The sequence below is a fragment of the Ptychodera flava genome, chromosome 10 (assembly GCF_041260155.1).
Source record: "Ptychodera flava strain L36383 chromosome 10, AS_Pfla_20210202, whole genome shotgun sequence".
Lineage (NCBI taxonomy): Eukaryota > Metazoa > Hemichordata > Enteropneusta > Ptychoderidae > Ptychodera > Ptychodera flava.
This window is the reverse complement of record NC_091937.1, coordinates 12,826,562-12,898,650: the sequence shown is the minus strand read 5'-3', so window position 1 is coordinate 12,898,650 and position 72,089 is coordinate 12,826,562. Positions and strand designations below refer to the sequence as shown.

Genomic DNA, 72,089 nt, shown 5'->3' with positions numbered 1-72,089 from the left:
AATATCTGCAGAAAAGATATTAAATATCTGCGCTGTACATATATATCAACTTGGTCCTGTTTGTTTCCCGATAATAGAACTAACTGCCCCATATCTATTTTCTAAGCATGTCTATGCATCATTACCAGTGTAATGCACTGAAGTAAGGCCTTTTGAAATGGATCTGTCAAAAATAACATAAAGGATACACAGGCCATGTTTAGAAGCAGAATACAAGGTTATTTTGGTATACAATTATGAAAATAAAATGATGAAACAGTACAAAATGTGCAAAAGGTACTGGTTACTGTTTCAAGTAAATACCGATTCATGAGAAATTCAAAAAATTAAAAGGAATGACAGCAGAGCAGTGATATTTTATTCGATTTCACGCAAGGTACCATGGGAAAATTTAAGGCAAGAGGGTGGATTCCCATGATCACTAATTTCACGCAGAATCCATTGAAATCCTGCACAGGATTATTCAGGAGACTGTCTTATGGAATCCATTAAAATGCTGTAAGGATTCTGATGTGGATTCTAAAAGTGTTCCGTATATAGAAGAATCCATAATTGGATACCTTAGGATTCCCTGAGTACCCACAATGGATATCTCTGGATTCCCTTGGATTCTGATTGAATCCACGGAGGAATCCACAACAATGCTTGATGGATTCTGGCTTTTTCACATAGTGTCAAGTAACTAAGAAATTTACCAGGTCCAAGGGATATATCAAAAAATGACAAAAGCAATGGGGTAATCTTGAACCACGAAATACTTTTGGTACCACTTGTCCGGAATGGGTACGCGTACCCTGCCAGCTGCAGCTAGCTGCCCCTGTCAAAATTGACCCAAAGCGACAAATCTAATACAACGTTACCGGAAATTTGATAAATATCTGATAAACATTACGTCGATGGGCAGTTAGTTTGTTCAAGCGGTTGGTTGACAGTTGATGTCTTGATATCGATGATATAATACGTTGATATGCAGTCAGCAACAGGCTGCCCTAGTTACATTGTCCGCTGGTTCAGTAAAATTGGATATTAAATGTCTAAACCTTCGCCAATTTCAAAATTAAGACTTTCTACAGCTGAGTAGCATACACACGCAGATCTAGATCGCTTAAATTTGATAATTTTCTCTAGATTCATTTTCAGAAGCATTCCTTGTCTTACTTGTTCGGCGTCGATTTTCAGACGAGCGTCCATTTTTAGTCACATTTTTAGAATACCGCTTAGCCGTCTGATGACCTTAAAGAGGTCATCAGACGTCTAAACGGTATTCTGGTGCTGTGAGGTAACAGCAGCAGAATACCGTATAGGCGTCGGCGTACCCTACATCTGATTTTAATCAGATTCATCAGACAACCCGTTGCTGCCCCAGTTGCGCCAGTGGTTTTCGGATTGACGTATTTCCTATAATTACATGTATAGGGCTCCTCGGGTACTTAAGGTGGTGTGGCATGAAAAATTGTGATTTTGGGCAAATTTTCACCTTTTTTACATAAATCAGTATGTACTACCACCTTGTGAGGATTGCCTTTACATGCATGCTTTGCGTGCAAACTATCAGACTGCTGTCTGGAAAGGAAGCCTTGCTTGTCATCCATATATACTAAATTTTCATGAAGGGCATGGTTGGGTTATTGAAGACCGTTGTTTGTCAATCAAATCGATAAGGGGCATAGCAGGGCTGTTGGAGTTTGAGGCATGTAAATGTTCAAAATAGTGCAAATTTCCGCCATGTCAATGTCTGGTAAACGGAATAAGGTATACTCCGGTATATATAATCTCCTGACATATGGAAATATTGTACATGTTGAGTTTGAAGAACAGCTAGGTTACTGATGATGATGATGATGATGATGATGATGATGATGATGATGGAGAAGAAAATAATAATGAGGATCAATGTAAAGATTGTTACTTAGATATTACAACTTTCTTATGAAATGCTTTATTGTGTGTTAGTGGTGGTTGACTAATGTACGTAAGAATTACTGGTACTGTATTTTGATAAAACCCATGCCAGGGAAAACGTAGAGGATCATAGAAAGTCGACATAACATTGGTCGTTGGTCATTTGTAATTAGTAATTTAACGATGAACGTTAATATGTTTGTTTTATTTAGTGCTATTTACTTTTGATCAAGCGGTTCAAAACAGTAGTTCTATTATTAGCTCTATCAGACACATTTATTTTGTTATCTATCGTTGATATATTTACGGCTGATGTCCAGCAGCATTAAAAACTTATTTCTGACTGGTCTATTTCTTTGTTAGATCAGGTGCGGGCCACGCATATAAAGGTATAAGTACTGGGGCTCAGTATGTTGTTCAAATCGTCACGTAATGTTCAGATGTCATGTCACTAATGATTTTGCATTTACGTAAACGTTCGAAAAAACATTAAAATGACACGTTTGTTTACTGTACTATGGAAATTCTGAAGATATACATGGTTGGCCAATACGTATAGCTATAGCTAATAGCTGTAGGCTGTTAGCTATAAGCTTGTTGATATTGGTTTATCGTTGATAATTATGATGTTTAATACTAACTGGTACCATAAAATACTCTTTCCGTGTCAAAACATATACGTAACACAACACAAATCACCATTTTACTCTATGTTTAACCTTGTTCTTTCATTGACCTTGACCTTGGTTTGAAAAGAGCATCAGACAATGTGGTCAAATTTAATACCGGTAGAAGCCACATGTATCGTTTATCAAAGACAAGAGTGCATCTTTGCTGACTAGAGTGCACCTTGCTTGAAAATGTCAAAAAGTGCACAACAAAAGAGACACCATTTCTGTGCATAGCCACCTGAAATGTAAACTTTCCATGTTTTGAACTTTGACCTCATTTGGTCATGTACGCCTGACCTTGACTTAAAGGTCACATCTTGAGTGAAAGTTAGAATGCGTAACATGTCCTATTTATGTTATCAATTTTGGTATGAACATTTTCATAAAGCAGGATATTCACTTTTGTATACAATTGTACTACCTAAATAATTCAGATGTTTGTTTCTATGGTAACGGTTTCACCCATTACTAAGCTACCAAAACTTTTCAGATAATTCAGATTTTCAACTTTCGAAAATATATAAAGTGTGAGATTGCCCTCTGCTTGCCCCAAATAGTACCAATTGACCATAATTGAGGCCTGGCTCATAGAGTACATGTTTAACTGAAAACACACTGATGGTTGCCTTGGTAATTACTCACTACCAACAACATCCCTGATACATAACATACTAATTTTCAAAGAGCACATATCTGTGGCTATGTCTGAACAAGTTTTTGTGTTTCTATCATATTTTATGTTAATGTAGCAGAAAAGTATTTATGAAAAATGCTCTATTTTATCAAAATTCTGAGATGTTATGGGCATGACCTATTGACCTTGACCAAGAATGTTCAAGGTCATGGGATCAAATGAAAGGCCATGATGTGAGGTACCAGTTTCTGTCTTGAAATCACGTAAATATCTTTTACCGTTCCCTAGAAAATCAGTTTATCTAAAATTCGTAGCTTTTAAAATTGTAATTATTGTTGCCATGACAATGACTTTTGAGACAGAAAGCTTCTGCGACCTGTCCACCAAAGATTTTCAGAAAGTTCAGATTTTGGGCTTTCAGAAAATGTATGGTGGAATTTGCCCACCCAAATGGTACCAATAACCTATCTGGCTCATGGACTATAGTGGTTCTACTTCATTAGGCAACACTAATGAAAGGAGTACATTACCAAATGCCGAGAATAATACAGTTGCCTAGAAAAGGTGCCTTAAATTATTTGATGGCTCCACCATCCTTGCCTCCAAAGATGTAAACTTTTGTTGAAAATTAGAATATCTTAAAGTCTAAATTATATCTTAATGCATTAAGCAAGCATCGTATTGCCTAATCGAATCATCAAGAAATATATTTAAATGCATATATTTAACTGCATATAATTGCAAGTATAACGGCATTTTTAAAATTTAAATCATTACCTTGTATTATTTTGCCAAATGTCGTATTCTGTTTTCAAGCTACCTTGTACATTAGACGTACTTGCTGAAAGGGAAGGAAAAATAGAAACGTTTATTATGTATTTACAAATGATTGTTAGAAGGAACAGACCATGTCTGTATCTCAGGTGCATTAATTAGACTGCTGAGGGTTCAGCAAAAATACAGTTCACGTATATGGTTTTTGAGTGATTCAATTACAGTCAACATTTGGCAGCACGTATTGAAAGTTGTCTGCTTATCATCGCATTGGTTGACAATGCAACAGTTTTCGATACTTTCATCTATAAGCATCTGCAACTTTTGATATGTCATATCAGTATATTGCAGGACATTTGCTAACAGAAGGGAAGGGTTTCAACAATAAGGGAAGGATTTCAACAACAATTAGAGAGAGAATTCCTTATGAGTGTAGAAACAATCTTGATGTAGTTCCTGGTCCGGCGCTTATTTACAGCAAAACCTTCACGTTGATTACTTTTGTTTAAAGCAGAAACAAAACAACGATAGAGTATGGTTAATTTTTTTGTGATAATTTGGCTCGCTATTGCTGTGTTTACATACTAGCTTTCAATAAGTAATATAATTCTGTTCTCAAGATCAAAGTTTGAATAGGCACATCGGAAATATGCAGTATTTAGAAATCAAATACAGTTTAACTTCAAGCTAAAGCCAAAAAGGCGCAAGCCGGAGATTATTTTAGCGCTATCAGTATTACAATATCATGTCAGAAAATCTATTGCGAATATTAAGAATATATCTGTGATAACAGACATTTCACCTCATAATGGATTATAGTTTTAATGACAAACATTCTATCGATATGAATTTTTGATTCTACCGACCACACAGAGTATTTTCTACTTCCATTGTAACACGGCACATGCCCATTCCGTGTTACAATTCGCCGGAATATGTCACGTGACGAGACAATAGATACGTCCAGTCCCCACTGAATCGACAAAAGTGACATCAGAGGGTAAATTTGACAGACTTTTTCCCCAAGGAAATATTCTTTGCTCCAATTTTGAAAAGTGCCAGTTCACGTATCCATAAGCGTAGAGTCGTCTGGAGCTTCGAAACAATGGCCGATGACTAGAACGTGATGAGCGCCCGGGATGAGCGACGAACGTCTCTCTAAAACAGCAAGAGTTTTCATTCCACCATTAACAGCATAGGATATTGAACAGCTCATTATACGATGCAAGTTGCGAGGTACATAAATTTTCTGCATTAATAAGGAATCACCATATAATTTTCATGCTGAAACAATGTTCATTAATATAATTTTGCATAAATAAATACTGATCCACCTCATGTATTGCAGCAAATACAGCCTATCGACGGCAAAGATTAAAGTGCAACCAAGGATATTCCTGGGTATGCTAGGACATTTTTGCGAATAATTTGTTACTACTGTTTAACGCAGTGCAGATATCGCCAAGTAAACTTGTCACAATTGATTGTTCTGGTGCATACTATCAAAACACATGAACAGCTATTAGATGAATTAGAATGAACATGTGGCGTGTTATAAAATACTTTATTATCTGGTCTTTATCCGGGCCAACACCTGATAATCACCCATCGTGGCCGTGCCATAGCAGAAACATATCGCAATGCCCCTCGGCCTACGGCAAGCATCATGGCCACACTAGTATTAAATTATACATTTACAACGGGCCATTTTATGCATAAACGAAAAATGAATTATTATATGGCTTTGCTGTAAATTAATATCTATTGCAAAGGTGTTTTTTGAGAAAAAAAATCATTTCTTACATAAAGGCCAGGCATTTGGGTAGTCTTACCACTAACGTACTGAGTTTAAGTGTGCTACTATAACTGCTGGTCTAAAAAGGAAGCTACATTTGAAGTTCTAACGCTGCAACAAAGGTAGAGTTATTGGGAATTTAAGTGGTATCACAACTTACCTCTTGATGGCTTGAAATTCCTCTTGGTGCTATAAACCAAACTTAATCGGTGGTACTCCCCTTCGTTACAAAGATAATTATATTGTCAAAGAAATTCTACATGACTCATCTCTAGAGGATATGTAGTGAATAATGCATCGCATTGAAATGCCTGGTATTTAAGATCTGGACCAACCCACTCACGCCTGGTCGATGTCATTGGGTGCATTTTACGCCTTCAAATGAATAGGGACCCAATAGAATTTAGTCAATTGTTTTATATAAACCTTATAAGGTATCAACTATGAGATCATTGGAGGTTGTTAAAAGTGAAAAATAAATTCTGCAAACTTCTGCATATAAGTCCTGAAAACTTCTCAGCTTTTGGGGCGGTTGTTTTTTTTCGGGGGGTTGGTTTTTTCACAAACAAAGTAACCATAAGAACTCAATGTAACTGAAAATCCACCGGTTAAATTACGAAAACGCTACTTTCTGCCGAAACACCGAAAATTTTGCCAAAGGAAGGTATTTGCATATTCACGCAATGCATTTTCATACATATCACATTTCAAATTCTGCTAAAATGTAGCTGAAATTTTCACAATGATAACCCACGGTTTCACTTGATTCTGTTTTAATTTGTTCATAGCAGATATTTAGTAACTGGACACAATCGAGAGGAGAAATATAATACAAAATGCGTTTTAATATTAGAAGAACACTGAAATCTGTCCGTCAGAGTAATCATTCTTTTTATAGTAACGATAATATTTAACACCATAATAAGAATACATTGCCTGTAAGCATGTAAGACTTGCAGCAGCAATATCTTAATGATGAAAAATCCCCCAAGATTCCGTTGACACAGATACAACAGTGCTTTCAGAAGAAAAACTCTGGACTTTGGCGGTTTCTCCTAATTTGATTTCTTGATACTTAAGTTTGATAATGCAAAATTACTCTTCAAACTGCACCACAATAAGGCAATCAATGAGTCAAGTGCCATGTCTTATGCTAATTTTCTGGATTCTGCCAATCTTCATGGATCATAATTCAGTCCATATCATGTTGGCCTGACTTCAAGTTGAACTTTGAACTGGAGACAATAAGACACTTATACTTTATTTATCTTTTGTATTTTCATTTTTATAATTTGTTGCGAATTGGTTTCAAGTCATCCTAAATCAGTATTTTTTTCCTTTCATTTATCTAGTCACATTCACTTCATAAATTTTTAGTTTTTGTAGGTCGGCATACTGTTTATTATTTCTGCGTCAGTTGTTGTCATTATTCACGTCAAGCTGACACTGAATTTTTCAAAATGAGATAAGCTGAACTCACGGTTTCGGTCGATTCCGATTTTGTCCATAGCAGATAAACTGTTGCTGGACAATTAAACTTGTTTGTATGGCGATAAACCTGACTGAGTACATGGTAAAAATAAGAATATTGTTAATTAGAGATTAGACTTGAAATAAAGCTTATAACGATATTATTTGATACTCGTCATGTAAATTTGGTTAAATTTGGTCCTTTCAGCGACTCAATTAACATACTGCATCTGCGTATCCAAAAACGTATTTACTAAACCAATATTCATGGTTCGCTGGTTTTTTACAGCAGGCAGTGTAGCTGCGGGCGACACAAGTGTGGGAAAACGTTTGTCGGTTTATTATTTGATCAGCTTTCCAATTAATGAAATGTATTCACCTGAGTAATTTTCATCGCTTAAGTAATTCGGAGTGTCCATTCGGCTGCTATTTATACGTCGTAACACGTATACAATCGAGGCAAAGTTAGTCTGCATGAAGAGCGATCGGCCACAAATGACAAATTTCCATTGAACAATTGCCCCATTAATTTTGCAGTTGGTTGACAATTATGCCTTTTGTTGGCTTGTCAGGGCCATTTTAAAAAGTACTTAAATTTCTAATCGTGAAGAAAACTTGGGTGTCAAGATTTCACCCACGTCCGCTTGTCTTTCGGTTGGTTTGTAGTACAAAATTTGAACTGCAGTAGTAGTAATGCGTATTTTTATTGATTTTACGAAGGCATTGGATAATATTTAAGATTGACGTTCTATAACCACATGCATTTAACTGCTATGGGTTAGTTTTGCTGTATAACAGCTACTCTACGCCAAGTAAGGGTAGAGAAACATTTGCTGCACATTCCAGTAAACAAGTACGATATTTAAGCGGGATGTGAGCTTTCTTGTCTCTCCTGAAAATCTAGATTATAACCGGCAGTTTTATGACTCTACAAAGCAGAAAACGTAGTCTAACCTTTACATCTTGACTTTGACATTTGAGAAAAAATTGTAAAACGACATTAGACGAGTATATCTCCGATACCACATGGCAGATTACATATATATTCCACACAGGCGACCAACCACATTGATTCGTTGTTGATATTCACTTTTACATACTACAACCCCTTTAAAATTTAAATCCATTCACTCAGTGGCGACTCTACGTTTCATCACGAAATCATTATTAAGTTCTTCCATATGCACATTCAATTCGCTATTCAGAGTTAAAATTTCAGGTCGAAAAGGTCTTTTGGGTTTTTGGACAACAAATGATATTCATGAACTCCAGTGAAGACTACGTATACCTGTAAACAAACTTGTAATTTCGAGCGATCCATTCATATTCTAGCGTTTGTCCACAGATAAACCTTTCTTCACGCTAATGAGACATTGGTAATGGCAACATATGTGTTACCAGAGGTTTCTTGTGATGGAGAGGGTGTGGCTGATATGAAATCATGTGAACAATATGTCGCTAATCCGTGTGTCATAATATCTGAAACGTGTCAGTGTATCCTAAACTCTACAATTCCGCTTACAGATTGTATATGATACCAGGACGTTTTCAAGCCCAGGCGCCATGCCTATTAAAGTAAACGAACGTAATTTCAGGTCAAAATAAATTACGTCTTTTAATTTCCGTACGCGTTTCTCTTCAGTCAAGCACTAGTCTTTGCAAGGCTAAAGATTGTTTGCTATATCATTGTCAATCCACGAAGGTATCTAAATTTATTCTGCAAAACTGACCACAATGGAGGTAATTTATTTCTGTCATTTAATCAGGTCGGATGAATGTTTATATTCGTGACGTAAAGGGTGAGGTGGAAGAACTGATATGGAGTAAAGAGGGCACACCGATGTTCACATACGGAAACCACTGGTTAAAGTTTGTGTTAACTGCTTACGTGACAAACTCATGTCGGATGAGTTGCGGTCTAATAAGGAACATGATATGTATTTTCAGTCATGCGAACATTCATACGCAAATGGGAACGATAACAAATTGTGACGTTGACAGGGAAGCTAGAGAGTACAACTGTTGCATATAAACGTACATTTTGAATACGTTATTATGTCATATTCTGTAAACCACTATGACAGAAGAGGGGGTTTTTAATGTGGTAGGGTCACATGTCGATTGGATCTGAATTTAGAGTCCTGAAGTAAAAGTATCTGTAAAATGTATTCAAAGTGACGATGAGACTAAATTATTCTCTTAGGTCATTTTGGGAGGCGTAATCGGTTCAGACTTCCTCGGTGATATGGCAATTGATGACTTCATTATTGCAAGTAAGGAATACAAGTGCAGTGGAATAACGGCAGAAGTACAACCGTCAACGCATGGAATGCCTGCTTCTCCAAACCTGAGCATAGATTCGAGAGCCGTCAGTTACGTCACCAACCAATTGCAAGGCGTTTACTCATCAGCTGATATAGCCACTCGGCGCCGAGTTATCATAACGTTTACTTCACCATTAATGATAAGTACCCCAAAATATGACACAACATCCGTTGATGACGTATACAAAATTAAATCAACACATTCGGGCGATATCCAATGAGAAGAGACGACAACAACAAAGCAGTCGTCCCGTGGGTGTTTAACATCAAATTAACTGAAACAATGTTTTATTGTGTCCTTTGGTGGGAACTTGTTATGTTGCTATTGGTTTAGTACAATTCGACACAAAAAGGCAGCGCTTTTCTCGTAGGATTGTGGTTAGTTGTATAGACGATGCAATAGCTCCGTCATCTAATAAATCCTTGTCCTTGCTCGTAGTACCAACAAACCCGCATTGATACTACTACAGTTCATATTTTGTACTACAAATCAACCGAAAGACAAGCTGACGTGGGTGACATCTTGACACCAAGTTTTGTTCACGATTAGAAATTTAAGTGCTTTTCAAAATGGCGCTGACTAGCCAACAAAATGCATAATTGTCAACCAACTGCAAAATTAATGGGGCAATTGTTCAATGGAAATTTGTCATTTTTGGCCGATCGCTCTTCATGCAGACTAACTTTGCCTCGATTGTATACGTGTTACGACGTATACATAGCAGCCGAATGGACACTCCGAATTACTTAAGCGACGAAAATTACCCAGGTGAATACATTTCATTAATTGGAAAGCTGATCAAATAATATACCGACAAAAGTTGTCCCACACTTGTATCGCCCGCAGCTTCACTGCCTGCTGTAGAAAACCAGCGAACCCTGAATATTTGGTTAGTACATACGTTTTGGATACGCAGCTGTAGTATATAACTTGAATGGCTGAAAGGACCAAATTTAACCAAATTTACATGACGAGTATCAAATAATATCGTTATAAGGTTTATTTCAAGTCTAATCTCTAATTATCAATATTCTTATTTTTACCACGTACTCCATCAGGTTTATCGCCATACAAACAAGTTTAATTGTCCAGCAATAGTTTATCTGCGATGGACAAAATCGGAATCGACCGAAACCGTGAGTTCAGCTTATCTCATTTTGAAAAATTCAGTGTCAGTTTGACGTGAATAATGACAACAACTGATGCAGAGATAATAAACAGTATGCCAACCAACAAAAACTAAAAATTAGAATATTCTTAAATTTTGTTCTTCGACAAAAAATTTATCCACGACTGTGGAAAGACCAGAAATGTGAGCTTCCTCAGGGTGATCTCTTCTTCTGCCGGGCCTCCAATGGGAAACGTTTTCCGACGACAAAAGACAGCGACTCAAGTTAGCACCAAAACGCACAACAACCCGATGAGAAATCTCAGCCAACCTCATTAGCAATGATTTTAGAGCAAAAGAAGGAAATGTATTCACTGCTGTCGTGTCTGCCAGTTGTACTAAAGGCTATCGAGGAAATTAAAACTGCACAGAATGCGATGTCCTCGTCATTGGAATTCTTCAACTCCCTGGTTGAAGACATGAAATGCTCTATCAAATCTCTGGAAGGGGAAAACAGACAGCTTAAGCAAGCAAATAAGAAATTGGAGAAAAGGATGACTGAAGTGGAAAAAAACGCAAGAGGAAAAGAACCAATACACCAGAAGAGAGAATTTATTCCAGAAACTCCAACCTAAAATACGGAAGAAATTGCAGTATTATATTAGTACTAAAGAAAATCGACGGGGACCGTCGGACATTACAGCCGATGACATACAAGTATCGCACAGGATTGGAAAGCTACAGGCAAGTGAAAGGGGTGCATCTACTAGGACAAGACCACGGCCAATCATCGTTAGGTTTACTAACAGAAAGAAACGCGACCAGATATACACAGAGAGGAAGAAAATCAAGAATGCCACCACGGACAAGGTAGGCTTTACCGCCCGAAACGCTATAAATGAAAATCTTAAGACGTTGAAACGGAAATGTCTGGGATTGGTAAACGAAAAACTTAAGACATCAAACTATAACCAGGACAATTACGATATACAATGATGACGATCTAATGAAAATGGTGTAATGGTTATTTTATAGTGTTTTCAATCTAATTGTCTTTTCATTTCATGAATTTATTTCCAAATACGGAGAATTTATTTGATATCAATTTTGCTAGTAATGCTATTACCCCACAGATTTCAATAACACTTACAAATTGTATTTTTTCAAATGCATTCACCGTCTCTCACTTAAATGTTCGATCCTTGAACAAACATTTTAAAGATTTTCAGTGACTATTTAAAGACGAGTTACACACAGAGTTTAAAATTATTGGAATCACAGAAAATTAGAACATTGATAGCAGTGATTTGTTTAGCCTTGACTCTTATTATATGGCGGCGTAACGTCCAGACATTGGAAGGGGAGGTGGCGTTGCCGCTTATATCCATAAATCTGTCAAATGTAAAGTGTTGACGCATAGTGTTGACCACTCTGAGTCAATCTGGTTTGAAGTCATTGACAGAAAGCAAAGTTTATTGTAGGAATCTTGTATAAAAAACAGATACTAATTTATCAGAGTTTCAAAACAGTTTATTACGAATTCTCAATCATATTTAATCAGATAAGCAGAAATTTATTCTTCTTGGAGATTTCAATATTGATTTTCTTAAAGATGTTAAAAATGCAGGGGATTTTTTCATTTTAGATTTGATCTCTCTCAGCAATTTTGGGATAGTGTGTATGATTGTCCAGATGTAAATGACGCATATAGCAATTTTCTTGCAATTTTTAGTAATTCTTGTAATAGGCATGCACCATCATTGGCACGATCATTGAAAAATGTAATCAAGCGCAAGCCCTAGATTACAAAATCAATCAAAAAGTCAATTGATAAAAAGCATGTTTTATTTACCAAGGTGGTTAAATCAAATCATGAACCAACTATTTTGTAAAGTACGAACGATACAGAAATGTACTCACTTCTTTACTACGGGCTGCAAAAAGAAACTACTATATGTCACTCTATACGGAAAAATGTCAAAATTCAATGATGACCTGGAATGTTATTAACAAACTATTTCATAAGGGAAAGAAAGGGCAGTGTTTGCCAGATCATCACACGATGACTACAGATGGCATACCACAAATGTATTAGTACACCACAAGAGATTGTAAATGGCTTTAATAGTTATTTCACAAATGTTGGCTCAAACTTCGCCAGTAAGATTGTAACGCATCGTTCCTCTTTTGTAGAGGTTTTACCAGAACAGTCAATTCATTCTTTCTTTCTGTATCCGACAACGGAACAGGAAGCGTACAACTTATTGATGAGTCTTGACTTGAAGAAGGCAACTGGTTATGATAACATGCCTGCAAAACTCCTGGTTATTGCTGCGATGTAAATCGCAACACCCCTTTCTTACATCTTTTATCTGTCGTTTCAAAATTGCCAGTTTCCCGATGCACTGAAAATTGCTAAAGTCGTCCCAATTTATAAAAAGGGTTCAAAAGACGAACGTGGAAATTATCATCCGATTTCTGTCTTACCCCTAGTAAGTATAATTCTCTAGAAAATTGTAAATAAGCAGATTATGAAGTTCTTGGACAAGCATAGCCTGCTTTTCAAACACCAATACGGCTTTCGTGAGAGACGAAGTGCAAAATTATCCCTCCTCAATCTTATGAATAATTCAATAAAGCAAATTGATCAAGGAAATTCAACCATTGGTATTTTTATTGATTTTACGAAGGCATTGGATACTATTGATCACAATGTGCTATTATCGAAACTCCAGCATTATGGTTTGAGGGGAGACCCACAGCTCTGTGCCACCATATTACCTTTCGTGAATACTTTGGTCATAGCGTTGTGAGCTGAATACTATCTATTTTAGAGTTTCAAGTGAGTTATTGATAAAAGTTTGTTTCTGTACACGGTCAGTGGCGTCGACAACATAGCCGTTGACCATTTCAAAATGTTGTCAATCACAAAGTGACGCGCAGAAGGTGCTAATGATCAAACATTTGCTGTGTACACCGGATCACCTACGATATATACAATGCAACAAAATCCTCAAATAAACAACATTCAATCGATACAAACCTGAAGCCGGGCGAATGCACTCTGCCGCGATTTAGTTACGAAAGTTTTTCTTTTTTCACACTTTTATGAGACTGTGCTTTTGACAATGTGCATGAGGTACAAGGTATGTGTGAGTAAATATAGGCCCATAAGCCTGTGTACTGTTTACGGCAGTTCTGTTTTTGAGAACTATGGTGGCCCTGAAAAGGGCCGTTTGGTTTGTGCATGGAGCTACCAAAAGAGCTCCATGGTTTGTGTCAAAGCACTAATTACTGCCAATGGTGGCCTATGTACGAGCGATTTGGAGGATTTGGGTACACGGACCATACGAGCTGCAACACAAAATAGGGGATAATTTTTCTCTTTATTTTTGTGAAAACAGCCCTTTCACCCGCAGAGATGTGACTTGCATTCAATATACCTGTCATCCTTCCAGGCATCTCTCCTACACAGAAGCGTTCAGTATTTTCTGTGCAAATTTCTTCTAATGCAAGCGTTCAGGTAACAAGCCCGCTGCACAGTAATTCCGACCTTGATAAGTGGTGACAACTCCGCGACCTAAACCAGTTTTCTTTCCACAAGTCGTATGCACTATGAGATGAATCAGGTTTTCCAAAAGTATCCTAAATTCTCTGATGTGCATTCTTTTCGAAAAATGTCGGATTTTAAAAACGTTGATCTACCTGGTTCACGAGGACAATCAGTTCTAAAAAATAAACCAAGATTTTAACAATTTGCCTTCCTCCCCTGCCTCCAAGTGAGGCTATTTGTGGGCTTCCTCGTTAGCCAATACAGTCATTGCTGTGAAGGCACTTTGCCGCCTGCTGTCCGCACAGTGTGCAAAGCCCACCTCCGTCTTGTATTTTTCGCGAAAATCGGCAACACAGCTATCTCAAATATTTGATCACCAATATCAAAGTCGAGTCCTTGCAAGGGGAACCTTACTTGAGTCAACCGTAACTATCTTTGAATGTTGCTGCCTAGTCTCGCCGCTGTCACATCGTGCACCAGGTTCAACTTTCTGTGAACAAGTGTGTTTCGTATTTCATCGATGGCCCAAACACAATCTATCCTGGTTTCCAAGAACGCTCGTTTTATATTATAATATCATGTTTAATACGACCATATCACCACCATTTTACATTCCGCTGTAACCTTACCCACGAAGATAATAGCCTAAGCATAAGTTTCCCCTCCATGCCTACACTATGTCATGAGCTCGCTTCTACCCGGAAGTGTGCGATCACTGCAACTCAACAATATCGCCCATTTCATCAGTAAAATCCCCACGTTCGAAAGGTTCAGAACCCTAACTTTGTCGGTAGACTACTTCTGTTTGACCCGAGTATTATGATGGCTCAACCAAGGCCCGCTGAATGATCCACCTCTGATCGCCTTCAATATAACATACACTAAGCACAGCATGATCGGCGAAACGAAACTGACCGCACTGGCTCCAATGCGAACATTCAATGCAACAGTCTCAAAAAGCAGTGTTTTACAACATGACTTTCGAGTCCGTTTGCGGCTAAATTTGAAGTACTACTGGGACTGAAACCGAAACGCACTGTTGAGTTGATGTCTTCAAGAGACGCCAGCACTGTACCCTGTTGGCCTTCGACAGCTCGATACTGTACAAAACGAACTCTGCGCGTAAGGAACATGACTGTAGAAACTACAGTATCTTGTTGTAATTTCGTCTGTTATGTTAGTTTACAATATATGCAAAAGTGGGTTCTTATCTAAGCTGATACTGGCTGCAACACGATGTCAACATTGATTTGCAATCATTATTCATTGCCGCGGGCGATGGTTTAAGAATTTTACGTTTTATCTGTCAAAAACATTGTCATTTATGAAGCCTTGGAAGCATCATTTGTCGGAGTGATAATTGATAAAAATTTAACTTGGAAAGAACCCATTGCAGAAATAAATAAATGTATAAGAAGTATAAGAAGAAAAGTAGGGATTTTATTCAAATTGATAATTATGTTCCAAGAAATGTACTTGTTTTACTATACAATGCTTTCATTTTACCTAATATAATGTACGGTCTTGAAGTCTTGGGTGGTACATATTCATGATAATTGAATATTATTTATATCTCTTACAAAATGTATCTACGGGCAATAATTTTTTCTGGATTCAAAGAGCCCTCCTCACCGTTATTCCAGAACTTGGAAATTTTAAATGTTTATAAACGTCACAAATTTAGTGTTGAGATATTTATTTTTGATTTTTTAAGTATTCAAGATTATTATGCAATGGCAGATCATTGTTATGACACTAGATTCAAACTTGGTGCGAATCTATCTTTACCTAGAATGTATACCTCTGTAGGTCAATTTGCAATTTCGTAAATGTGTGCCAAGTTATCTAACAATTTACCGAATACAGATAAAATAAGTACATCACGATATCAGTTTATAAAATCATTAAAACATCGGTTGTTACAAGACTAGTTTTGAGAAAATTTAATACTAATCACTTCATTAAGCGCCAAATGGTGGAATGTGTAATGTAAATATTTAAGAGAATGGGACCAGATTCGATTAGCATACAGCTATTTTCTGGATCCATATTTGCCTTTTGCCTATTTTAGTTTTTGTAATAATGAACTTGTCAAAGATTTCATAAAAGGCAATAAAATGAATGAATGAAATATCAAAACAAATCATAAGCATACTTAGCAACTAAGAGCACACTTTCGGCAATCAAGCATGACACAAGGACTGTAGACGGAGGAATGATACAAAATTTTGTAGTTGTTTTTGGCGTGGTCATGGTTGATGCGTAGTTATATTCTTATTCGGGTATCAAATATTGCAAGGTTAGACGTTATTGCATGTTGGGTAGTATTCGATATTAGGCGAAGGGTCATTATTGAAAATTTGGTACATTCTCAGTCGGCTTCGAACTCACAGCGTTAGGCATCAAGTCACTTAGCGCAGACATCACAGCCAAAATGAAGAGTGCTTCAATAACAGAGCCAAGTTGCTACAGTAATCTGATAGTGGACCCCTCCATACGCGTACATTTTGTAGCATTCATGAAGCACTTGCATACACATACTCGGATATAAACTCAATCAAAACAACCATATTTCGTTAGTTGTACACCCATGTTAAAATACCATGTGCCTGATACTCACTAGTATAGTGTTTTCGAATGTAATGAGCCTTAGCATTAATTGTACCAGTAGCCGTCAGTTTTTGTTGAGACGGCTTTACGAGCAGACCTTCCCTTCCCTCAAACAACAGACTAATCAAACACAAAACAACGGATAAATTCAGGGATAAAGCTGTGGACATATCAATATTACCTGCAGCACTAACATTTCCATGAACTGAGATCTCATTCCTTTATAACAGCCTAACAAAATTGAAAATCGTTTTGATTGTATTTGTCAGCAATATTAAAAGACTTGCATTAAATTCATAAAAAATCAAAAAGATAGCTTAAAGGTCATGGTGAAATCCAGTAATGCAGTATTTTATTTCAAAAATCTTAATATTCGCTAATAGTACATATTGCATTTTCAAAGTAATTCAGGCAACTCTGAAGATAATTCATGACGACCTCTTTTACAAAGTCCAATTCTTTTATTACAAGTATTACCTACGTTTTTTTGAATTTTCTTCAATTAACATATATTTTTATTCAATCCAAATGAAGTCAATGGTGGCCAGTAAGTCAACCGCCAATAACAATAATATTATTGCTAGTTAAACATTCTGAATCTGTTGAAGGTTGAACGAATATAATCTGAAAATCTAAATACAGCGAACAAAGGTGTGATATATAATTCTGTGTACGACAGTTTCTAATTCAACTGACTAAAGTGAAGGAAACGTTTTTTGAAATTACAAGTACTTCAACGTCAATCTGCACTTGACGATCTGAGAGAAAACACTTTTAAAACACAAAAAGCTGACAAACGTTATACCAGATATTAACTGTAAAAGGTAAACATAGCATGCGTGTAAGATGAGCATTTACTTTATCGACTATTAACACAGCATTGACTGCATTGATGACTGTTTTCTTACTACGTTAAACACAACAGCCACGTTAGATTGTTAGGGCGTTTTTATATAAAGACTTTATACTGTATTTTTCATGCACGTGACTCTATTTTCCCTTTAGAAAAATACAAGGCGGAAATAAACTTTTCAATATGTGATTTACTACGTACGTCAAAAGTCAGATGGTCTTTCATCATAGAACACTTGTTATATTAAAGTTAACAGGTATTAATACGCTTGCATTTAATATGGAAATTTAGACAAAGCTTACGCGTCATTAAATAAAATATTCGTTGTATTTACAACATTATTTCACAGAAAATTACCATCAAGTATAATACATCTAAAAATAATCTGCAGATAAATTACTGCAATCATTTATTAAATAAACGATGCTGTCGTCGTTTAATTAAGACATAAAATCGGAGGATCACATTTCTCATCATTTGAAATAGTAACTATGTAGAAATTTAATCCAAAACTATTTTAGAAAGGAACAATTCAGACTGACCAATGGCTGGTATAATATTGAAAGTGATAAAAATATCAGCATCCATATCGCACAGCTCAGCGCTTTACTGTTCATGGCTGTAGGAGACACCTTTCAATATATTCAAGTCAACGTAACGCGGGGAATACTAGAACATTAATAACAAATGGGCTTTTCAATGCAAAGCAATAGTAATAATTTTCGCCAATAACCTAAATGTCAAGTACGGAGACAAATACTTTTGATTCAAAAGTCGTCATCACCTCTTCTTGTATGAAGTAATTACATAATAGACACAAACATTAAGGGTACGGGGAAGTAGAAACAACCTAAAATGTCTAAAAATGTTGACAGATGTAATTCTAAATTACTCTTCTGAACTCAGTATACATAACTTTGGTTTACGATTCTTGGAAATCACTTAATGTCAAAAATGCCACGATACCAACAGAAACGGCAATACCTTACTAAATGGGATCAGCGTTTCAAAGGAAATACTCATTCAAACAGCGCCACCAATAATAAAACATGAGGTTTCTTGATGTATGCAAATTGAAAACATTTTCCGTTCCATGGAATACCACTCAAAGTTAATTTGTAAATTAAGAACTAAAATTCCATGATTACATGTTAACCTCTGGATCGTCGCAATGTGTCTGACATTGAGATGATGTGTAATCAGGTATGTTGTAGACGAGTTAGCAGACACAAATGGTCAACCTGCATAGAAAACAAAGCTATCTAACCCCAATACGTTAGACTATAAATATGTATATACGTGATAATAAGGAGTCCTTAAGTCCTTAATGCTATATGAGGTACATCATTTAATGTAAGAGCTGCATTCGCAATACTTGATTAGAATATTCGTGAAGAGATCATTCACGATCATCCCTCAATTCTTTAATATCATTTAATGATTACAATCGGCTTTTTCGCAAATGGCACTACAAACGCAAAACAAAGCAACTGATTAAGACACCATTTGCAAAAAATTCGAATGTTCACACTTATGACCACATGACTGCAATACATAGTCAAAGGGTAAACCGGACATGAAAGAGAATATTTTAAAATATAATTCTGTGCATATTGTAACTTTAAGTCAAAACCCATGCGACTGAATGAAACGCTTTTGTAGAATTAAGGACACCAATACTTCCGGTTATAGGAAAATTAGGCTTAAATTATCTGCTACTTCTACAGAATACTTATGTAGACAGAATAGATATCTTTCATAAAGTTTCTTTGTCGCAAAAGTCACTTTGCGGCCTTTGACTTTACCTGCGATGTTTGAGTGTGAGTAGAAGATGTTGATAATTTTTAAGGCCATGATGATTAAATTCATAATAAAAAATGTTGCATCAAACATAGCCAAAGAAAATTATTCCAAATTTAACATAATTATGGTGTTTGAGCAATTACATACACATGTCAAAAAAAAAAATGCGCACGCTCAGCAACCATTAGCACACTCTGAGTAAACAAACATATTACCAGCATTGTGTGGGCTTTCATTGTTGATAGGTATATTCATCACAGGTTGGGTACTATTAAGTATAATTGTAAGTGTTATTACTGCGAAGTCGGTAAATTCTTGACCTGATTTTAACTCACCTGGCGCAAAGATCACGGAAAAAACCACTCGGCTAGAACGAAGTGCTTCAATGAACAGGCTAAGTTGTTACAATTTTCTGACCGCCACCAAATCACACACTGTAGAGTTGAGGAATAACTGCACAAACATACTCAGACTCAAATTCAGTCAAAGCAACCATATTTTGTCACTTTAATACACACGTACTAAATATCACGCAGTGATACTGGCTTATGTGTTTGAATGTGGCCTTAGTGAGCCTGGTCGTTGTTTGTACTGATTGCCATCAATTTTCTCCCGTCATCTTAAATACATACCTTCAATCAACCATATGTGTTTTCCAAGAAAACAACGGATACACTCAGGGATAAGAGATCTCTTACTTTTATAAGTGACGGAACGAAATTAAAATTGAAAATCATTTTGATTTTATTTCAGCAATATAAATAGCCTTGTCCTAAATTCAGGGTAAAAGTCAAGAGGCTGGATTGATTTAAATCCGTTGTCATGTTGATTTCTACTGTGTTACGTATTTATAACCGATTGTTGCATCATTCAAACGCATGCTTTGATGATATCCATTTATACAGTTTTCAATTAAATAATTTCAATATTTGTACAAGGTAGATGTTTCATTCTGTTAAACCTTATTCTTTAGTGTAGCATTAAAAGGCAACTTTGAAGATAACGACAAGAACAGTGATAAGTTTCCACAATTTTTTGCACCTTTATTTCAAATCTTACTAATTTTTCTAAATCTTCTTTATGTAATATGTTGTTATTGTTTACAAATGTCCTTAATTCAGCTGTCAATAGGAATGAATGTGTTTGTTACACATTTTGAATCCTTGTTGACGAGCTGAACTAACAAAATCTAATAAAAGTGAACAAAAGTATAATAATATATAATTCAACTGACAAAAGCCCTTAATTTAAGTGTTTTTTTTTTAATTTCGACTACTGGAACTTTTAACTACTCTTGATAAGAGGTAACACTCTTTGAGAGATTACAAAAGTTATACCAAACATATGCTACAAAAAGCGTTCAAATATTGTGCATGATACATGTACCTCACTATTGGCCATACAATCAATTTATGAACAGACTGTGATCGACTAATTTAGTTACTTTCCCACTTAGTTGAACACAAAAGTCATATTGAAATGTCACGAAGTTCTTAATGTTTTTAATTTTGTTATATTCCACATTAAAACAGAAACAAAGCAAACAAACGCACATAGAATAAAACCAAACATTTACAAAACAAAAATATGAGGCAAAATGTGTATTAAATGTCCCCAACTTTTGTGTATGTTTTTCTAGTGCGTCATTTGACAATGCTATACATGTTTCTGCATTGTACACTGACCTTGAATAATGTTTAAAATTAACAAAACTTGAAAGAGAATTCGTGTACCTACATTTGACTGTATAAAATCGTGCCATGAGAAAAACAAAGTTAATAATTGAGCTATCCATAGGTTCTGTGTCACCCAGGATACAATTCATAGCATTCAACAATAATTTTGTCTGTGTAACGTCGTAAATCCACTTTTTCGCAGAGTTCCAAAATTGAGCTCTGTGTATACAATCCCAAAATAGATGACAATAATCTTCTTTTACTTGTTTACAAAATGAACACATGGCGATTCAATCAATCCCCAAGTGTGCAATAAACGATGTGTTGGTAAACTCTTCATAATAAGTTTGTATTGAAAATTCCTTAGTTTAGTGTCAATGATTATTGTGAAAGGAAGCAAAAAAATGTTGTCAAGTGGAATAACAATATCCAGAATATTATGCCAGTACATTAAGATGTTAGAAAGAATACCAATAGGTGTTTCTAAATTCATAAAATAAATGTACATATCTCTATTAATCTTTTCACCTGACATCCATTTATCATTTCGAAGGTTTGGTTCATAACTTTGATGAAGTTGATCTTGTGATAGTCTTCCTCCAGGCAGACGTTACAGCAGATGAAAGTTGATTATATTCAAAATAAGTACAAATACTAACATATTGTTCAACAAATTGATCAAATGTATAAAACTTACAATCAATATCAAGAAGATCGTTAATAAATACAACGCCATTCTCAGAAAAAAAAAATCCATGGAATTGGCACTCCATGAATGCGGGTCACAAAGTTCTTATCAGATCATGTCAAAGCTAATCTATGTGGTTATTGCATTGTGGTGATTTTTTCTTTGCCGAAAGTACAAAGTCCTTTTTGACATGTTTTGTGCTGCTAATGCCAAATCATTGAAAGTCAGATCGTATTCTTTCCTCATAGAAACAATGACATCAAAGACAAAAAATTCTATTGCCTCTCCTATAGAAATTTAAATTTACACAAAGCCTGCGTATCTTATGGAAAAACGTGCTGGATTAACTGTCACTAATTAACAAAATAATGATATAGTATAAAGATATCTAATCCTGATATGATGAAACTAATTTAAAAATAAACTTATGGAATAATATATTGATCGCTTAGACATGAGATTACAGGATTACATTTCGTGTTAAACAAAAAGTTGATTTTGTTTGTTTGGTTGGTTTTGGGAGGTTTTACAGATTTAATCCAAATATATTTAAGCGAAGACTTTTAGTAAAACCGATGGCCGGTAAAATCTATAAGTGAGAAGAATGCCAGCATCAATGTCGCATAATATGTAAAATTGCGAATAACGAACGGCACATTTACATGACTTCAGAAGACACATTTTTAACATGTTATTTCGCAGTCGATATGCTAACAAAATATCATTACTATAATGTCAAATTAACATCTGAATTTAAGGTTCCAAGACACAAATTGATATTTTTAATGTAACAATTATCTGGTGGTGAATTAGCTCAAAACGCCAGTAAATTATATAGTTTCGAAAAGCCAAGATATAGAGGAACATTTTGGTTACCATGGTGTCACCATTATATACATAACTATCACGTGACAGGTAATTTGCATTACCTTTCAAAAATCGGTTTTCCCCATTTTTTGTCTCAATCCTTCAAAATATCTTAATCAAACTCGCTGGAATGCAAGCTGTCAAAACGCTCTACCAAAGTGTTTCAGATTTTTTATATATCTTGCTCGGTTTTTTTTTTTGACCACAATTTTAAAGAAATCAACTAGGGTTAAATTCACCGCTCTGGAGGTTTTTTCTGTCATAAAAATTGTTTTAGAAAGTTTGAAAAAAATTCTGAGACATGCTTTGAAGACCCTTAGGACAGCTTGCACTCACACAAATTTCAGCCCTATATATCAAAGCTCAGAAACAAACCTAGGGAAAACCATTTTTGAAATGTTATGCAAATCACCTGTTACGTTATAGTTATGTAAATAATGGTGACACTATGGTAACCAAAATGTTACCCTATATATAGGCTTTCCGAAAAATGTAATTTACGGGTTGTATGGGCTTATTAACCACCAGACAATTGTTATATTAAAATGATCAATTACTTGTCTTGGAACCTTAAAGTAATAAGACTAACCTTTGCCCATGACGTAAAACTTAAGACACCATTGTAAAATTGGTGGCAAGACAAAAAAGAAAACAAATAATGTTCGTCCAAGAGGCGACAGCACGTGATCCTGTATGAAATGTGTTATAAAACAAAGGTTTAAGGAATAGGAAACAGCCTAATATCTTTAAATGTGTACAATTCTAAATTACTCTCCATCGCTTGGAATGTCGTTGTCGTTGACACCCACGAATTGATCGTCAAAAGTGACTAAACGACTCCCCAAAAATGAAATACGCGCTAAAATGCAATATAGAGCCACCAATAATAAACTATGACGTTTCTTTGTTTATGTTATTACAAAATAAATTTCTGTTATCATAGGGAATCACATTAAAATAAAGATGGCATTAGACTACATGATTTAATACATCTGGATGGTTGCTTACTTTTCGTCAACAAAAATGACTGTGAAGAATTCAGAAAATTTGCCATTCGTCTGTTACTATCCCTTTTAAATGTTCCCAGAAGTGCTGCCTTTCGTCATCGTTTTCATCCCCTTCAGGCCAAGCTAAGTATGTCTTGGTATTGACAAAGAACTTCAGGATGTCAGACATGTCTTTCTGGGGAACTTTTTCTAACATTATAAACAAAAGTATACGCTCATCTTGCAGAGCGTGCAACATCATCGAGAACGCCAATCGCATTTCAAAATCACAGTAGGAACTCTTAACGAAATTTTCTGACACGATAAAGATTATTTTCTTGCTCTTTTTGATGTTATCCTCGATATTTGTAAATATATCTTTTCCGCCGTGGAAGTCTCGTGTGTGAATACACAGTCTCAGTTCAAGTTCATCTTCCATAAAGGGTTGGAGCTGCTCATCAACCCACTCGGAATCTCCTTCACTAAAACTGATAAAGGCGTCGAAATCATACTCTCTCACTTCTTCTAACCGGAAGTAGAGGGGGTAACGCTGTTTTATCTTGTTCATTTTCTTGTAGGCATTATATAACAAATGCCAGCGTTTCTTCCAAACAATTCGACTCACAAAGGCGATAGGTATTACAAGAACAATAATTGCTACAAGTTTTATCTGAGTTTCGTAACACGCTATTCGATGGTGATCGATCATAATGAATGGTTTACCAGAGAGAGAACTTGGCTCTGAACAAGTCTGCCATGGTATAGAACTATCCATGGTGAACGATACAGTTTTGGTTGACGTCATCCACTTCTGTATATACTCTTTGTCACAATCACAGTTTAATGGATTATTTTCGAAGTAAAGGTATGACAAAAAAGTCATATGCGAAAATGTTGCGGGATCAAACATCGTAATCTTGTTATTGCTGAGGATAATCACTGATAGTTGTGTGTTGTATTGGAATGTATCTTTTCCGACAAATGGGATTTCATTATATGAAATATCCAGAAACTGCAAGTTTGTCAAGAGTCGAAAATAGAACTGCAAACAGCTGTTATGCCAGAGTATGACGCAGTTAAATATTCTAGGTTAACAAAGGATTGAAATATGATGTGATTTGTCGTTTCATTACATTGTGCATGAGTGTCTCTACTGTCGTAATCCGTGCCGATAAATCGAGCAATCCGAACATTTTTCACGTCTCTAAATCTGACATGATAATTATTGAGTTTCACAATTGAATAAGATAGATCAAGCTCCACCAACTGAGGCACGTATACATCAACCGAATAACTATCCATAAACGCAGCAGTCATACTAGTCAAAGATTGGAAATTGATCACTTCATCAAAGAATGAAATACCATATGTTTTCATATTGAGGATTACAATTTTACTAGGGTCACAAACACAAAGTGAGTATGATACATGGCAGCTGTAGCTAGGATAGTCGGCATCGCCATTGTTATTTGAATAAAAATTGCATTTTCCCTTGTCGACCCACGTTTTCATATAGTCGGCTGCCCAGTCTTCGCTATAGTCATCATACACAACCCGGCAGCAACCTTGTGAGTATAAATATATTTGGTCTTTGATATCAAACTGCAAAACCTGAAGCGTTGAAAGGTTTGCAATTGTGTCAGAGTCCATCTCAAATGCATTCTGAACAATGTTCAAATAAGCAAGGTTCGTTAAACTATTGAACAAAGTTTCCGGAATAAATAAAATACTATTCCTGCTCAGATCTAACAGCCTTAGGGATTCTAAATTTGAGAATGTGTCGCTGTCTATGTATCTCAGGGGCAAAGTACTCTGGTTCAAATATAGTGAATTCAATCCTTTGAAACATGTAAACACGTTTTCCATAGTATCAGAGCCACTATTATAGAACAAAGATTGTACATTGATGTACTCATTCGCGTGAATTTCACAATGAGGCATCAAATACTTAGGTATTGTCAAGTTTAATGAGTGTATGTCAGCATATAGAAGCGCACCCTTGATAATATTCGGTATCATTTCATCTAATTGTGGCATATGGTTTGCCAAATTGCCCTCGGATATGTACTTGATCCACTCTTCAAAATGTTGTTGTAAATCTACATTTGAGGTACGAATAGGGAAATCGACTCAAAATTGTCAGACGAATTTTTCAATATTTGTAGAAAGTTCAGAGTATCAATTCCTATTTTATATGGATACATGTAACCCCACGATCTTTCCACTGAAAATACATTAATTTTCTTCAGATTTGGAAAGCTTGACATCCAGTGGAAAAGTGAATTGTACCGAGTGCTGGCATCTATGTAATAAAATAAGTACATACCACAAAATGATTTAAGTGAAGCAGGACCTGGACATGCCCAATCCAACAACGTGAGAGACTTCAATGGTTGTAATACTTCAATTGTCATATCATTTGCGAGACAGAGATATTTCAAAAAATTCAATTCTTGAAAAGCATTAGGATCTATGTTTATCGGCTCTTCTGATGACTGTAAGTTTAAATATGTAAGCTTTGATGGGCCATGGAGAACACGTGCATCTATGTACTCAATCTTGTTCCTTGAGAGGTCTAAGTGAGTGAGTTCACGAAAATGAGCGAAAGAATCAGGTTCAATGCTCTGAATGTTTCCGAACGATAAATTTAAATATATTGTATTCGATAAACCAACAAACACGGATTGGTCAACATTGCCACTCTCGATATTGCTGACAAGATCCAAAAATGATAATGTCTTTAGTTCGGCGAACTGCTTTGGATCAAATGAGCGTAGATTTCCAAAGTTAAGGATAAGACGGTCGAGGTTTCGAAGGCCCTTAAAGACGGATGTATCGATACGTCTCAAGTTATAACAACTTGTGATATCCAAACTTTGTAGACTCGACATTCCCATGAAACTCCCAGGAAATATTTTGGTGAGATGTCGATTATAACCAATAGTTAAATGGATTATGCCATTTCGTTCGACCAAATCTGTATTACTCTGAGAAACCGAAGTGCCGTCAATACAGTAGAATTTTCCAAGTGACAGATCAAGAAGTTTCAGACGTGGTAATGTGTGAAACATACTCATGTTAAGGCAGTTGTTAATGATTGGATCAGTGTTGTTTCGTTTATAATTAACCCACACCCTGAGTGTCTCTATGCTTTCAAGTCCTTCAAAGTTGTCAGTGATTGTGTTGTTTAAAAAGAGGCTCATCTCGAAATATGTCAAATACTTTAAACCATTCCAGGAACACTTGCCAAACTCTAAATTAGCAATATCGACAATTCGAAGGAATTTTAAATTCCGAAGTCTTTCAAAAACGTTGCACGGAATCGATTGAATTCCATTAAATGAAAGGTCTAATATTTCAAGAAATGGCAAGTTAATAAAACTTTGATCTTTTATGATACTGATGTCATTATCACTGAGGTTTAATCTCTTAAGATTTGACAACTGTTGAAAGGAATCTTTGTTAAGTTCTTTGATAATGTTTCTATAAAGATACAGATCTACCGTAGTTGTTGGCAGAAAGCTTGGTACTTGTCTGAGGTAAAGCTTTGAACAATCGAAGGAAGATCCATAATTATAGTCGTCACTCAGGAGAGACAGACAGTACTGGTAAGTCACCTGTGGCTCCGGCTCCACTTTATCGGACATCACTGCTGAAAGTAGTATACAGGCAAGTACAGACAACAATACCATTACATGGAAGAGGCGCTTTACTTCGCTTGAAGACTCCGCCATTCTTGTCAGCCAAGATCTGTGAATTATTGTTTACAATGTCATATCTTGAATATCTTAATTCATTCTTGAGGTCTGTCATATATCATATATATGATAATGATAAAGAACGATATTTTCATGACATAAGCTGGCGAGAATCAGGAACTATCGTGTTCTTGAGTTTGCAATGCAATTAGATATAATTAGACGCAGTACACGTACCGTTTAGCACTCTGTTTTGAATGCCGTATATTGTTTTCACATGACTTTTCGCATGACAAATCAGCTGAAAAGGAAGGATGATATAGAACATTATGTTTTGTATTTAAAAACACCTCAACGAGGTTAAGCTACGGCAAGACAAGATTTTTGCCTTTTCCATTCTTATCGAGAATCTTCGATAATTCATAAATTTGTAATGAATTAATAAGCAATATCCTAATTTATATATTACATAAGAAACGCCTCGACATTACTGCCACATGTGAAAATGCTCTTTAGAAACCTCAGGCCTTGTTCAGCTGTTTTCGATGGCAAAGCTTTATACAAAAACACCTGTACAGTAATCGCCGTCACTATTTTGAGGATTGGCGAGTATAAAGATTGAAAAATAGTATGTATTCGCTTGGTATGTAATGTTCTAGAAGTTAAATGCTTTTGGAATCTACAAAACGTTTTCGATTGGTCATGTGTACAATTACTGACATATGTCGTATGACCAGACATTGGATATTAAATGCTTATTTCTTCAAGAAAGCTTACGCGAAAAATACACTGTTTTCAAATGCACATCATTATATGCCAGGCGCTTTACTCGCGGACGATGAAACACATTTGCTCAATGGGGTTAAACAGGGAATATTAAACTTTTCTAAAGGTTGTACATTTTGGGAAGTTCCCTTCCCATCCATAATCTTATCTTCATATCGCAACACCTTTCGATACGTTCAATTGTGAGTGTCTGTGTAATCGTAAAAAAATATAACCTTGATAGAAAGGTTTACTGAGAAGGTTGAACCGTTCGATACTTAGAGGTTATTACCCAATATCGCCTGTTCCTGTGTCGTATCAGCATGAGTGTCATTTGTGCTGTGTCAGACACGAGACGAAGTCGAGTGTCTGACACAGCACAAATGACACGAATGCTGATACGACACAAGGAACAGGCGATATTGGGTAATAACCGATTTATCATATACCCATGCCCATAATTTTAGGGAATTTTTACTAATAGAACGAAAACCCTTTAATTTTGAGGCTTTACTTTATTACGCCTTGCGCATAAATATCAGAATGTTTATGTGAACAGGCTTCATTCATAAAGTATACGACGAAGATGTCAACATCACGCGCGACATCGCTGCAAGTCGTCCATATCTCAATGAAACCCAAGAAGAAAGACATAGGGATACAAAAATCGCCATACAGAAGGAACATTTTAAGGTGCAATATGCTATTACAACTGTAACCGATCAAAAACTGCTCAGCTTTAAATCTATCCTGATTTCGATCGTCGTGCGGCACGGAGCTCGCGCGGAGAGGGGACGCCATTTTGTTAGTTTACCTTTAGAGTTGCCATGTCAACAGTCGTCGCGCGCGCGACATCGCTGTCACGCACGCGCCTGTCACGCCACGCGCTCACTACCTCTTCGGTGGAGCCCGTGCACAGTGCCGGCGCCGTGCGAACGGCAGAATGTTTGCTAGAACTTGACAAAAAAAATACCATGGGAAAACATTTCAAGACTCAACGTGATATTTCCGTATTTTGCAACCAGAAATACCCGTGTTCCTCGGAGCCCTTCAAGTTTTACGTCGGCGACATCGCTTCGCAGGCGGGGAGCGGCAGCCATTTTGTTGTTTACGTTGTTTACCAACAAACTGCTAATGTAGTTCGGGAAAACCCTAAAACTGATGACGTTCATCGTGCATATCTCGACGTTTACCGTGAAATATCACGGCTGATATTTTACGTTGAACGTCACTAGGATGTAGCAATATGGGCATGGGTATATGATAATAAATGCATATAAACAGGAACTGTCGATTACAATCATGTTATTGAGGCGTCTAGAAACGATCTTGATATAGTTTGCGACTTTCTGCATATTTGTACTGTTACAAAATATTTCCATATATTATATTCTTTGAAACGAAAGAGTATAGTCAAGTTTTGTGACGACCCAGCTTAAGATGTACCATTTCTCGATAAATGAGCTATTTATTAACATGACACTGCCCAATGTGATGTAATGCTTCTTACAATTAGATATAGCTGAAGATCCAAACTTTCCAAAAGGAACATGTGCAGCGTTCAAATATATTTCAAAAATTAAGCAAGAAATCATGAATCACAAGGACACACGACAATTGGACATTTCGGCAGTGTTAGAAGTCAGCACTCGGAAAAAGTGACCGTTTTTAACATGTCTGTTACGACAGCATAATCGCATGACATGTTTTTTAGCTCTGCTGTTCACACACGTGAGCTAATGTCATAGCGATGTCTGTCTGTCTGTCCGTGTGTGTGTGAGTGAGTGTGTCTGTCTGTCTGTCTGTCTGTCTCTCTGTCTCTCTGTTTATACGATAAATTAAAAACGCCTGAACGGATTCAAGTTAGATTTCGTAGATAGGTACCATATGCTAATTGCAAAAATTGAATATATTTTGGTTAGTGTGACTTGCATATTCGTGATGTTATGAAATATCTTTTTTCATATAATGGTTTCCTATGGAAAAAGTGATGACAGTGTCGACACATATCAAGAAATACTGCACAAAATTTCATGAAACTTTTCACAGATGACAACCTCATAACATTATGATGACACTGTGAGTGTCATGTCAATTATCTGCTCATTTGCATATTTAATAAATTTTTGTAATTTGTAATTCAACTGGAATTCCTGCAACAATTTGATGATACCTGCAACACATATTGATCTGATATTTAACTAATTGTACTGAGAAACATTGGGCAGTAAACGTTAATAAATAACTCATTTGCATATTTCATAAAGTTCTGTAATTAGTCATATGACTCCGAAACAACTGTACCGAATTTGATGAAATCTGCTGCAGATACTGATCAGATAGATATCTGACTTTGTTGTAAAGCATTTAGTAGTGTGAAGTTAATTAAGGGTTCATTAATATACTTAATGAACTTTGTTACTACTGATATAGCTCTGAAATGATGGTACCAAATTTGATGAAACCTGCTACAGATATTGATCTGATAAACATCTAATTGTGCTATGAAACATTGAGCAGTGTCAAGTTAATTAAGGGTTCATTTGCATATTGAATCAAAATTTGCAACTAGTGGTATTACTCCAAAATTACAGCATTAAATTTGATGAAACGTGCTACAAATGTTGATCTGATAGATATCTAATTGTCCCATGAAGCATTGAGTAGTGTCAAGTTAATAAACAGCTCATTTGCATATTAAATAAGGTTTTGTCATGAGTAATTTAACTCTGAGAGTGCTGTGTGAATGTTGATGAAACCTGCTACATATAATGATATAACATATATCTGATTGTTCTGTGAAGCATACTACTATTAATGAATCTGTTGCAAAACACGTGAGCACATTCAGTTCACATCTGGTTTGTTGTGTATTAATTCAAGTTTTAATGACAAACTTTTGAGAGACGTGAATTATGGGGTCTAGATTCCAGGATTCCAGGGTTAGGTGACAAGTACTTTTGGATAAGGCAGAGATGGCGAGCAGTGTAGGACTTTGCTCGCGGGCAGAACATCATATATAATACGGTACTTATTTCGAAATTATCGTCCTCAGTTTTGCAGTAAGTTTTTTTTTCTGTCTGGGTTAAATACAACTATAAACTATTGAACGAAACCAAATGAAACCGTTAAAAATGAAATAATTTGTCATATTATTCATATATATCCGAAACAAAAACCGTATTGGTCATATTTTGCGCTGAATAGTGCATCTATATCTAAATGTTACCTGCAAAATACCTTCGGCATGAAAAGCAGAAGTTTACATTGTCCAACATGCTGTATTTACAGTTCATAGACAAAATAATGTAAGGTTTATCAACGAGTGTAGTTTCACATCCTTCATCATCAAATTTTGTATCGTCTATAAATGTAAATAAAACTGCACGACAGTTGTACATAGAAAAATGTAGTACTCTTTAAAGCAACGGACATAAGGGACGGGTACGGCAATGACCAATGTGAGTAGGTTGTTCATCTTTGTTGAACAAGCCTTGACATACGTTTTTCAAAGTATGCAGAACAAAAAATCAGCTACTAAGCCTTTTCAATAATCTTAAGTCTATCGCCTTTTTCCGTTGTGACCACTCTCTTAAGGTTCAAAGACAAGAAATTCGTCTTTTTAAGCTAACAATTCTCTAGTGGTTAATAAGCTCAGAACCCCAGTAAATAATATATTTTCGGAAAGCCTAGATATAGGAAACATTTTAGTTTCTTTAGTGTCATCATTCTTCAGATAACTATCACGTGACAGGTAATTTGCATAACCTTTCAAACATCGGTTTTCCCTATGTTTTGTTTCAATGCTTTGAGACATTTGGCTGAAATTTGTGTGAATGCAAACTGTCTTCGGGATCTTTCGAAAAGTGTCTCGGAATTTTTTCAAACCTTGTAAAACTTTTTTTATGACAAAAAAACTTCCACAGCGGTGAATTTAACCTTTGTTGGTTTCTTTAAAGCTGTGCTCCAAAACACTAAGCAAGATATAAAAAAGCTGAGACACACTTTGAAAGAGAGTTGTGACAGCTTGCATTCCATAAAGTTTGAGTCAGGTATTTTGAAGTATTGAGAAAAAACATAAACCCGATTTTTGAAAGGTTATGCAAATTACCGTTACGTGATAGTTATGTAAACAATAGTGACACTGTGGTTACCAAATGGTCCACTATATCTGGGCTCTCAGATAATGTATAATTTATTGGGCTGAACTTATTAATCACCAGAGAATTGTTAGATTAGAAAAGTCAATTTCTTGTCTTTGAACCGTAACAGAATACTTGAGCCCTAGGTAAACGGCTACAGACCATTATTACAACAAGTGGTCTTTCAGACGGATCACATAGTCTTGTACTACCACAGAAGTAACGCTTTCTAAGGAGCTAATATTTTATTGAACATCAATATATTTTGATATCTTGTCCGTTAATCCATGAATTGTAATCACCTAGGCAAAGTTCGTTGCCTTCAGAATTTGCAAAACTCTTAAGATTCAAATTCGTTAAGAAAATATTCACTTTTGTCTCAACATATGTTCGGTCTGTTAAAGTGTCTTTTTTTCTCTAAGACGAAACCGTTTAATCGGTCCTGTAAAGGCAAGATCCCGCTATTCGAATGAAATGCGATATTTGTTTTATATTTTAACATTCTATGAAATAAGACTTTAAGCGAACAATAAAATATTCCAATCTAAAACTAAAAAACTAAATATCAAAAGGAAAATGATTCCCCATAATTTGACACATAAGAGTGATTTAAGAAACATAATTTCTTACCTATTCATGGTTTGAGTTCCTTGTGGTGTAGACAGTCCTCTCCAATATAACACAGGTTGTGTTGTCAACCCGACTCTACAAGTGCTGTGGCATACCGTCATCGCCGATTCACAGAGAATATGGTGATAAAGTATCGAATTGAAATACATTATATTGACAATGTGGACCAGCCTCGTTTTGCCTGCCCAATACAGTAAGACGTACTGTACTTCAACGCTTCAATTGTCATAGCGACGCCATCGACTTCCGTCCATTTTCTCGTTAATCATTTACAATCTGACTACAATCTCCTATGATGCAGCAAAGCTTAAACTCAAGAAAAAAGATTGATGGGTAGGTGTTTTCCTAAGCTTGACTTTTCATGACTTTTTTTGATAGACACTCTTTGCTTAGGTAACGTCACAAACGCAATATTTATTAGTATTTCTGCATCGGAGTCAAATCTTCAAGTTATCGCTGTTGTTGACTGAAACCAGAAAACTTTATGGGGTAAATGTCACAATGGGTGTCATTTTACTATGTTGTAAAATAGTTAATTCATTGCATCCATAAAAATAAATGAGACCTGTCCATCAAAAGTAGGGCACATTGTCCCAACGTTTCATGGTAACATTTGATCTTAGACCAGCTTCATTCCTTATCAATCATTAGTTTCGATCAACTGTAATACGGCACTTTTAGACTGCATAGTAGAACTTATTTTCTGGTCAATTTCTTGATCAAATAGGAACGTTTCTTGCCTTAATTGTACCTATTAAAACGTAGTACATCTACAAGGTAGAAGGGGTTTCCGAACATCTCAGCGTTTGTTAATGTAGATATCTTTCACCGTTGTTTATGGCCGTTTTAGCTCTGTGTTCACATATCGGAGGTATAGTCTGCATTCATTTTTGTATGTCAGTGTCTTTGGCAAGTTGATGGCCATTTTATTAATTATGTATATGCTATATTCATAAGCATGCGTAGTTGCAATATAAAAGCAACAATAAGACATATCGATTGCGGTTTGTCGGCCCGCGAAACTGTATTTTCGAGGATATAAATGTTTATTTCACCACATTATATCCATGTGTGGATATCCTCATCCGAGTAAATCGCTATCTACGAATCTATTCGCGATTCACTTGACTATCGTCCTTAGAATGACATTTTCCATGAGAGAAAGCAAAGTCTGCCAACGAAACAGTTGTCCTTTTGAAAGTTGGTGGCCATTTTCCTAATTATGCATATGCTATATTCATAAGCATGCGTAATTGCAAGATAAAAGCAACCATAAGACAAATCGATTGCGGTTTGTCGGCCTGCGAATCTGTATTACTACAGGTCTGTATCACCAAAGACGACAAAAAGCCCTAATACTGTGACCTTTGATCTACAACCCTTATGGTTACCACGTCAGTAGTTTTGGAATATCTAATCTTCGTGTTAGTAATTTCACGACTTGACTGTTATCAACCCTTTGCTATAGTTTCATTTCCTGTTGCACATTGCACCTATAATGGCCGTTATTGTTTCGAACAGGTTTTATGTACTGCACATTGCCATCGTTTAGGCTTCTCTGAATCGATTTCAGTCATAAATTGTATTATAACACGCCACATACTCATACCGTGTCGCGATTCGCCAAAATACGTCACGTGACGATAAAATAGATACGTCTAGTCCCCACCGGATCGACAAAAGTGACGTCGAAGGGTATTTATTGAAAAACTATTTCGCTAGAGAAATAGTTTTGCCCAAATTTGGAAAAGTACCCGGTCACGTGACCGTAGTGTCGTCCGCAGCTTTCAAACAATGACAGGTGACTAGAAAGTGATGTGCGGCTAGGATGAGCGACGAGCCTCTCTCTAAAACAGATAGATTTTCCATTCCAACAGCGTAGCAACTTGAGCCGCTCATCAACAAAAATGATTCAATTGCAATCAAGGATGTTGCTAGGTATGCTTAGAATATTTTGGGAAGAAAGTGGCACCATGCTGTAACAGCTGTGGCAATATCGGTAAGTAAACTTGTCACAATGGATTGTTGCGGTCAAAAATATCAAAACGCATTAAAAACTATAACATAATACAACATGAGCTTGTGGTGTGTTATAAAACACCTATAACCTGGTCCTTATTTGGGCTATAGCGCCCGTCTATTACCCCGAGGTGCCGTGTGTTACCAGAAACACGTCACTATTACCCGAGGCCGTCATGACCAGGTAATATGTGTTTACTATACTATGGCAAACACAAATAAACGTGCAAATTTGTTCGGCAAAGTGATCATTGTGGCATAATTTTATTCCGCCATATTGTTAGCTATTGTTCTGATATGATTCGGCTAATTTGTTAGAAATTTTAAATACAAGCATCAACCGTGATGTTCTATGCAAAGTCTTTTCAATTAATGGTATATCATGCTGTCATTATGACTGACACAAATGATATGGTGTAATCCTTTCTGTTGCATTATGAGTCTTAAAATGATGAAATTCTTGTCAATGATCGATATCGCCCATCATGCGCGGCTGTGAGGACAGTATTTGGGTATGCACTGGTAGGATAATAGAATGTTTTTCCAGGCCGGTCTACTCTAAACAGCGATATACATGATATTACAAATACGGAGCACTCTGACATAAAGGTTTGAAATGCAAATACTCGCGGGAGAGAGTTGAGCATTTTCTTATCTGTACCTGATTCTACAAACTTCTCGTTCCATTTCTTTCTCATCTATTTGTATCTCTCTTATCATTCGACGCCATTGTAGATGCAATGTACAATAAGATTCGTGAAAATACTACACTAAGGTGAGATAATTGAAAACTATTGACTTCGTAACCATAACGGTTGTAGATCAAAGGTCATAGTATCAGAGTTTTAATAAATGTCTCTTTAGCATTCTGTCGTCGTTGGTAAAGAGACCTTTAGTAGATAGATGCGCAGGCCTATAAAACCGCAATCAATTTTCTTCATGTTGCCTTCGTCTTTCAAGTACGCATGCTTCTGAATATAGCACATGCATAATTAGGAAAATAGCCACGAACTTTCAAAAGGGCTGCTGTTTCGTAGACAGACTTTGCTTTCCTTCATGGAAAATGTCATTCTAAAGGCGATAGTCAAGTGAATCGTGATTACAATCGTGGATAGTGATTTGATGGATATACCCTGTGAGATTTTTTGATTTTTATAACTAGCCGAAGGCAATATCTGAATAATCCGATTGATTATTTTCCTTACCGACCCTCATATTTAGCTTGCGCAAAGTTGAATGCAAGCATGAAAATGGTGAATTATAGAGATAATGTGCTATCATGATTCCCACTAAGTCAGATAGTAAATTACGGTTACACTTAGTTCCTACGTCAGTTTTATTTGAAATGGACAGGTGCTATTGATAAATACTATATACAATTCAACTCGCTCGACAGTAGTCTAAAGCACCCCTGTTAAAATTCTGGAAAGGTTTTGTTATTATTTTGTAACTGGCAGCTAAAAGGTTACGTATAAAATATAAATTATAACCGGCTAATGAGTTGTTTATTCAGGACGATAATCCTCGCGTTTGTGCTCCATAGAAATAAATAATAGAGGGACTTAGGGTGGCTAATCAACTGATATTGACTGTTTTCTTTGATTGACTACATTAAGATAGAAACGGCGACTATTTAAGCATACACTGGCAAGGTTCAAATTTGTTTCATTTTTATTTATCATAATCAATACAAGAATGTATTTCTTGGTATTCCCTGTATTATACAACCAATTTTTACGCATCTCCTGCTTACCAATGAGATCACCACAACTTCAGTTTGAATTGAAACGAGTAAAATAGTTAATGTGTTTTATCAGACACAAAGTCGTACCTATATCACAAATCTGACTCCGCTGTGCTTTTTTCTATATAAAACTTAATCCGTCGGTTATATCTAGCTGGATACCTACGTTGTCAACCAATTATATGATTGATGAATAGGGCGTATCATAGGCTACACAAAGACAATGGATGAATATGTCACACGACATATTACACGAAGCGTCATTACGAGTCAAGAAAAGATCCCTTTCCTTCAATAGAAAAATCTGTCAGTATATATGTTAAATTTGCTGAAATGAAAATGTTATATTTCTGTCACTGCTGTCATATTATTACATCATCACTTTACGTAGCAAGTCTAATTGCTTCCTGCAAAGTCTTTCAAATGACACATGCGAACTTGTGAAGGCTCATTTAATATTTACCTTACAAATAAGCTAACATGAAAATGCAAATTGTCTTCCGTTACAACGATGACCTGTAGGTTTCCTTAAGCATAACCAAATTCTTAAAGTTATATGTCACTTACTAGCAAATGTCATGCCAATCAACAATAACCTGACGTTAAGATACAAAATATCTATCATTAGTGTTATATCATTGAATCGTCAACATCATAGCACACGTAATCATGTTGTCAACTGTATTTAGATAATTATGCATCCCTTATTAATGTGTTAGATGAATATGCAAATTAGTAATCAGCTCATTAAAAATGCTGAACGACTTTCACTTATGTTAAACTATAGTATATTTAATGTACATAGCAAATTTCATCAAAAATGCTGAACTCCACCAATGCTAAATATGCAAATTAGTAATTAATTTAATTTAAAAGTGACTTAAACAACTGTTTTATAATATTATCTACAATGAACATACTAGCAATGAACTAGCAAATTTATCAAATATGTGAAATCTATTAAGATACATGTCCCTAATTACGAAAGTTTGTTAAATAAGGTGATTAGTAATAAGCTATGTAAAAATTTTAAGTGAACTTTTTTCATGTCTTTTTTTTCTTTATTTTATTCAGTCCATCATCCAACAGGCGTTAGCCCAATTACAGGATTGGGTAATAACTTAATAACCCCAATGAAGCACTGAGGAGTGAAGTGCCTGTTCAAGGGCACAACACAGTGCTGGAGTCTCGAACTCACCATCCTCCGACAGTGAGTCCTTTACTCTGGACCTACCGGGTCTTAAACCCACCATGCTCTGACAGTGAGTCCGTTACACTAACCACTGGGCCACGGTGCCTCCTCTTTAATGTAATTTGTGTGTTTCAAAAACCTAGTCAATCAAGAGACATATATCGTTCATAAGGAAATTCATTATAATGTGTAAATCACTTATTGTTACTAAAATGCAATACAAGACATGTCGTCCATAAGGAAAACCTGTAAAACGTGTAAATTACTTGTTGTTAATAAAAGTGCAAAATGACTTTCATTATTATTACATCACAGTAGCTTCAAACTACATAACAGCTCAAATATCTATATATATATATATATATATATATATATATATATATATATATATATATATATATATATATATATATATATATATATATACAGACTACCATCATTTCCCTGGGGCTACCAAAATGAATGAAATGTTAGCCCAAACGGACTACCAAAGCCTGGGACATGAAATAAAACTTAGTGGGCGACAAATTGATGATCGTTGGCAGATGACCAACGCTCATACAGTCAACCCAGCTGAACACAGAAAGGACATGTCGACTTTGTTGCGCCAAACTTCAATAAAATATCATTTTTCATTACTGAACTGATGTACTTGGATAACAGGCTCGGGAAATGATGGCCAATGAAAATTCGTTTTCATAGTTATTTAATCACAATTTATCAATCACAATTAAACACAAAATTATTCAAACTGCAAAGAAAAAGCTGTCGGGCCATTCACAAATTTCCCTTCCGAAGTGTACGATATCATCCTATGATATGGTGGGGAAATATAGTCAAAATTGCCACAAAAGTAATAGGAACATGACAGTACCAAGTTATCATCCTGATATTCATAGCCAATATATTTTTAGCCATGTTATGTATCCACATGCTGAGTGAAAAGTCGTTGTCATTGCGAACATCAAAATTTGCATTAAGCTATCCGTATGTGTGAATAGATGGTCAAACTTTGAGCCGTCACCGTTGTCCACTGCACATGCTATACCGTTCTCCTAAGGCTATGATCTGCAGGTATTGATGTGAAATGCCTAGAAACTTCACTTACTGCATAGAATCATGCAAAATAAATCGTTTATTGTCTAGATATAAACAAAAATATCCTTTACAAAAAAACCCTCTTCATTCATGCATGGGCTATCAGACCAAAACATAGTGCTACACAGATATAAAAGCAACCGTCAACCATCCGTCACAAAACGAAAATGCCAGTAGCCTTCCACTTCGATTCAGATCAGCACACTATCCTAGACGTGTCAATAATTGGTATATAAAAAATAAGATGGACGACCCAATCTACAAAAGCTGGAAATCGTGTTAGTCTCAAAACTAGACACGTTAACACCTGACCGCCTACATATTCTCAGCTAGTTGTACTCATTGTCTTTTTTTTCAAATTCAAACACAAGTAGCGCCCTCACATCCACACTATAATTACACATACACACATTTTATCAAATGCCATCAACATCTAAGCCATTCAAACAGGTAAGAGCTCCTGTATTTTTATATCATACTTCACTCATTAATTTACCATGAAATGTAACTTTTTATACGAAAAGTACGATTGTAACTCACTCTGGGTTGAAACTTTAGCTCTGGAGCCGACACGATAAAGTATATGAACCACGCATAAAACATCCTATAAACAAATAAATCATAGCCAAGACACTGACAACACTACGGATAACCGGCAAAAACTACAGTCCGACACATACATACAATCACACACACACACACACACACACACACATACATCACCACACACACACACACCACACACACACACACACACACACACACACGTCCTCTAAAGCGATCATCAGAAGAATGGCTCGACTAATCTTATCTTCGAATGTATCCGTTGCTTTATTTGTTTTCTGTGGTTCTGTCTGTTCTTGCTACCGTTTCTAATGTTGCCACATAGTGTGCCTTGATAGGAAGATTGTTCCCTTCCTGGTGAAGGAGCATTATGGTTTGAAAGGCAGTATCTGATCTGGCATTATTGATGTTATATTACAGTATCTACAGTGTACTTTTTGGTCAGTTCTGGTCGTGCCAATCCGAAAATACATTCCTCAATAGAAGAGTTCTTTAATTTGCAAATGAGCAGTGCCAGCGAAGAATAATTTCTGTTTGACCTTGTAATCTCTCTTAACGTCCCTTGATTATTACCATATATATAAGAGGATTTGTAAGATATTACTGTCGTTCTGAAAATAAGCTTATGTGATTTTCGAACAATAAATTAAGCAAAATGGTATTAATTTTGCAAGGTACAAGAAAAAAAACATTAGCTTTTGCAAGTCTAAACAGAATCCGTGTATCAGCTGTGATACCGATCCAAAGAGCCATCTTGAGATATCACCAACAGACAGACAGACATCGGTAAGACAATACTCATTATTCAATTTGTTTGTAAAGATACCATCTTTTTTTGAACATTTACGTTTCCAACGTCTTCGGAAATACATTCTTCAAGGATATTAACCAATGACAGCTTTATCTGTTTCCGTTAACTTGAAAGCCTAGTGGGTTGTTAACGATTTTTCAGCCAAGGCGGCGATAATCACTCGTGTTGGTGGTCAGTATTTAAGTAATTTATAAAGTTATGTTCGGTTATTGACTGCATTAGATTAAGAGGGCTAAAGTTATTACGATATGGCCTGTTTTGTATGAAAAACCATACACAGTTAATGATTTAGTAAGTAGCCTGGAGCACACTGATATGTCATAAAAATGTTAGCTATACAAAAATAATGTTGTTAAGAAATCAATCTAGTGCCCGCCAATCCCTGAGGCTCGAGATTATAGGTATCGCAAACAGAAGCATCTTCCTTCGTTATTAGTATCGTTGCCGATGTATAACCGGATACATTACATATCACACCGTTTACACAGACTCTTAATTATTTCAAACAGACATTCTTACACAATCATAGAAACAGTCGATGATACAGAAATAAAAACGAAGTGCGAAAAGAAAAATGTGCGTGGACTCAACTACCTATAGCTCAGACGCAAAGTCAATTCCCTTTTGAATTACTGAAAAGACATTAACCAGTAAATCAATTAAAATGTCGAACAGCGAATAAGCGAACCGTGAAATTGTTTTAGCTATCACTACTATATATACATGTATATAGAAATCATTGTCCCGCGTTTGAATTGTTTTGGTTCGGTCTCGTCGAGTAATTTTCGACCGGGAATGATCTAAAACTGATCCCTAAGTCTCCTGAAGAACTCCTTAAAATAAGTCAACGGCATTTTACAAGTCTGAATTCAGCTGTAGGTAAGCCGCCCTCAGAAGCAAATGTTAATACTGAATTGCTTCTGACATTATTTTCAATGTTTTGTATGTTTTTATGTATGCATTACACGTCTCGTGACCTCAATCAATGTTTTTGATACAAGTCACCTTAGTTTCAGACTTACAAATCTTAATAATACAAAACACGGAGGACAGCTCTATTTTTTATCTTCCAGGGAAACGTAGAATGCACTCTGCAATTGTGTTTTCCACTTCCAAATATCAGTAGAAATCAGATTAATAATGATGAGCATACATACTAGACTTAGCTAAGATAATTCTCATCGTGAGACATTACTTCCTTGACTGAATGGAATTTGCATGTAAATGAGTAATGTAAATATTTTTGACTTTGCTACTACATAGCCAACGCGACTATTGTATGATATAAAAACGATTCTATGCGACAAGAATCATACCCTTAGAGTACAGGAACACCTACGTACAAGTTGCGGTCATATTAAATTAAACCTCTTTGAATTTGATAAGGTACTCAGGATATGCAAGAGCGTCGTTGAACACAACAAACATGGTGGGGTTATCCATCTTGTCCACAACGCTGTCGTAGCAAATAGTCGGGTTGTTAGGATTTTTCGGTGGAGGCACCATCATGTCTTGTTTACCACGTGCATACTCTCCTGTGAGGACTTTGCACTGGTAAATGTACTTGTATCCGTTATCGTCTGGCGGCGAATACGTTCTTCCTGCTGAGTACCCTGATTTTACAGCGAAGTAGGAACCTTTGCCATAATTGACAGCTACAGCAAAGACAGAAAATGTGATTCGAGAGGTGTGTGATCTATTTTAGGACAAGGCCAGAGCTTTTGTAACAAGGTAGATAATTTGACAGCAAGGGAAATAAGTTCAGATATCAAAAGACATTTTGTCAAGGGGAATTGCGATCCTTACCATTTAATCCTGCAAAGCTTCTGTTAAATCCCGTGGCATTGATGAGAGTGGAGGATTTTTCCTTCGTCCCGTGGTACAAGTTTCTTTCACTTTGAACGCCAGATTTGCGAGCATCCATACTTTGTTTTAAAACCATGTATTGGCGATATAACTTTGAGTTTTGAACTCGTTCAATCTGAAACAAATATTGAATTTTTACTCCGGACGTTCGACCAAAGTTGTGTAGGCATCAAGTTAGGAATAAACATCATTATTTGTTAGCGATAGTTGGCAGTAGCGTAGAGAGAAAGATACAATGCCAGAAAAATAATAATTATAATATAGTAATAATAATAATGATAATATATATTAGTATTTTTTTTAACTGAATATAACATATGCGGAGGAAACATTGCCATATTATATAAATTGTTACGTAAGAAAAAGACTGAAAAATAGCCGCTAATCGAGTTAAGCCAGAAATACATTTCATTTACCTTCAGTATATAAAATGGCGACTATTTCATAAAAAATAGTAAAGTGAAAGAGGACGGCATAATGATTGAATAGCATGACACGTATTAGACTAATAATAGGAACAAAACAAGCGACGCAGACAGCACAGGTATACCATAAGGAATTTTGTTAGTCAATGTTTGCAAGATGAAATTTATTAGTCTTTATGGTTTAACATATGAAATGTTACAATCACCAAAATAAAAACAAAACAAACCATGAAACTAAAATGGCAATCATCATTATGACACATGTCACGAACAAGACTTGTCTAATTGATCTAAATAAATCGTATTGTTCAGCATTCTTGAAATTCAGCGGTACTTACATGTATATCAACAACGTTGCGGGTGTCATCAAGTTTCTCGATGAATGCAGACTTGACATTTTGATACTCAGATGTTGATGGGTCCAGGGTGACTAATATGAAAGGCTTGTCTTGTGCCATGGGTTCCCAGTTTGGTGGGAGGGGAATTGCCTCTACAAACAAATTGTAAAAATAATCATCAAAAATAGATAGAGCTTAGATTAATTGTAACCATTCGAAACATGATAAATTCTGGTCGAAAAGCTTTTCAAATTACTTTTTTCGTGCTTGACCGTTTGCTAATGGACTCTCCGTAGGTCAACATGATACAGTCTTTCTGTTACTTTTTCAAACAATTTCTTCTTACCTTCGGTAAGAAACCTCTGTACCGGCACTTCTGATTTGTCGTCAAGAGAGATTTCAACCATTTTTTGAAAATTATCTTATAAGTACCGCCGTTTATAGCGAATTCGACCTCAGGTTGACCTTTCTGGCAGGCTTGTTCGATGACAGCAGATATTTCTTTTTCGTATTCCTCATATTGTTCACCGTCTTTAAAGTACCACTTCACGTTTTTAGCGTAAATTTCAGCTTCTCTTTTGCGCTGTTCTTCCTTTTCAATATTATCCAGGATTTTATTGATCATATCATAAACCTTCATAATATCATGTGGAGTGCCATGAAGTTTGAGATGATCAACTCGTCCAGTACTGATGTGTTCAATGGTGACCTGTTAGTAAGGACATAACATTCATAATATACTAACAGCATATGCCTTGCAAACCTGCTAAACATTAACAGAGCTCGGCAGATTTCCAAAAGCATATACTTGCTCGCACGAACCGTTTGATTACTTTTGACATGTAATTCCCTTCAAATATCAAATGATATGTTTTACGTTACGATGGAAAGTATATCCATGACAACTTGTATATTCGCGTCCTTCCCTCCTTGCAAAAAGGCTGATGCTTGCATTTATAAAAATATGTGCATACCTTTTACCTTATTTCCGCATTTTATGTTGGCCAAAACTTTCGTGCAACTGATCAAAAATAACTTTCGTCATTACAGAGCTCTAATATAAAAATGAGAACTCACGTTACGACTTGTTCCAAATCGCTTTATCTTCTCCATTTGCTCTCTCTGTAACATTTTCACTGATGGTTTGCTAATTACCTTTGTAATATAATCATCAAAATATCAACAAGAAGATGACGCACTGAGCTTATTTTAAAAAATCATTCGAATGTACGTATTTACTTACATACATCACTATCTGCTATAACCGGCAAAATTTCTCGACTGTTGGCCAAGAGTTCACTCAGTTGCTGGAATATACAATTCATTTAAAATACTCTCTCTCTCTCTCTCTCTCTCTCTCTCTCTCTCTTCTCTCTCTCTCTCTCTCTCTCTCTCTCTCTCTCTCTTCTCTCTCTCTCTCTCTGTATTGAAGGTTTCGTAATGGTTATTGCATTGTACTCACTATAGTGTCTACTTCCCTTGAAAGAACAGTTTTGATTTTTGCGACTGCCCTGTCGATGTTCTGTTCAGACTCAGCGAAAATGTCTAAGAGCACGCGCGTCACCGGTTCTCTTCAGGATAGGCTTCTTCTGCTTCTTCGATTCCTGGTTTGTTTGATGACGACGATTTCCAGTTTGAAAGTTTATCTGCAATTGAAGTTGAACAAGGTGTAACGAGTAGAATTCCCAGGCTGTATATTTTTCTATATCGCCCTGGAGTTCTTGCATGTTATTTAATGTTGCTGTATTTTAAGTTTCTCTGAAGTCGGCGAGAACGTATGAAGACTGCCATGGTGAGTTGATACAGATCGAACTATATGTGTATCGGACTGTTTCTTTAAACCCTGATAACCATGGTAGCTGGATTGGACGCTGCTTAGCGGTGGATCGAGTGTGTTTTCGCCAATTTCTATGTACGGGCATTGTACCCGACTTACAATCGCGTTCATAGCATAGAATTCTTCGTGTTTCAGAGACACTTAGTCAAGTCTGAGGTACCTGATCGGTAATGTAATATTTTGTAGAAACTGTTAAGCGTTTAGAAAAAGTCTAAAGTTTTTACACTGAAAGTGTGTTCAACTCCTGTTGTTTGGATATTGATTAGTACGGCGATTGTTATCGTGGTGTAATATTTGTAGTTTTGAAGAACAGTATTGCTATTTCGTATGTATACGTTGACGATTTGATGCAAATAGTAATTCCCGGATGTTGTTTGTTATATTATACGACTGTGTGGTTGTCGGTTCCTCATTTCATGCTCTGAGTCTTGTTGCAGCTCTAGAGAGGTTAAGGCCAATAAGACTAGTTGGCCCTGCTAGAGATATAAATTTAACTGAGCTGTGGTCGGTTTCATTCTACCGTCTCGAGACATCGGTCACAAAAGGCATTTATGCTACGGGGTGCCGCCATTACATAAAGGTGAACTCCATTTAATAAAAAATACTGTAAGTATTCGTCATGCGACCATAACTTACAAAAAATAATCAAGTACAAGGTAAGCAAATCATTATCAAATTTGTACAAAGAAAAACAATGTTCGCAAAATGATAATGAGAAAAAATCTTCCCTACTCCTAAAGATTATCAGACCGATTTTTGTATTACCATTTGTTACGAGTTATCATATCATGAACACAAGTTACTACACATTTTCGATAACAGCATTGGGAATTTTGTTTCCAAAACAGGTAAGTACTAACCAAATATACTATGTTTGCCCTGATCATGAATTATGTCAATCATTGCCTGTCGGTAGACTTCCACCAATCTACTCTGTAAGGTTACGACCTTCACAGTGTGTACATATGTTGCCGTTTTGTTTTCCAGAAATTTACCAAAAGCTTGAAAAGTCTTGTAGGCAATATCTTTCGTGTCTTTGTTACTGCAGCCTGTTAATAAAAAGAATACTGGGATATGATTATGAAATTGATTATCTAATTAAAATAACACACTGATATTTTCCATCGTATTTCAGGGTCTTACGTACATACATATATCTGAACTCTGGATAAACAATAAACCCTATCTGGCAGAATTTTCCATGGACTTAAAACTGGAAACGTATAGGGCATAATTGATGAAAGAATGAGACTTATACAACTGTTCACTTTCTTTCTTTGGGGCAAAACACCACTGTACTTTATATTTGACATGGAATTTATAGTAAAACAAACCTAAACAAATCGGTGGCATCGCTAAAGACGTCATTTGGCGCGTGTGCGCCAGTTCAAGGATTTGTTGCAAGATTGTTTTCACGTTAATGTCCTCTACAACAGCATGGATAATTCTTCTGCATGGTAAGCTTCCAGCCGTTGTTAGGTGTGCCTTGCATTGCTGATGAGTGCCTGGTGACAACAAATTATCTACACTGTGTAGCAATGTTTTTTGTTGAGAAAAACCTCTTGGATTGGGTCGGTTTGGGCATTTATTTTAATTAATTTGTCCTTAAACTATCATGTCCATTTATCCGAGAGGTATTGTTACATAAAGGCTTTAACGTCTTCATAGAATCGCCAGCATAGTAATTGTTGATTGGCAAATACAGGTAAAGAAAAGGTTTCCATTTATACTGCCTTCCTCTGCCAGCTTGCTGGTTCCCCTTGCAATGCTTTTGTTTCTCTGCTTATTGTGTATGGACATTTGGGCGGTTTGGAACCTTTACGCATGTAGCGCAAACAAATTGGCATAGCAAGTGTATTATGCATTCATTTTAAGTTGAAAGGGTACTTGCCCAAAGATTCAGCTAATGCTCTTTGAACTTCCTTTCCCGCACTGTTGATAATCAGCACGGATATATCCGCTGAAGATTATGAAAAAGAAAAGCAGAAGAAAACTATCATCTCTCTCTCTCTCTCTCTCTCTCTCTCTCTCTCTCTCTCTCTCTCCTCTCTCTCTCTCTCTCTCTCTCTCTCCTCTCTCTCTCTCTCGCCTCTCTCTCTTTTTCTCTCTCTCCATCAGCAAATTGCAGCTATTAATATACTTATCTGTAAAGCATAATGATAATGTGAAAATTGAAGAGAATTGCAGGCGTTTAAAAACACCTTGTTTTGCCCACAACAAAACGTTTTGCCGATTTCTAAAACCTTTCCCGCATTGCGACCTGGTAAGCCTGTCGGATGAATTATATTGCCTCGCCTTTTAGTAGGATAATCACAACTTGTGATATGGGCCATTAAACTCTTACTTATTGGTTCCAACTTCTTGTTTACTTCGGTAACAACACAGTCTATTGTTTCGGATGTAATATCACCGTTGATAACATGTACACGAATGGATCCAACTGACATCTGCCATTCGTGGTGTCCATGCAAGTCGAGGTCTTTATACAGTCTTTCATCTGCAACAGTTACGATATTTGCATGTTGTTTTTGATTAGATTGTTTATCTTTGGAATTTTTGTTTGTTCTTTTGTTCTTTTTTCACTTATTTTTATCATTTTATCAAGGGTCACTAGCTGACATGTTTACAGTATTTTTCATAATTTTTATTCTATAAAGTTTGTCATTCGACTCTCTAAGATATCTGGATATAACGAGTATAATTCATGTCGCTACAATTCATTCTTTATAGTAAGTATACAGCGTTACTGCTCAAAACTTAGTCCAAATTTGGTTGTCAACAATAGTGTCGAACATTGCACAACTTTCCAACTTTAAAGAGCCAAATTAAATGGCGGGAAAAAACACCGTAAATGACAGTTTTAACGTATGATATATTCACATGTTTCTTTCTTGGTACGTCAGTGTAAGAAAACAGCAAAATAAATCAACCGACACATTTCATTCATTCATCGAATCATCAATCATTCGTCATATCATTCTTTCGTTGAGTCAGTCAGTCAGATACTAATCCATCCATCCATCGACTTGTCCGTTTATTAAATGTACTCTTCGGCAAATAACACGTAATATTGCCCTATTGTAACAATGACTATTAAATTCTAGTAAAAATTTAGCTTCTACGTTTTATTTTAAAATCGTCAGTTTGAATCTACCTTTGAACGATTTCGTTTTTGCTATATCAGAAGTCCCTGACGCCAGCGCACCGTGACTTTTACTGATGGTCGGTCTCTCACGTTCATGTCTCCGCATTTTTTCTACAGCTGTTGATCCGGGAGAAACAGGTATCATCGAAGCGTACTTCTGTACTTTAGTCTTGAACGACTACAATAAATAAAAATATAAATCAATATGTGATTAAAATGTTACTTAGCATCTGAAGCTGAAGTCAGTCATCGGTATTACTAAATTTCTACGGATTATTACGCTGAAGCTTTGTAAATTTGACCAAAAATTCCGGTCATACATGTTAAAATTGGATAAAACCAAAACTTTTCTAAATTATTTGTCAACTCGACGCGAACAGAGGACGAAAGAATGAATATGTATGTATGTACGTACGTACCAGATGTATGTATATATATGTATGTATGTATGTATGTATGTATGTATGTATGTATGTATGTATGTATGTATGTATGTATGTATGTATGTATGTATGTATGTATGTATGTATGTATGTATGTATGTATGTATGTATGTATGTATGTATGTATGTATGTATGTATGTATGTATGTATGTATGTATGTATGTATGTATGTATGTATGTATGTATGTATGTATGTATGTATGTATGTATGTATGTATGTATGTACTTACATACTTATGTATCTACATATCTATCTATTTACATATCAATCTCTCTTCCTATCTGTCTATATTTCATTATCTCCCTATCTTTGTATTTATATTGTCTATCTATGTATCTATCTTTGTATCTATGTATCCCTATACAAGTTTGACTGTGTAAAATTGGTTTGACAACCTTGATAATCCTCTTCTTTTTTAAATCAAATTATTTTGAGTTAGTATTCCTTTTATCTTATACATTACCTTCTTTGTTGGATGATCTTGATCATAGACAACGAAGTTTATGTCATTTACAGTACTTTTTGCATGACGTCGGCTGAATATCTCTACTTCCTCGTACATTACTTTAGCCACAAGATCTCGGGGAAAGCCAAGGTTCCCTGTACCAATGGCAGGAAATGCTATCGACGAGGCCGAGTTTAAGTTAGCTATCCTGAAACATTCCTGCAAAATGTCACGCAATGTCTGGAAAATAAAATGCGATTCGGTTGGAAGTGGCAAGAATAAAACTAAATAGGATAATAAAATTTACTTTGACAAAATTTACTGGTCAGTTTTTATTGATAAATGCAGATTCTTTATCAATAGAATCGTACCTATCTAAACTTTATAGTAAAGTTCTACTACGGGTGTGTAACTGTTGTTCATTGCTTTTCATTGCTTTTCATTTGTTTCAACCATTCTCTTTTGATTCTTTAAGTGTTAGATTTTCTTCTTAGTGGCAGTTATCTGTTTTTGAGGCAATCACTGTGCTCAAATTATACATTAATTGTTATGCGTTTATTTTGGCTTACGCAAGAACAAAAAATGGTCGGTCTAAAAACCACTAAACTAATGGTAAATGTATTTCCTTGTTTTACCGCTGTTGTTCTGTCAATGGCTTCAAAATGTACAAATGTTTGACTAGGTGCCATGTCAAACTGACATTTCGGATTTTAAATATTTGAAACTGCTCGCAAGTGTCTAAAATCTTCATTTTCACACAATAGCAATATTGTGCAAATATATTTCAAAGTTATATCCTACAATTTGTCCATTAGCCTTTCCACTTGCAGACAAGATAATTCGACGATGACAAACGAACTCATAAAAAATGAGCAGAGAATAACCCACCTGTTCAGACTGATTCTGCTGAGTACTTTGCCAGTGGCAACAAATTATATGAATAACATGCTTTGCCGGGAGATTAGCACCAAGGTAACGAACGTGTCTCCATCTTTTGGTGGACGCCCCTTAGTTACATTAGACAACTCATGTTTCAACTGTGGGCCAGCAACGGAATATATAGCCTTTGAAGCTGCTCCAGCAGTCAAGTCCAATTCCTTACGATGCTGTTTACCAACAAATCAACCTAATGAAGAAATGGTTTACAGTTCACGTTTGATATCTGCTTTGCTTGTTATAGTATGTTCTCTGACAAGAGATGCCTTTTTCCACTTTAAATCAAGCAGAACATAGTATCATTAGAAGTAAACGGTACTTGCAAAGCCATGATATGGTTTCATGATGAAATAGATGCCATATCATCGATATGCATGAAATATTTTTATGATGTTCCTTGCCTTATATCAAAATACCGCAATGATACGGTGTCGCTCACATTTGATCAGAATTGGTACATACCAGTATGGGTACCAAAGATCAACAATAAATGTTGTTTCTATCTGTTCAGTGCAGGAAAATTCTACATTAATGTTGTGATAATGATTTCTGCACAGTACAACCAGAAAAACAAGAAATATTTAAATCAGAAAAACAAGAATGACAAAAGTCAATAAGTTCTGAAACTTTAGGTACTGGAGGTCAACTTTAGTAACATGCATACACACAGCTAGTCCCTCTTAGTTTGGGCAAGTCTGTTAATTCATGTAACAGTTCATGAACAATAACAGGAAATTACTCAAGGTCAGTGGAGTATCCTGTTTCAGTCACTGGCATGCCACCACTCCTGCACATTTGCATGATTTCCCTTTTTCTTACCTCATTTGCATATTTTTGACACTGGCATGTTCATTTGAACAACGTCACATCTCAACCCCTGGTCTACCTGTACACCAAATACTGAGATGGTAGGTACGGCGGTTTGGGAGCCTTTGCGTGTGACGGACATACATCCGCACATACATACATACATACATACATACATACATACATACATACATACATACATACATACATACATACATACATACATACATACATACATACATACATACATACATACATACATACATACATACATACATACATACATACATACATACATACATACATACATACATACATACAGACAGACAGACAGACAGACAGACAGACAGACATACATACATACATACAGACAGACAGACAGACGACAGACAGACAGACAGACAGACAGACAGACAGACATACATACATACATACATACACACATACATACAGAAATACAGAAATACATACACCACCGACTCACCATATAAGCTCTTTTTGGTATTTATATACATACCAAGTATGAGCTAAAAAACCTAAATCAATGGCTCTCTCATTTCGTTTTTGTAGATGCTCGCCACAAGTATAGATTTGTTGTAAGCAAATCTGATAAACAACCAATAAACGTCAATGAGAGTAATGTTTCTTTCGACTTGAACTGACTTACGGTACAAATTCAACTCTGACCCGCGCACAAATCATTCTTTAAGTGTGGCAGAATACCTTCTGAGTCGCCAGGTTGCCGATGATAAGGTTAACATTCTTTCCTTCAGTGGTCATCAGCCTGGTCTGGTCGATGTAGGTCATCGTTTTAGAAACTGGCGGCAGTTTGGGTACGTTGGAAGTAATCCTTGGTCTCCGTATTTCAATCGTTTGGCTTTTTTCCTCTAGAAATAAATAAGATAACTAGAATTAGATAAATAACAGATTAAGTCGAGTATTTCAACAATGCTACTTAACAACAAATGATTCTGGTGTTGAACGTTCATCCCTCCTGCATTGATATGTTTAAAATGACTCAATGCATTCGTATATCTCCAAGTTGCTTTAGGGGCACTGTACCTAGCAAACAATGCGTTGTTTATAATATGCACTTTTTGTTGCCGTATTAATTCCAGTCGTGACTTAAAGTTCAATAGTTATCAGTAATATAAAAAATGGTTGTAAATACTCGTGAAACCCTAGAAGAGGCTCTCTTAATGTCGACAAATTGAATATGTACAGTACTGAGTAATACAAGACAATGCGCTAAACAGAGTTACGAATAACTAAGGACGATGAAGTATATTTTTTTTTTCGATTTCACCTTTTGTTAAAAACAAACAAGGACTCTAGGAATTTGATGAGAATTACAGGATACATGAGTGACAAAATACTTCCATACATGCTTCGATAAAAACAACATACATACATTCACCATATTATCAATCCATCCGCCAATTTATCAATCGATCTATCGGCTCATCGATCCATTCATAAGTACATATGTACGTATACATATGAGTGCGTGCGTGTACGTACGTAATTCTCATTAAATACGTAAGTTAAATATTGTAATTGTCATCAAATGCGTACATACATACGTACCTACGTACGTAGCTACATACATACATACATACATACATACATACATACATACATACATACATACATACATACATACATACATACATACATACATACATACATACATACATACATACATACATACATACATACATACATACATACATACATACATACATACATACATACATACATACATACATACATACATACATACATACATACATACATACATACATACACACATACGTACATACTCGGTACCCACCTTGTTGGTATTCATCGTTTGCAGCCACTTCGTTTTTCACATTATATACTGATCTCACGGCATCGGCAAACACTTTGCATCTATTCCTAATTTGGTCGATTAAGAATATTTTCGTTACTAATGTTCGATCTTTCTTTTCAGTCCAGAAATCTTCTATGGTTTTCACTATGGTGTGGACACACAGTTCCAAAGGAAATCCAAATTCATCTACACCAATAAGAGGGATAGCCACTTGACGACAATTATGTTTATCAGCTTCATCTAGACACGCCTCGATTGCGTCGGCCAGAGAGTCTACAACGCTTCGCTCTGCGTCTTTATCCCACTCCGGGCCGAATACGTGAATTACGCGGGAACATGATGGAAGTTTTCCGGGTCGCGAGGATACCGCCTGCCCTACCACGAAGGGTGTTCCATTATTGGCACACAGCAGTTTTTCACATTCCGATTGTATCTCACTGCCACCTATTAGAAAGAAATGTCATGCAATTAAAAGTTATGTTTTTCCTGCAGATTAATATATATTGGAGATTGAATGCCACCACCTTGTTGCAAAATATTAAATGTGCTTTCCTGTTGTACAAATAACGAGACGCTAACAACCACTACTTTAGAATCCTTTCATCAAATACAAGCGCAAAAGCACTATATGAACGGCAATGAATAGGCGTTGCTCTGACTTCATTTTCATTACGTAAACAAAATCTCAAAATCTGCATTTGCTTCTCTGTGCTTATAAAGTTGGGATTTATATTGCATGGTCTTTTACAATGAAATGCACTTTAGTATGTTGAAAAACTGATAAGAACAACAGTAAAACCAGACGCCTTGCCTGTGCAGGTTTTTGTGAATAGATCGGGTTGTATAGTTATTACTTAGTCTGATCTCCGGCTAGCCAATGTTTCAAATTTTGCAGAGTTGATTCCTATATTACCGACAGCACATGATTGTACGTAGTTGATGATTGCTGATGACAGTGTAATGTGATGCAGTCTTTCCTCATAAATGTAATTAAAACATTGTTGACAATTGATTTTAATGTTGTACCACATTAATTTTACTGTTGTTCTTATCAGTTTTTCGATACACTAACATGCATCTGGTTGTATTACCCTGATCTTAGTCAATTTCATTGTTATTTCCTGATGAGCGTTCTTTCGCCCTTCTTTGATGACTACGGTTGTATAGGACTGATATACGTAACAAATTCTTGTCCATTTGGCTTAGAAATTACTATAACTATATGAGAACATTTTAAAAGCATTTAGAGTATGTCCTGGCAAAGATGTATGTTGTCGGACTAGATAAGGCATTAATCATCGGTACAGCAAATAGTTTCTGACATTCAAGTAACATTCAAACAGAGGGAAAATTGTCGATGCACTAAATAACTCATCAGACAAGAAAGGCAAAGGTATGATTTTTTCTCGATTTATGTTTTTCTTTTCATTTGGAAAAGGTGGTGCAGGGAAAACAGAGTCGTAAAAGAAATTTGGGTAACGTTATCATATTCACTTGCCTGCATCTTGTATGGTTTTAAACAGACCCGATACACTTCCAAAATCTCGCTTTGCTGTTGTTGCTATTGCATCGACCTGAAGTTTGGTTATGTCCCCCTTGGCAACGACAATTCGTCTTCCGTCTTTCGTCGTGTATTTGAGTAAAATTCTAACACTATGCTCGGGGTCTTTCCGAAGCGTCGGCTTTTCGTACTTCCTATAATCAGACTTACTTAGGCGTTCTTCAGTCACTTCAATGGTACAGTTGCAGTCAACTTCGATAAGTCTAAGATAGTCTGTTTTGTCACGATCCCTGAAGATTTGCTGCATTCCTGGATTATCAACTTCATGCCGACGTTTGACAATTTTATCAAATATGCTTCTCAGAACCGGAAGAGCCTTGTCTACTTCATGCTTAACACCAATGACCTTTACACCACACTGCTGCCCCTCACGTTGCACCTTTATCTTCACAGACCGTCCCCCTGATGTCTGTTCGAAGTTCAACAACTCCTCCTTCATGTCACGGACGAATCTAAGCCGCCCAGCTTCCAATGGCACAAACTGTTCGATCTCCTGATTGGACAAAATGTACGTTTGAACTCCATCCATTGCGACTGAAACAGAGGTATCCTTGCCGACAAGGACCAAGGTGCCATGTCGAGTTAGCTCGATAGTGAGACATTCATTCAGTTCCTCTAATCTACGGATGATCTCTGAAAACTTGGTCGTCTTTGCTACTGTGACCGCCTTATCTTCCAAGTTAACTCTACTCTCTACTATCTCATGGGCTAGGAATGCTTTGGCTCGATCTGTCTCTTCTTTACTTATACCAGAACATATTATATCGTCTTTGTCCACGAAATAACACGCCCGTATTTGATACTTTCTGAAATATTCACTGACTAACGAATCTCCCCTAGGTGATTTGAGAAAATTCATGACGGCTGATGAAGATGGGGGTGCAATTCTGGCTATTGGAAGCTCTCGGAGATGTTCCAAAACCATCAGTTTACAGCGTTCGATTTCGAGATTTTGGCCATAAAGGTCCATACTGGCGGTCTCTGGTCGTAGAGACATCGCTAAGTTCGGGAACGTTTGCTTTACTGTCTTTGCGAAGTCACACATCTCGAGTTGCTTTAGTTCTGTCTCTTTCAAAGTAATACTGCGTTTTATGTTGACTGGCGCATTTGATGCTTCCTGAGGTCTTCGCCTTTCTTCATCCTCGTATGAACCTGTGTGCTGCGTTGTACAATTGATTGATCGCTTAAAAGATTACCTCTATATATTGATATTTATGAGGGGCGATAATTTTTAAAGGATGCTAGATGAAATCTCTAAGCGTTGCATGCAAGTAAGCTGTAAACCAATGACAGCTCTCGGCATTTGTAATCAGTCTTATAACTCCTAAATAACTGCATCAAATTAGATGCAATCTACAGATAATGGTCGGACAGATATCTGACTGTGTTGAGAAGTATTAAGTAGTGTGACGTTAATTGAGGGTTCATTTGTATATTTAATGAACTTTGTAATCAGTGATATAACTCCTAAATTATTGCACCAAATTTGGTGAAACCTGCTATAAATATTGATCTGATAAATATCTCATTGTCGCCTGAAGCACTGAGCAGTGTCACATTAATAATTACCTTATTTGCATATTTTGTGACTTTTTTAATTAGTCATATAACTCGAAAATTGCTACACTAACTTTGATAAAAGCTGCTGCAGATATTGATCTGACAAATATCTGTGTGTGTTGTACAGCATTTAGAAGTGTGAAGTTAACTATGAGCTCATTGGCATATTTAATGAACTTTCTTATTAGTGATCTAACCCCGAGAGTACTGTGCGAAAGCTGATGAAACCGGCTACATATAACGAATGACAGATATATGATTGTTGTGTGAAACGCACTACCGTGCAATGAACTTGCAGTAAACAACGTGAGCACATTCAGTTCACATCTGGTCTCTTCCGGCATGGCGGCCTAGGGTTGCCATACCATTGTTGGTAACTCTACTGAAATCAAAGCGCCTGCCGGTATACTGAAGCAGTTGTTGGCCAGGGTTGAAATATACTTCGATTTGTAGGTTACTTTCATTTTAATTTTTAAATTCTTTGACCTTGATAATATTATTTGTTTCAAAATGTTTATGCTTGGAATGTTTCTTCAGGTTTTGAAATTATTGCAGAAGTCTTGTAAATTTTAATCCACCTTAATGTTGTATTTTTTATTAATAGTAAAGGAATTCATGAAACAAACAAACAACTAACGATTCTATAGATAGAGATTTAATCAGCGGGAGCCCTTATCAGCTAAAGACATTTGACTTTTAGACTGGACCAGACTAACGGACTTTGTTCGCTCAGTGGATCCGTAAACAAGACTACTTGAGACAATCCAAAAGATCGTTCCAAATTTAGACTAAAACACAAACTAACAAGCAATAAAGAATGACTATTATAGCGTTCAACAGATAAATTACATTAATTTGAGGAACTCCTGATGTGCAGCGTGCTCGGAAGGTTAAATCTGATTGGTATTTACAGCAGCTTAGGAAGTCTATTTGTATTATTTAATTATACCGGTAAGATTCAGCCAAACAATTCGATAATAGCTTCCAGGATGCTACACATTAGCCTGTAATCATTTCCATTGATTTCGTATTATCTGCACAAGTCGGACTAAATATACCCTACAAGTTTTGCACTTGGAAGATGATTCTGGAAATTTTACTCCAGCATACGTGGCATGTTCGCAAGATGTCAAATGTGAGAGGTCAAACGTATTTTACTTAAGGTGGAATGCGCCTCAAAGTGAGCTTAAGGTAATATGTACCTCGAAAGTGAAAGACTTAAACTTTTGCTCTAACTTTCCTCAAGGAATCTTTCAATCATTCTCTTTCAAAATCAAGAATAAAAATATGGGGTCACCGTGCAAATTTTGGTACTAGAGAAACAAATTACCCAAGATTTACCGATATTAGAAATTCAAAATGGCCGCCATCTCTGTGTTTACTCTATGGCGAAAAATGAAAATTTTCAAATTTCAAAAAACTAAGCCGTGAAAAGTTTTCTTTCACCAAGAGCTTTAAAATGAACCCCCACATGTGGTATATCAGAAGAGAACTGTAAAAATTGAGAGTCCGAATGTCTGTCCCCGAGGTGCGTTCTACCTTAAACTTTTACTCAAACTTTCTATCTCATGACTTGCTTGTTGGAGGGAATAAAACGATGGACAGCAATAGGTGAAGACCTATGAATTTTTACTATACCTCGTGGTCAGATTCGGAGATTGTTGAAGTAAATGAGCACACGGTACTTTTGATAATAATAATAATAATAATAATAATAATAATAATAGGGACGAAAATGTAGTAGCAGTACCACACTGGCATTCTAATGACTAACCTTCTGTTCATGAGCGCTGTCCCGTCGATGGTGACGTTGGTTAGGAAACCCAGACACCGAACAAGTGAACTGTTTACCGCCGAAATCAACAGTTTGTAACGGTTGTTGTAACACCGTAAGGACAGCATCTGCGAGTATTAGAAAAAGTAAACGTTTAGTTGAAATCACGCTTACTGAAATTTGTCTGACCGCTCCATTCTTGTGAAGATAATGAATAGATGGTATTTCGACCTCCATATGTCTCTTACATCGATATCGAATATGTTGATTCAGATTTTTACACAAAACTGTCCTCGCAATTTGGTGCGCTGTGGAATTGGATGGATCAATATCTGTCTGAATTTAAAAGGTACCTACATATTTCCTAAACACCATAACGTTACAGAACATTGTATTAGCGGCTACCTACCCACTACTGCATGGGTTTCGTTTAATGTCAAAAATATTCTCTGAGTATTTTGGTCGATTGCACTACATGGCAAGTGGTGTTTTTGCAAGTGTGACAAGCAGTTATGTTACAATATCGCTGCGAAAATATAAAGTTCAATCACAATTTCGACAAAAATGAAAGAAAATGTATATGACATTACCTTGTTCTTCTTGGAAGTAAACCTCATAGGCATTGGAGTGGGTGCGCGATACTATGACGCGATCTACTTCGGCTCCACCAGAGACCGCTGTCTTTTGGAAGTGAATCGTCAACTTTCTGACAGCTAAGGAACTATCAATGTCGCTTGGCACGCCAAAGACAAGCAGCCTGTTTTCTTCGCTTGGACTTGCCATGATCCTGGGAGATAGAAGTTTCTCCAGTATCGAACCTGGTTCTACGCCTGTCAAAATGACGACGTCAAGGTATTTACTCAGACAGACAGACATGGGTAAATATGACGTCACTTAGTGGTAGAGGTATGGCGCAGCGGTTAGCAATAGGGGATTTCCAAAGGAATTTAACTGGGAAGTAGAGCATGACGCATGATTTTTTTCAAATTGTTTAAAATGCTCCAAAATACATAATGGGATCGTCTGTCAGCTGAATTGGTTAAAAATGCTGTTAAAATATTCAAATTGATGTGTTACTTTGCAATTGATTGCCGACCCTCTTCACTTTGAGTCTCATGACACATGATAAAATGTACGGAATAACTGTTTCTTGACCGAAAATATCACGTCTCTGTGCAATATGGCCGACATATGTACGCAAATGAAGAAATGTATGTTGTTATGGCTTCCGGAAATTTTGCGACGCTCAATGCTGTATTGCTAATACTTGACATGCAAGTAAAATGAGAAACCCGTGACGGCAAAACAATAACAAATGTTGTTTCTCTGGAAATATTTCTGTAGAGCTGTGTGTGGAATGACAGATTGCATTGAAAGCTGCGCAGTCTTCTACCTTCTGGGACCCACTCTGGTAAATACAAATCGACTGAAGTTACCGTCAACTGATATAAAAAGGCCCAAATAAATGCAATTGTATGGCATACAAGTCCTAAGACACAGTTGAAAGTAAGAATACATTGAAATAGTATTTTGTAACTATACTAAGACAGTTTGATAACAAGGTTGCTGCTTACCTTACTTCCTGCTAGGACAGTAGACGCATGCAAATTAAAGTAATTTACATATACGTATTAAATAATTTTACATACAAAGGTAGTTATGCTTACACAAGGGGTCAGAGTTTAGGTGCCAGGCTGTCCATGTCGCGGCCAGTTCCGATTGTTACAGCCTTGTCGATTTGTACACACTTGAGAATTTGCGCTAGCTGAAATATATCGGCGCTATTCTGACTGTTTTCCCACTTTTTCAAAGACCATCTCACTCGAGAACGCGGGTCGTATATTTGCATATGTTAGTGAGATTTTCTTCAAATGAGCGTCACTGCCACTACGCATACGGAGACCGTTACGCTGTTTTTCCCGAGATCATAACTTCACAGGATTAGCTGTAAGACGGTAAGTTTGTCAATCGAAATTAACTTGCAAGATTTCCTTCCATGAAAGCTATGCTGTTTTGGTCTTTTTATGCACTATTTAGCGTGCTATTTCGAGAAATCGGAAAAATTGTGGTCGTTGATCGACCCGTACAATGTGATTTTAGGGTAAATTTAACACTGCGTCATTTTCGCGCGACTGCAAGTTCCCGAAATAAAAACATTTTTGAACGATTTGTCACGTTTACAATTCGATCAAAAAATTTTTTGTCATCTCAAGACTTATTAATCGTCTCTTTCGCCGTTTCAAAATTGGTTGTGATTCCACGATCGCGCTAAAATCCAAGATGGCCTCACATGATTTGTTTACAACTTGCGTAGCGTCGCGTCGTAGCGTGTACACAAGGAAGATTGATTCATTAACTTCTAGTGAGGATTTCACTTTGACAGCTTTGTCTGGGTTAATTTTTTTAATAACCGTTTGTAAAATAGTAGTCGTTTATGTTTCGTTAGTATTCGTACTCTGTGGCAATGATCGCAAAATTGCTCGATCTTCAACCCGGAAGAAACTTATGTCCCATGGCTACCGATCGTACGTACGTCAAATATTTAGGTACTTTCAGTGGAGATGTTCTTTGACAAGTCATTTGTCGTATTTTTCTGAAAAAGTTGCCTTGATAATATTATGACTATCCAGCCTGTCTGAAATGTTACAGAATGTAATTACATTGCATTTTATGTTATTTTTCCTTCAGGTGCTGCATGGTTAAGGTATGGAGCCAAGCTCCATGGTCAAGGGCATCGTACTGTGTACTGGCTTGTTTCAGATTTATACAACTTTCTAATACAGTGTCAGAAACAAGATCATCAATTTCCAGGCGCTGTTTTCTACCGCTATACAGGTTTGAAAATAAAGTAAAATTTATTTAATCAAATACAAGTCGTATGCATACATCACTATGCCTACCCACACAAATCGAAAGCATTGGCTTAAAAGGGTTTTCAGTACCCACATACTAAACAGTGCCAGTAAACAATAATTGCTTGCTGTTGACAAACTGTGCAAAGCAACTTCTCAGTCTGAAGAAAATCTGCCCATATTGCTTGTCAAACAACAATAAGTACAATAGTAAAGAACAGACTGAAAAAGTCAATGCTCCAAGTCTACCCCAACACTGTCAGCCCTACAAAAGACATGTCAGATATTTTGCTAGTCTTGCCAAAGACAGATATAAATTATTTGTCAAGCAAGTGCAAAGTAAGCAAAAGGAGTCTTTTGTACCCAACATTCCCCAACATCTTATCCAGTCACTATCACATTTGATGTGCATAAAACATCACAAGACAAAGAAAATCACAGTTTGGAAAAAAGTGATTGTCAAACATGTCTTCTTGTTGTTGGGGAAAAACTTGATGGAGAGTCAGAAAAAATTACTATTATCTGACTTGCAAATAAGGCTTGACAGAATGATCAAGTATCTGACACAGCAAAACAAAGACGTGTCATTTTGTCCAGAGGCATCAGTGTTACAGTACACTTTGACTGTCATGAATATAACTTGGTGACAAATACAAACTGCAGCCAAGAATTACAGAAAAGATCTCTGACATGCTCGAGCTTCCAATAGATACCTTTAAGCTATTTTATCAAGGCAGACCCTAATACCGTGAGATACCATTTTCAAAGATGGTTCATGTTCACGTCCACATTAGTGGTCATGGTGGAGTGTTACCATTGAGCAAACAAGCCCATCCAGACAGAACTACCTGTGGGCCCTGTCAGAAATGTGGTGTAGCTGACACACCAAGATGGTATCACATAATATCAAAATCAGTAGATTTTAAAACATGGGCTGATAGTAAACACGGTATACCACAGTCAAGTTGCCTTTGCAACACTTGTAGAATTGGTTTGGACAGAGATTTTACAAGAAAAAGTGATGGCAAGCCAAGAGATAATATTGAGGGTACAAGTAAAGTGTGCTCATTATGCAGTGAAGAGAGCATTCATCTTGCCAATGTGGATGACAAACAGGCATATATTGCTTTATTTAACCTGCATGTCAGTACACCTGCCTCTGATATACAACACAAAACATATTTGTGCCGTAGTCATTATGCCAAATGGATATATAGGCATGAACAAAAATGTGTGGTTCCAGATTGTGCAAAGAAGATTACTAATGTCATGCATCCACCAAATCATGAATTACTAAATGAATATTTCAAAGAAAGTGGTGATTATCCAAATCTTCTTTTGGATGACAGTAGTCCTCTTTGCAAAAAATGCTACATGCGTTTTTATCACACAAGCAAAAACTAAAGGACAGTGGCAGTTTGTCCCTAGATTCAGATTTACAAACCACACTTGCCCAACTGAGAGAAAGGCTTGACAATTTTGACGTAAGTGGGGATTTGGAAGAGTTGTTGCTCACAAAAGTATCCCTTTTTGTTGGGGAAAAATTACTAGAAAGAGAACCGTTGTTGTTGCAAGAGGCCAATGATCTGTTTGCTAAACTTGCCTCAGATTTATATTGCAAACAAATGAAGCATACAATGCCTTTGAGTTATTTTACCTCAAAATCAAATACATATATTAAACTGGAGCTCAACAAAGTGCTTTGTCAACACATCCAGTACTCAACATTGAAAAGCAATGGGAAAGTGAGCACTAAATATGGAACTCTCATTGTGAGAAATAGGAGCAACGTCATGGCAATGCTCCACAAATATTACTTCCAACTTCAAAGTAAAATCTCAAACTTGGAAGATAATTTCAACAAAATGGAGGCTCAATTGCATAAGGTGACTACACAAAATTCTCCAAGTTATATCAGTCTCTTGGAAACAGTCACTCATGAAATACATGACAGGCTGCATGTACAAGCTGAGGACTTTATCAAAAAGTATGAAGGCTATGATCTTTCAAAACTCAACTTGCAAGCAGTTATGAAAGACATTGATCCCATTCTATGGAACTTTATATTCATTGTCACTCAAAATAAGAGTGAAAGAGATGAAATGAGACAGAAACCATTCAAATGGACAGAGCATTACATGGGATTCTGTAAAGAGGGTTCAATATCTAAACATAAACGTTTCTTGCAAATAGTGTATAACTTATGCCATCTTATGTTCATCTCAAATAGCCAGTGCACATTTCCACTGCACCTCCTTCTGTCAGATACAGTGGATGCTTGTAGTGGTTCTAGAAAACTTGCCACTTGTCTGAATGCATTTGGTATTGTCTGTTCAAAAACAAAGTCAAGGGAATATATCCATTCACATGTTCTGGAAAAATTCCTGGAAAATTTTAGTTCTTCAATAGACTTGAGTAACTTTGTTGTTGCCAGTCTAGATAACCTTGACATTGGTCAACCATATGCTGGCATAGCATCCTCCTTTAAAAACAGGGGTATACATGCTACCACATATCAAGCAGTTGAGCCAAAACCTGCAAAAATAAAAAACACTGTAGAAGACTTTGTGAGGGGATCAGCTAGACAAAGAGAGTACATGTATAGCGATTTCCAAGAACTTATTTCAGGCAAAGATGAGCACAGTCTTTTCCGATGTGTTGCTCTACATGGATGTGCACTGGTCAGAAATGCATATGAAAATAAAGATGGCAGTCCTCAGGATAGTGTGAAAGAATTAGAAACTAAACTGATTCATGAAATAAGAGCAAAACTTGGACAACAACTCATGTCTTCAGAGTGTGTAAATTACTTTGAGTACACAATTCCTGTGAGAGAACAGGAAAGTCTGATCAGAATGGAGGATAATCAGTTTGATATAGAGTCACGTGCACTGCAGGTGAAAACTGGGAAAACAGCAGGTGACTTTGCTGAGATTGTCTGCCTGTCCTTTGTACTGAAGTGCCCTGTTCTTGTTTATGACAAGGAAAACAATTTAATTCACACTTTTGGGTCAAAATACAGGGCAGTTCAGCCTTTCTGCGTCAAAAGACATACTTATGGTGTGTATAGTCTGCTGTTGGCCTGTGAAAGATATTTTGATGACTTTGACCTCATAGATATCAACACACCAGATGATATATTCCAGCCATGGTACACAACAAACATCAGAATACATGGCCCTGACTGTTTGAATTGGAAAATGAAAGATGTGTTCAGTGTAAAACTGTTTCCAGCTGCAGAGTCGGATTCAGAGGCACCCAAACCAAAAGAAGGAAAACAACATATTCTGATATTCAGTCTGTCAGTCTCCAGTCTGAGACTGATGGTCTCCTTCCAGAGGTCTCCATGTCCTCTGGTTCCCAGTTCATACTGGTGTAAAATTGGAGGACTTTCGATTGAATTCAGTGGAAATTTCAGCATTGGAACACATTAAGAAAGAAAGTTTTCTGTACTGTTTTCAAAAAAATTCTATTAAGGAATTTGATAGTGACCTGTTGCTGCCAAACTTTAGGGGATACCTTTCAAAACAAGGCAGTGAATTGCCAGAGAAATCAAATGTTGTATATTTAGGAGTTCTGAACGAGCCATGTGACAAGTTGGATACAGTCAAACATGTGGTTGAAAAATTACACACTATTTTTCAAATAGGAAAACAGCTTAAGTATCTTGTTGTTGTGGGGGATGGCAAAACGTTTGAGTACCTTAATAAGGTAAAATATGAGTATAAAGACGAGTTACATTGGCTGTTACCTTTCCAGGTGACTGGCACATCCTAAAAAATACACAACCTGTGTTGTTTAAATTATATCTTGAGGCTGAGTTGAAGGAGGTTGCCAAAGCTTCTCACACTGAGGGTGTAGTAAATTCTCTGATACAATGTCAAAATTTCAAGAGATGTCACCAATTTATATTGAACACATGGGAAGCATTTTATCGCTATCAAATAGATGCCTTTATAAAGTGTAAAGAATCAGTATCTGACACTACACTTGATTGTATTAAAAATCATGGAAGATGTATGGGAAACAACAAAAAATTGGAGAAACTACATACGGAAAACAGTGATATAGAAATATAAATTTTACTATAACCCAAACATATTACTATAACCCAAAGCATTTTACATTTTACTATAACCCAAAGCATACAATCATTAATAAAATCCATGCACAATACTGTATCTAATTTTCATGGGGAATTCATGCAATTCATACACAATAGAAGTCAAGTAGATGCAACTTTCAAATTTGGTCTGATTTTGTTCACCAACATGGCATGTCATATATCTGCATGTATTTAGGAGTCAGAAGTTCAGACTGGGATTTGAGAATGGCAGCACTGAAATCCCTGGCTCCATTGTTTCATGCCTATGATCGCCCAACTTATCTTAGACTAATTCCCAAACATCTACTTGACTTACTAACCATGCCAACCAGTGTACTTTCACACTTGAAATCAGGGGGTTTCACTGCTAGCATAACTGGCTCATCATGGAGGGAGATAGCTCTAGATGAAGCTCATGAGCAAATGATTAACCTGAGTGTTAAATCCACAGTCCACAAGCCTTCCCCTGAATTTCTTGATAGTATGGCAGTTTACCTCTCCCACAGGGCATCTTGTCTACAAAATTTACAAAAAGAGTTACTGCCACCCAGTTTTGAATACAATCCTGTAAGGTACAGGGATGACCAAAAAGTGAAAATAAAAGGAAAATAATGATGCCCTTTGTCGAAAATATTTGGCAAAAATTGTGACTAGCAGAGCATTAATTTTGATTTATCATGTGATTCAAGGGGGCTGGTAAAACTATTCAGTGATGACTTGGCCACTGGTGCAACATTTGAGGACCTCACAACATTTTATCAAGTAGGAGAGCAGTCTTTCAAAGACTATATACACACACGTCTACTGGGTGTACCCAGTACAGATCCTCCAGTGAGAAAAAGGAGACTACGGACATTCACAACAAAGTCACAAGTTAAAAGGAAAGTTCAGTCTAATGATGCAGACAAAAATCTAATAAATACATGTATAAGACGTCAAATTGCACATTCCATCAAGCAAGGTGAACCAATATCTGAATTTTTACAATTTATTGCATTACCTAGAGCAATATGTGAGGCTGATGGGTCTATGCACCACCAGGGCACAAAATCAAATGCCACAAAAATATACATGAAAAGATATGAGAATTCAAACATCATTGTACCATGCCTTGAATCAAACTGGAGGCCTGACCTTGTTTTGCTAGAGGGCATGTTTATGATTCAGTGCGCACCAATAAGGAGCCATCACCTGAAATTAAAACACTATGCCATGTATCTTATAAGAAGGTGGATTATTCCACACCTTCGAAAGGGATGTACATCAGTGCATATTTTGTTTGATGACCCCCATGCAATGAGTGACCCCCTACCAAGCCCCAAAGATATAGAGAGGGGTAGAAGGGATGGCAGCAAAAAAAAGTGCAAAATTTATGAGAACTTAACAATGGAATCAGATATTCCCAAAGAAAGTTGGATGGCATTCCTGGCTGAGAGGACCAATAAAAGGGCTCTTATTAAACTACTTAACATTAATATACCAGTTTTGATTAAACCATTCCTGGGTTTGACCCAGAATGTAGTTACAGTTGGTGGCTTAGAAGGTGAGATGCGAGGAAAGACTTTGTGGGTAACAGCCAATACTGATCCAAATGAAATAGCATGTTACCATGGGAACCACGAGGAAACTGATACAAGGCTATGGCATCATGCTGTTGTTTCAGGTGCTAAAAACATTCTGATATACTCACCTGACACTGATACATACCATATTGGATTGCCTTACATGCTAACTGAATTATCATCAAGCCAGGTTTTTATTCAGCTACGTGCACATGCCAATGATAATTCCTTCCTTGACTTGAATAAACTGTCTAATAGTTTATTACACGATCCGGATTTAGTGCAAGTAGACTCGAGCAACAGGGCAAAAATAATCCAGATTGTGTTCATAACATCTGGTTGTGATTTCATTTCATATTTTGTTGGCTATGGCAAAGCATATTTCCTTAAAGTACTATTCCAGTATGCAGAATTCATAACTGGTGGGAAAGTTGCCCCCGGAACCCTTGCTGATGTCGACAGTTCTAACATGGACAAAGGGTTACTGGCTTTCTACAGACTAATTGGTACACTATACTTTCAAAAACACTGACAGTCAATTTTCATCTGAGTATTCCACACCTTTTGATTTGTACAAAACAGTCAAAGCAGATTATCGATCAGATGAATTACTTCAGGTGCACAAGACTTGGCTTGATAAAATCAGAAATACAATACAAGTGCGAGCACAGTATGAAGATGAATTACTGCCAAATAGTACTGCCCTTCAATTTCATTGGAAGCGTACATGCTTCATTTCAGAAATATAGTCACGGGCCCAAAAAGTAACATAACACTACCCCCATACAATGATTCTGGTACAACATTGAACATGGTTGGATTTTCCCTGTATGGGATTCCCCAAAAAACATGTCATTGGTGGAAGAGCGTGTGTATTTCTTCATAAAGAGCTGCAGGTGCAAAAGTGGATGTAAAACCAAAATATGCAAATGTAAAAAGGTCAGCAAATTGTGTGGACCAGGCTGTTCATGCATTAACTGTGAAAACTGAAATACAACTGTCTTAGCAAGCCAGATAAATGCAAATCAGAATGAAGACACTGATGATATGATCTTTGAGGAAAGCAGTATTCATGAAACAAACATTGAAATTGAGGTAGAAGCTGAGGTAGAAGTTGAATATGATATAGCTGGACAAAGTCTACAAGAAATAGCTGATGATGACTCAGAAGAAAATGAAGATGAAATTGTCATTGGTGGATTGGAAGAATACTTGTAGGGAAGACTGGACAACTGTGTTGAGAATATTTTATTTCAAAGCCAAACAATTGATATAATTTTGTTCATAGATAGAAGAAGTAAAATTGGATAAATTGAGACATTATAATAAACTTTCATTGTCATTATTTTATTATGAAATCACCGTCCGGACGGTGATGAAATAGACAGCATGTTATATACACGAGTCGGAGTAATCGATGTTTAATGAGCAAGGCCGGCCGGCGTGTACGCAAAACAAGCAACTGTGGTAAATCACACGTACTCATTAAAAGCATATAAGCCATCAGAAATTCAAATTTAACTAGCGGTTAGGTAAACTAGCTCATCTACTGCGAAAATATCGAAATTCGACGCGAGACCTGTGAGCCAGAGCGTCTGGATCGCATGTGAAAGACGCTTGACCATGTAAACAGAAGTTGACCTTTAGCGGTCACATGATCTTCAACACTGCGTCATTGCGTTCAGTACAAGGTAGGCCTACCATATTTGGCACAGATAAACTTTGAACCTTAGTGATCATGTGGTCTCAGTATTGTTGTATCTCACGGCCTCTATAACCTCTTCCAAAAGGTCAGAAGATACTAAACAATGACGTCATTTTGCTAAAAATACAGTACAAAGCGATCGTTCGAAAAGTCACCTTAAAATGCATAAATTACACGGCAACAGTATTCTATTTGATAAAGGAATACATAGTTTCAAGTTTTGTGAGATATTTTTTCCTTCTAAACCGCAAAAAATATTCTAAACCAGGCTTTTCAAATACGTTCGCGGAGAGCGAAAAAGTACATCCGCCATGTTGTCATTTCCCGGGAGATTGAAAACGAGGCTCCACAGCATAATTACGTATGCAGTTTTACGACCCAGGTTCTCGAGTGATCTGCTTACTATCGGGTGACATTTGAGTTGAGAATAGGAATCGATATCATTTTGCATGGTTGTTTACGGTTCATTGATGAAGTAATAGGCGATTTTGAAGGAACGACGTCTCTGGCCTTGTCGCCACACTCAATCTTAAGTAGAGCACACACATCGACCACATGAGTATGCGAACAAAGAAGCTCAAAGTTCAAACCCTACAAGCTGCTGAATTTCGTTGTTTAACGTTTAGTGGAATGACTTTACAAAAAGCTTGACGCATTCTTGATATTTGCTTGACGCTGGACGCATAAGTTTTTGTTTCGGTAGAGCAGCTTAATTTGTAAACGCAAAAAAAAAAAAAAAAAAAAAACATCGGATCAGTATTAACGCCAAACTGGGTAGAGATTACAAATTATACATCACACACGGCGAATCTAGGGTTTGGTCTCATTCATGTTCGTTTGCATAAATATTAAGATACCACTTTCCTGTGCGGGGCTTTTGAATAATAAAGACACTCATTTATTAAAAGATATTAGAGATAATTGGACTAAGAACGCCCGATAAAATTTGGAGATTGAGATATACTGTCAAAAATATTAAAAGACAAGTCGATGGTGAATACAGTTGTGAAATTGTCTTCGGTATGTTTTTCTTATTCGTCAATTTACGGTCACTCAGTATGCTCACGGCGCTTGCACACAAATTGTCACTTACATGGTAACAGTAGTAGTTACGGAAACTGTCAACCGATAGGTTAAGGTTCTACAGTAAGTACACAGAACTCCAAAGTGCCTATGTTTACGCTCATATAGACTCCCAACACTGACAGTAATAGATTTGCAGGCGGTTCTCATTTGGCTTTTGATACACTGGATATTACGGAATGTATTTTGCGAAATTTAATGAAAATGACATTACTGTTGATTTTAGTATTTCGAAAGCGCCATTTTCGCAAAAAAAAAAAAAAACTTGACCGAAGTTAAGACGACGGTGTCATCTGTAACCGAGAGGAGTGTCAGCAGAACATGTCTCGATTTGTCAGGGAGAAAATAGGATATGATGTGAAACAAAACGCATGTTGACTTGCCACAGTCGGGAAACAGTATACGTTTGTCTCCCTTGGCAAGTTGAGAGTTTGATACTTATTGCATGGAACTTAGGAGATAATTAACGACAACTCTAGTGATGACTTTCCACAAGTTTGTACTTTTATTCCAAGTATTACCTATTTTTTAACATTCTTCATATAATAATATTGTTATTGTTCACAAATAAAAGTAATAGATAGCCCTTAAATCGGCAATATATGAAACTAGTGCTTGTCACACATTTAGAATCTGTGTTGATAGGTTGACAGAAAGAAATCTAAATACTGTAAACAAATATAACGTCATATTGACAACAGTTGCATAATTCTACTGACAGCAATGCTGAAAACAACTTCTGAAGTTTCAGGCACTGGAACGTACAATCATGTAAGTGTGCATTTGATAAGACAAACAACTTTTTAAACATATATATATAAGCTGTCAAAAGTTATACCAAGCGTTTGCTGTAAAAGTCTAATATAGTATGCTAGTACTATTAGTATTTACATGTACTTTATCGACTATTGACTACATACTGGCAGTATTAACAGTTTCCTCTAACTTAAAAGGAGGCGGTCGTCGGAACTGCGCTCAAAGATTGCAAGGGACCACTACGACGGAAGTAAACACTCTATCCAAGGTACGTTGGTGATTGATGAAAGTTAAAACATGTTTGTCTCCTGGTATGTTGCAGCAATGTTGACATGATGCATCTGTATATAGTGCATTAAATACACTGCTGGTAAAAGAAAGTCGCACATGCGCAATTCCGACGACCGCTTCCCTTTAAACACAGCGTTCACAATCGCTTGTCAGGGCGTGTTAATGTAAGGGCCTAACACTGTAAACACGATTGGAACTAATTTGGGATAATTGGATGGTGAAGTAATTTTTGTTGCAAGAAATCTGTGCAAAAATCATGTGCAAAAATCTGCACATGTAATCTCACCTGCTTTTCTTTCTAAGTTACACACTTTTTTTTATAATATTGCAACATTCAGCTATAGCGCAACTAGCCTTTTTGAGAAATTTGCACAATATGAAGATCCAATTATCCAAAATTAGTTCCAATCGTGTTTGTATTGTCTAAGTGCAGGCGACTTCGTTTTACTTTGCGGGAAACACAAGTTTATAATACATTCTTTCAGCAAGTGATTTAAATACTAAAAAATGACCCAGTCTTTTCTCATGGAACTCTTGTTCTAAATGAACAGCAAAATGTTATCCGTGCATGAAATATTACATTTCTGTATAAACTACAATAATTTCACAAAGTAATGACTATCAAGCAACATGTATCTAAAATTACTATCCACGAATAAAATTATTCCCCTACTCAACGACACAATAGTCGTTCAATTAAGACATTTAATCACAAGATCACATTTCTCGCCATTTGAAATATAAACTATTCCGATATTTTATCTAAAAATATTTAAGGAAATAATCTCTCAGACTGATCAATGACCTGCAAAAACTTGAAAGTGATAAAAATGTCAGCATCAATATCGCAATTCATAACTACGAATAGTGCACAGCGTTTAGCATTCATAGTGTAGGAGACGCTTTTCAACATATCATTATTTCAAGTCAACCTAAGACAGCAATAATATTATTATACTAATGATAAGCGGTTTTAAAGTTATGTGATTGATTTTTGCCTATGACATTCATGATTCAATAGAAGCCGTCACCTCTTCTTGTATACAGTAATAACATATAAAGACACAGAGGTTCGTGGAAATAGAAAAGACTTTAAATTCTGTAAAAACGATGACAAGTGTAATTCGAAATTAGCTTTTATAAACACAGCACAAATCACTTTGGATGACGATCCTTCATGAGGGAAAATGCCGAGAGAGTTGACCGGTTAAGAAGGGCTTGACTACGCAGTTTCTGCGTAGTGAAGCGTCATTACGTATTCATGGTGACCTCTGGCCAGCTGTCAATATCTTTGGGGGCTTTTGTCTTTTGGCCTGCTTTGCATATGCGTCGTTGGACACGACCTGCCAATCACCCAGGTAGTCAATTAAACTATTAATTGACTGTTTACCGACCCAATTAACACTATCCAGCAGTGTCAGTCATATTTTAATCGCGTGGCCCGGGTGAGCACAACGTAGGAACGCGTGTATTTCTATGTGTACGTTTCACTTATGGTGTTGTTTGTACCATGGAGGTAGGAATGTTTGTACCATCGTGCGTTTGAAGTAAGCTTACTTGTTTCACCTACAGCATTACCTTCAAGGTGACAGGCTTACTATTAATGTTCAGTATCATTGCACCGAGTTTCTCCACGGTGAAAACCACTGCACCTGTTTTGCCACGGTCCCTCTGTGGAGGGACCGTGGTTTTGCCTACTAATTACTGCCCGTCGCTGCCCGTCCTGAATGTAGCCTATCTATAGCTAAAGTAATCAGTCAATATATAATACCCCGCGCCTTATAAGTTTTTATATAAACCACAGTCTCTCTATCCACGATGGACTGTGTATAAACTTATAAAATCATAGTCCGTGCCGTAAAATTGTTGACTTTCGATGCGATATACAGGCTGATCGTTGAATCGCACCGGCACTCCATATTTACTTGCCCCATAAGCTTACTACTCTGTAAAGGGTGGGTAGATGGAATTCCTGGGCCAAAATGAACACCGGGCGAAACTTTTTGTGAACCCATGTGAAAACATAAATCATTTATCAGTTTTGATATATACTCCTAAATTGTAAGTTTGATCATGGAGGTACCTCCATGGTTTGATCAAAATCGAGACCACATTCAAGGGCTATGCAGACTGTCCATGTACGCACACACAGTGACAAGAAGGCGGCAAACACCTACTTACCAAGCACATCGAATCGGCGAAAAGAAGCATAAAAAAGCTATAGGCTCATCGCCAAAACAAACGCGCCAAGCGCTAACAAAAACCCATACCGAGCGGCCCTTTTCAGGGCCACCAAACACTCCAAAAAGAGAACTACCAAAAAAACCCCATAAAATGACATAGAACACACAAACACTTAAAAG

At 36.5% G+C, this 72,089-nt stretch overlaps 3 protein-coding genes across 3 annotated transcripts; all 3 read right to left on the bottom strand.

Annotated features, from left to right (window-relative positions):
• Positions 1 to 23,767: 23,767 nt before the first annotated feature.
• Positions 23,768 to 24,283, bottom strand: LOC139143012 (toll-like receptor 6). Its single transcript, XM_070713203.1, has one exon. It carries the CDS (start codon positions 24,281 to 24,283, stop codon positions 23,768 to 23,770), a length of 516 nt encoding a protein of 171 aa, XP_070569304.1.
• A 16,104-nt stretch (positions 24,284 to 40,387) lies between these two features.
• On the bottom strand, positions 40,388 to 58,155 carry LOC139143010 (protein mono-ADP-ribosyltransferase PARP14-like). Its single transcript, XM_070713201.1, has 18 exons — positions 57,963 to 58,155; positions 57,373 to 57,500; positions 53,976 to 55,197; positions 52,457 to 52,921; positions 51,346 to 51,509; positions 49,768 to 50,005; positions 48,898 to 49,119; positions 47,999 to 48,167; positions 47,189 to 47,341; positions 46,732 to 46,804; positions 46,179 to 46,349; positions 45,705 to 45,893; positions 44,470 to 44,653; positions 44,085 to 44,162; positions 43,354 to 43,716; positions 43,008 to 43,159; positions 42,185 to 42,359; positions 40,388 to 42,033 (listed from the first exon to the last, which is right to left on the bottom strand). Exons 1-6 carry the CDS (start codon positions 58,153 to 58,155, stop codon positions 49,964 to 49,966), a joined length of 2,214 nt encoding a protein of 737 aa, XP_070569302.1. The 3' UTR covers positions 40,388 to 42,033; positions 42,185 to 42,359; positions 43,008 to 43,159; positions 43,354 to 43,716; positions 44,085 to 44,162; positions 44,470 to 44,653; positions 45,705 to 45,893; positions 46,179 to 46,349; positions 46,732 to 46,804; positions 47,189 to 47,341; positions 47,999 to 48,167; positions 48,898 to 49,119; positions 49,768 to 49,963.
• On the bottom strand, positions 41,741 to 44,138 carry LOC139143011 (protein mono-ADP-ribosyltransferase PARP14-like). Its single transcript, XM_070713202.1, has 5 exons — positions 44,085 to 44,138; positions 43,440 to 43,716; positions 43,008 to 43,159; positions 42,185 to 42,359; positions 41,741 to 42,033 (listed from the first exon to the last, which is right to left on the bottom strand). The coding sequence occupies exons 1-5, from the start codon at positions 44,136 to 44,138 to the stop codon at positions 41,741 to 41,743; spliced, it is 951 nt and encodes a 316-aa protein (XP_070569303.1).
• Positions 58,156 to 72,089: the final 13,934 nt, after the last annotated feature.

What these genes read in the sequence shown, in the direction of transcription:
- LOC139143012 (XM_070713203.1), bottom strand. Translation starts at nt 24,283, where the DNA reads ATGAACAAGATAAAACAGCGTTACCCCCTCTACTTCCGGTTAGAAGAA.
- LOC139143010 (XM_070713201.1), bottom strand. Translation starts at nt 58,155, where the DNA reads ATGGCAAGTCCAAGCGAAGAAAACAGGCTGCTTGTCTTTGGCGTGCCA. An exon ending in ACAGCGCTCATGAACAGAAG is followed by an intron (nt 55,198 to 57,372) that starts GTTAGTCATTAG and finishes TGTACAACGCAG; the next exon opens with CACACAGGTTCATACGAGGA. An exon ending in GCAACCTGGCGACTCAGAAG is followed by an intron (nt 50,006 to 51,345) that starts GTATTCTGCCAC and finishes TTTCTTCATTAG; the next exon opens with GTTGATTTGTTGGTAAACAG.
- LOC139143011 (XM_070713202.1), bottom strand. Translation starts at nt 44,138, where the DNA reads ATGTTACAGAGAGAGCAAATGGAGAAGATAAAGCGATTTGGAACAAGT. An exon ending in GCAACGTTGTTGATATACAT is followed by an intron (nt 42,360 to 43,007) that starts GTAAGTACCGCT and finishes TATTTGTTTCAG; the next exon opens with ATTGAACGAGTTCAAAACTC. An exon ending in AAGCTTTGCAGGATTAAATG is followed by an intron (nt 42,034 to 42,184) that starts GTAAGGATCGCA and finishes TCTTTGCTGTAG; the next exon opens with CTGTCAATTATGGCAAAGGT.